The sequence below is a fragment of the Saccostrea cucullata genome, unplaced genomic scaffold, assembly GCF_032062105.1.
Source record: "Saccostrea cucullata isolate Sc308-1 unplaced genomic scaffold, CSIRO_AGI_Scuc_v1 ctg3021, whole genome shotgun sequence".
In the NCBI taxonomy this organism is placed as follows: domain Eukaryota; kingdom Metazoa; phylum Mollusca; class Bivalvia; order Ostreida; family Ostreidae; genus Saccostrea; species Saccostrea cuccullata.
In genome coordinates, this window is record NW_026938148.1 from 4669 (window position 1) to 76757 (window position 72089).

At 33.2% G+C, this 72089-nt stretch overlaps 3 protein-coding genes and 1 long non-coding RNA gene across 4 annotated transcripts; 3 read left to right on the plus strand and 1 right to left on the minus strand.

Annotated features, from left to right (window-relative positions):
* The first annotated feature begins 6673 nt into the window (after positions 1-6673).
* Positions 6674-19594, plus strand: LOC134249496 (probable serine/threonine-protein kinase pats1). The gene is made up of 4 exons (XM_062731843.1): positions 6674-7016; positions 9924-10160; positions 10433-10584; positions 17281-19594. The coding sequence occupies exons 1-4, from the start codon at positions 6716-6718 to the stop codon at positions 18556-18558; spliced, it is 1968 nt and encodes a 655-aa protein (XP_062587827.1). The 5' UTR covers positions 6674-6715; the 3' UTR covers positions 18559-19594.
* Positions 19595-29664: 10070 nt separating this feature from the next.
* Positions 29665-30159, plus strand: LOC134249497 (uncharacterized). The gene has a single exon (XM_062731844.1). The coding sequence runs from the start codon at positions 29665-29667 to the stop codon at positions 30157-30159; it is 495 nt and encodes a 164-aa protein (XP_062587828.1).
* Positions 30160-61872: 31713 nt separating this feature from the next.
* On the plus strand, positions 61873-63821 carry LOC134249494 (ficolin-2-like). Its single transcript, XM_062731841.1, has 5 exons — positions 61873-61882; positions 62022-62140; positions 62723-62819; positions 63103-63267; positions 63536-63821. The coding sequence occupies exons 1-5, from the start codon at positions 61873-61875 to the stop codon at positions 63766-63768; spliced, it is 624 nt and encodes a 207-aa protein (XP_062587825.1). The 3' UTR covers positions 63769-63821.
* A 2929-nt stretch (positions 63822-66750) lies between these two features.
* Positions 66751-69804, minus strand: LOC134249498 (uncharacterized). Its single transcript, XR_009988292.1, has 3 exons — positions 69337-69804; positions 68305-68438; positions 66751-66944 (listed from the first exon to the last, which is right to left on the minus strand). It is a non-coding gene; the product is annotated as an uncharacterized LOC134249498 (long non-coding RNA).
* Between the last annotated feature and the right edge of the window lie 2285 nt (positions 69805-72089).

Here is a 72089-nt window from a genome sequence, read left to right on the forward strand (position 1 = left end):
TATATATATTGGATTCCGAAACTTCATAAGAATCCTTACAAACAAAGATACATTGCAGGTTCCAGTAAATGTTCAACCAAGCCTCTTTCGTTACTTCTCACTAAAATATTGACAGTAGTGAAGGAAAAACTTCAAGAGTACTGTACAACTATACATTCAAGAAGTGGTGTAAATCAGATGTGGATACTTAAAAATTCTAAAGAACTTTTGGACAATTTGAAATCACAAGACTTTACAAAAATCAACAGCATAAAAACTTACGACTTTTCAACTTTATACACAACAATTCCGCACGACAAATTAAAATCCAGGCTTTTTGATATCATTGACAGCTGCTTCTTCAACAAAAATGGAACTCGTAAGTTTACCTACCTCGTCATTGGTCATTTGAAAAATTATTTTGTTAAAACAGATTCTGATTGTACACATAAGTACTCTGAAGTTGACATCAAGAAGATGCTTGAGTTTCTGATTGACAATATCTATGTGGTTTTTTGAGACCAAGTATTCCAACAATCTATTGGAATTCCCATGGGTACAAATTGCGCTCCGTTATTAGCAGACTTATTTTTATATTCATATGAAGCAGAATTTATGCAAAATCTTTTGCGTGAAAAGAAAAAAACACTTGCTGTGGCCTTCAACTCGACATTTAGATATATCGACGACGTATTGTCAATTAATAATGATAATTTCCATTCCTACGTCGACACGATATATCCTGGTGAGCTTGAGATAAAAGATACCACAGAGTCCAACACATCTGCTTCATATTTGGATATTTTACTTGAAAAAGACACAAATGGTAATCTAACAACCAAGCTATATGATAAACTCATGATGGTCGATACAATGACCTTGTCAGAATATACAATTTATCATTGAGTGATGACTTTAACTTTTCTATCGTCAACTTCCCTTACTTATGCAGCAATATACAGTACCGACCAGACCCAACCTGACACAAAGCAGTCCCAGAGCAGTCCCGGGGACTGCTTTCTGGGACTGCTAAAGCAGTCCCGCAGTGGTCCCAGAGCAGTCCCACAGCGGTCTCAGAGCAGTCCCACAGCAGTCCCAGAGCGGTCCCAGCAGTCCCAGCGGTCCCAGAAAGCAGTCCCAGTGGGCGGGGTTTATTAATTTAATGGGCGGGGTTTACTCAGAAATGAGATTTCCAATAAACAATGGAACTATAAAAGGCAGCTGAATTTTTTTCTGAGCAGTATGCCAGGAATCCTTACATGTACAATGCGAAGGTCATTTACATGTATGAGCAGTACCCGCATAGATTTGAAACGATTTGAAATAATATTTATTGAAGGAAGAAAGCTTACACACCTATATAAATGAATTACACTGAACATGAATATTTACAATCACAATTATTTTGGGGTTTTTTGTGATTGATACTGGCTCCCATATTTATTTTCTATACAGAAAATTAAAATTGAATTAATATTTCACAAGAATTAGTTTTAAATAGATCTAATCATTATAGATCATGGCCGATTTCCATACTATCGGGATACTCTAAATGCATTTTTAAAAAAGTATTAGGGCTTTTGAAAAATTCGTTGCTAATTTTGCCAAGTAATATTTTTCAGTATTGATTATTCTTTACTGACATGTTTTAAAAATGATTGTTTTATTTGTAAATTGTATTAGTGACCAGTATAGAATCCCAAGATTATGTTCAACATTAATTAATCTTGAAAGAAATTTATACGCATTTTATATATCTTTTTATTTGCATTACATTTTTTACATAGATTGAAATTAGGGTCATTGTTAATTGCGCAACATGTTCAATGATGTGTAACACTGATACGTGTACCCAAATAACATGCATGATTGATTTTCTGCCCAAAGGCGATTGAAACCACAGGTGTTTATACCATTTTATTTATACACATTATCGGCCAGGTAAACAAAAGCAAAACAAAAAAGAAATAAATCACAATTCCCGGTATTTTCAACTGTTTATTTTTTTTTTTAATTTACTCTTTTAATAACTTGTTTATAAATTAAAAACTAATTCATCTGTAATTTCCCGCATAATTGTTCACATTGTTTATGTTACGGAAGAAAGGTGGCATAATTTTATTTCATGTCATAAAATAAATTGTTAGAGATTTTATTTGAGGGTTGCATGTAATACTCTTTTAGCGTGGTGCTTGTAAAACGTGTAGCCTTTTCAATTAAAATATCTTATATCTAAATGTAATGATTTTTTAAATAGTGCCAAATGAAAATTTTGAGTATTTAATTTTAGATTTAATAATAAAATAAATCTACATGTAGATATTTTTTTCTCATGAGCCTTTAGTTTAATATATTTTAGAAATAAAAATCTCCTCCTGACTTCCTTATTTAACATCTTTATTTTTAAAAATATTCTATATTACATCTGTGTGAATATACAGTCCCTAAAACTATAAATTAACTATAATACATGTAATCTCAAGTTATTAACAGATAATATAAGAAATCCTTGCTTATTAAATAGTTTAAACTCCTGTCTGCTGCAAGTAAACAAAACAACAGGGAGCCTGCAAATTCAGAATACACAAGGGGCGGAGCTATCATGTTACTCAGAACCTTTGTCACACATGAGTGAACAAAGCAGTCCCAGAAAGCAGTCCCAGGGGTAGCTGGGACTGCTGGGACTGCTTTTCATAGCAGTCCCAGAGCAGTCCCATAGCGGTCCCAGAGCAGTCCCACAGCGGTCCCAGAGCAGTCCCACAGCAGTCCCAGAGCGGTCCCAAAGCAGTCCCGGGGACTGCTTTCTGGGACTGCTTTGGTGTCAGGTTGGGTCTGGTCGGTACTGTACCTTCATCACCTGCATACGGAGTATTTATATCTCAGTTGATTCGATACGCAAGAGCATGCTCTACGTATGAACAATTTCTTAAACGAGGTAAATCATTGCAAGTTGATGAAACAAGAATATCAACAGTCTCGTTTAACGTCATCATTTCGTAAATTCTATGGTCGATACAATGACCTTGTCAGCAAATACAATTTATCATTGAATGAAATGCTGACTGACGTTTTTCATACCAATTGTTAGTCCATTATTTATACACTGAATTGACTACGAATTTTTTTCCGTTATTTCCTGATTATGACAATGAGCACACGGCGGGTGTGACCGGTCAGCAGGGGATGCTCACTCCTCCATGGCACCTGATCCCACCTCTGATGTTTCGGAGGTCCGTGTTTGCTCTGCTCTTGTTTTGTATATTTGTTTAATTGACGTTGAGATTGAATACTGTTCGTTATTTCCATATCCTTATTTAAAAGTTGACATTTGTACCTCATAAAATGAAGTAAAAATTGCACATTTAAAACAATCAATTTTCTTTTAATTTAGCCTTAGTTAACAATGTTTGATGCATGATTTGAAATTATAAGTTATTTACAGTGTTTTCTTTGAAAGGAAACACTCCATACACTATGCATTATGAATCAAGGGAAGTAAGTAGGAGAAAGTAAAGTCTAAATAATTGTAAAATTCATGCAATTTTCTTTAAAAGCCTGGATACCTATGATTTTTATTCCTAAAATACATTTCTTGATTAATTATCAATTCAAAAATATGCAGTAGGTAGTTCAAATCGCATTTCCTGAAAAATTATTCGAGATTTACAAATTTTCCCTATATAATATGATTAAATTTTAAGAGGAATTTTAAAGAAACACCGTGGGTAAATAAATTTTAATTTGAGAATTCAGAGACATCTTTGTGAGCATTTTCAATTACCCAATGCCTGATTTTCAGAACCTGAGGATCGGATAACCTTAACAGATTTATTACTAAAGGGGACAGGCTCCGCTAATAAGCGAACGAGAGCGCTTACCAGCGTGGATGTCTTGGCGAAAGCCAGCCGAAACTAAACAATTCACAATAAAATTCAAATTACATACAATTACATAATATTTACAATAGAATTCTTATTTATCACTCGATTATATTAATTATTTATATTGTCCATAGATAAATGTTTACTCTCGTCTTTGACTCTAAATTCCCTGACACCTGTTATATTTTATCTACCCGGAGATGCTTTGTTCATTGTGCCGGATTAACACATATACATTTATACACTAATTTCCTTGGTCATATGTTTTTAAAATGCGTTTTTTTTTTTAAAATATCCTCTGTTCGTGGGTATTAAATAAACTGACTGAAAACTAAGTTTGGATGAGCAAGAGTGTCCCTTCAAGAATATTGAATTTCATGGCCCAAAAATAAGAATGATACGAGGGCTGTTCAATAAATAATGTCCTCGGTTGTCAGAAAGAAGCAAAAGACACTTTTCATTGATTTATTCTTTCCGATTTTACTGATTAATCTCTTTTTAGTAAAAGACAAGTCCGTAACATTTTTATCCATTTTCTACTCGTTTGTAGAATTCATTTTTTGGTATGACCCTCAGTATACTGGAAAATGGCAGATCCAATCGTTTCCCGAACTTGTTTCTTCCTTCTGAAAGGCATTTTTTCCAAGTTTGTAAATAGAAACAAGTCAAAGGGTCAAAGTTCATGCAAATATTGTTAAAGTGTAAAAACTTTAACTTTCTGTTTATCCCGAAACCCTTTTACTCTTCAGAACATGCGGGTTTGGACGCTGTCTTGAAGAAATTCAATGTAGTGGATTCCTGATTCTGGGTCCTTCATCTAATAAACCTTTTGATTTTTTTGGCCAAAAAAGTGCTTTCTAGACTCCTTCAGAAATTAAACTGTCTCTCCGAATACGATTTTGAACAACATTACCACTTATTGTTAAGAAAATTACATAAAAATCTGACTTTGTGCTTTTGTATAACTGTGCACTTTTCAGACACTCGCCGTTTTTATCAAGTACATTTTATGGTATATTTTGTTTTTAGGGTTTAAATCAATAGATTCATGTTCCAATATCTGTTTGAAAATAAAACAAACGTGGATAACTACAATTACTGATATTTTAAAATAATTGTTAAGAATTCCGTACACACTGTCATTTTCATTTATTTTTCAAAATATAGGGTGACCTTTGAGTAACAAGCTTTTTTACCACCAAATGCTTTAAAAATAGTGTAAATTACCCCTGATGTGATGTTTATCAAATTTGCTATGTGTCTTAAAATAAATCAAACATCATCAAATATTATTTGTTGAAATTTGGCAAACAGTACATAATTTGTTAAAAAAAACTTTTGGCAAGGAGGTTAACCATTTTATACAATACAATACATTATACAATTTTTCATCATTGAAATTCACCTGCTTTTTTTTCCTGTAAAACAGGCATTGTTTGCTGTAAATGTCACATATTTCAGTTAATTTGTCTTTGGGATATTTAACAAGTTTAACGGCAGCTTTGATGAAACTTTTATTTTCCCTCTAGTTTACTGATTCCTTACCATTCATTTATTATGCAGTGTCTCGAAAAGTCTTTGTTACCTAGCTTCTCATGATGAAACTATATGATGAAAAGTGGTCACATAAACTGTTATAGATTCACGAAAGATTCAATAATGAGAGAAAGTCAAGTTGAATGTCATATGGTATCTGTAATGAATGTCATATAGTTCAGGACATTATTTATTGAACAGCCCTCGTATGTGGCTAGGTTGGGGCTTTTTTGATGATATACTGTAAAATCACATATTTTCGTGGGGTCAAATTTTCGTGGTTTAAGGAAAATTTCTTGGTTCGTGGGGATTTGATTTCGTGGATCAAGAATTAATGAGTACTTATGTGTGTGAAAGTTTACATTTCGTTGTGGACATGAATTCGTGGGTCTTGTCATACCACGAAAACAACGAAAATTAGCCCCCCACGAAAATTTTTGATTCCACAGTACTAGATAAGTGGTAAAAAATTAATTCTTTGAAATCTTTGTCTCTGCTCCTGGGTTTTAAGAAACTAACTTTGTACGGAAGTATGATCAGCAAGAGTGTCTTTTTCAAAATTTGTGAAATTTATTTCCCCATGGACAAGGTTCTGTTTCAGGGCACTGTTCTAATCAATTTATAAGGAAAATCTATTAAATAATAAAAATTTATTGCTCATAGTTTCATAGTTATTATGATAAATGAAAGACAGATAAGTTGCAGACTAATTCTTCTGTTGGTCATGATTAAATTATTTCTTTTTCTTTTGGGCAACTAAGGTTTATTTATCCGTGGATAGATCCTTATAATTGTTGTTCTTATGTTACCGTTAAGGCCATTGTGCCTCTGAGTTTTTATGTGTTATAGAATTGGAAACGCAAAGCTGTATACATGTACCAACATTGTAGTAAGCGATTTTACAAAATGATTTTGTGTCAATTTACGGATCTATATAAAGAAAGTATGCATTCTCTTGTATATGTATACAATGTACATGAAGTTCAGATAAATTGTATTTGTATTATTACATCTAAATCCATTTATTTTTTCATTTATCTAATAATTTCATGTATAAAAACATTATAATGTATTCTCATCCTTAGTTTTTTTTTCTTGCACGTTGAACAGTTAAAGTTTAATTTCTTGAACTCTAAGATGCAGTAACTTCTGCTTTGTTTATTATAATTTTTTTAAAAGTTGTAAACAAACATTCAGCACATACTTATTCAGCTATGTTTATCTCTTTTTATTTAGTAAAGATACCAGAAGAAGTACTTGAATGGGATATCGATGCTAGAGAAAGGTTTGTGAAAAATTTAAAGCACGGAAGCGTGAAGATGTTTCGCGCCAGAGGAATGATAGTTGGATGTGCGGGCGCAGGAAAAACAACTCTTCTTAGAACTCTTCACGAAAGGGCGAGAAAACATAACGATACTGCCAGTGCAGAGAAAAGAACTCTTCTTAGAAAGTTTGGAAGAAGACAGAAAACTGAAAAGGATAGTGCAGGGTCAGAAAACGCGTTTCTTCTGACACAGCGTCAAGATGCAGAAGGCATGAATGAAGATAAACCAACTGAATCAACCGTAGGTCTTGAGGTCCATGAAGATATGTTTGTTATTGAAGACAACAAGTTAAAAGGTTACTCTTTGTTCTTCACAGATATGTGCATTTTTAGTTGATACAAGTAAACTTATTAAAGTTACACTATTTTAAAGTTAATATTTTCCCTACAATATTACGACTGAAAGTGCAAGTATGTGTCAATCAAACCCGCCAAAAAAAAAAAAAACAACAACAAAAACTTACTTTTGAACAACTTTTAAATGAAATAAGATTTTCATTTAATTTTAGTGGGAAATGCTATTAAACTATATAAGTCGTATTATTATAGAGAAAATATTAACTTCAAATCTGTATCAAAGTACCTTTATAAAGAGTGATATCTTCTGAGATACAATAAAACTCTGTTATATATGTAGCAAAACCCTGGAGAATCTCTTAATTTACTAAATGAGAAATTCTTGATATCCGTGCAATGAGCAATATAAATAAAGAAAATTAGAAATAATCCAAATTTCCTCCAAAGATAATTACGAGATATGTAGAAATAAAATCAAATATAACTAACATGGATAGCAAAATGTTTGTTTAAACAACATCTTAAAAGTTAATACTTAAGAATAATAAATGTCAGTTCAATTATTTAATTGATTTATAACCTAAATATTACACAGAATAAGTATGCTTTACCCGTTAATTCGTTATACGAGAATTCCTTAAACTAAGACATTTTACAAAGCATTGCGAAGGATTTTGTCAGGGATCCAAGACTTCTTCATTTCTATAGATTGCCCCCTCCCCCCCCCCCGCATTCGCCAAAGGCCAAAAATGTGAAAACATTAAATCTCATTCGACTGCGGTCAATCTCTCAGTCCGTCACTAAAAAACTTTAAACTTGCCCAAAACATTTGATTTGATCCGTCGTCAATTCAGTGTATAAATAATGTACTAACAATTGGCATGTAAAACGTCTGTCAGCATTTGATTCAATAATAAATTGTATTTGCTGACAAGGTCATTGTATCGACCATAGAACTAACGAAATGATGACTTTAAATTAGACTGTAGATATTCTTGTTTCATCAACTTCTTTGTCAATAATTTACCTCGTTTAAGAAATTGTTCATACGTAGAGCATGTTCTTGAAAATTTCGGTACTTATAAATAACTATAACCTTGACATTAACTTTTGAACGGTAAGGGCCGTGGCTTTCGTACTTCACATATGTAATTCATTTGAAAAGACCTTTCATTTGATACCAAAAACATTGACCTTTCTATCTTGACCTTGGAGGTTTAACTATTTTTAAAAAAAATAACCTTGGTCACAACTTTTCGACGGTACATACTAGGATTTTCATATTTCAGATTTGGATTCTTTGTGGCAAGACCTTTCATTGGATACCAACAACTTTGACCTTTGACCTTTACCTTGAAGATTTCCGTACTTATGTAAAAGCTTTAACCTTGACCATAATTTTTTAACGGTAAGGGCTAGGGCTTACGTACTTCACATATGTAACTCTTGTGTGAAGACTTTTCATACCAAAAATTTGACCCTCTGATCTTGAGTTGACTTAATTTTAAAATACTTTAATCTTGGTCATAACTTTTGAACGGATAGGGTTCAGGTTTTAATATTTCACATATGTATTACATGTACTTGTGACAAAACTTTTCTTAAGAAACCAACAATACAGACCCTTTCACCTTGGAGTTTTACGTATCTTTCAAAAAGTCATCCTCGACTATAACTTTTGAACAGGTGGTGCTTGAGAATTTGTATTTAACCACCGTATGTCTTGTGAGAAGAACCCTACTTTGGGTAATAATATATTTAATTTGCATTTTAGATAAGTTAATCTTCGTTATGTTGCCATACGGGGTCATCAGTGTTTCACAAACACATCTTGTTCCTTATATTTAGAAGAGATAGGGATTTCTTATTTGACATGTGCATTACCTGTGACATGATAATTCCGAGCATGCTATTCTTTCTTACCCCTTGACATTGACCTTCACGATTGACTTTATTTAAAAAAAAAAAAACATTTTCAATGACAATTCTTAATAAATGACATATGATAGGGTGTTCATATTAGACACAATATGTCATAAAAAATAACATCTCATCCACAAAGACACCGAAAACAGGGGACCACAATTCTTTGAATTTGCAAGTCTGTCTTAGTTCTAAACGGATTTTACTGTGCACTAGTGGACGCATAGGGATGGCAATTTCTTTTTTCGTTGATGTTTTTGATATTTGAATGTTCAATATTGGTAAATATATGGTGACTTCATTGAAAATATGTTTAGCGTGTTAAGCATTATATTACTAGAGGTGTCTGCAAAGAGGAGATAACTTTATTGAATCTAATGTACAGCTGTAGGTCTGCGTTTGCTTTCCTCTTTTTGATATCGCATACCTACCTCCGTATGCATGACTATTCTACTTTAATTTGTTGATATCCTTTAATCTTGACTTTCAATATTGTACTGCTTACCAACTGTACAGCCCTAAACTTACCTTCGGGGAGCATGTAACTTTACAGTTTCGAATGCAATATGCATGCGATTAACAGGGCTCAAAATTCCCACTGAATCGGTAAAGCCAGTAAATTCGTCGTTCTTACAAAAATTACTGATTGTAAAGTATACGTATATATCTTTTTATACGTTTTACACGTTAATCCAGTAGTTTTGAAAGCAAGCGTAGATGACAGAAATCAGCGAATAAAACAGATATTTACTTCGTTACTACGTTCTACTAACGATTAAAACCCGATCAACGTCACTTAATACTATTCTGATTAATAAACTTTGAAAGCTTAAAAAAAACAAATTATGCAACCAGAGAGTCGTGACTTTGTCATGAAGTTTTCCAAAACTTTCAAAGAGACATTTCATGTATGAACAGTGTACTTAGTTTATGAGTTTCCTTGTTATTCTAAACTGTTTTTACTCTTTTACGTCCTCTATCAGATTTTTGTCCCAAGGAAGCAAATAGTGAAAACCAATATCTTGACAACAAATTGATAAGTATGACGGACTTTGCCGGACAAGTGGCGTACTACGCATGTCACCAGGTTTACCTTTCAAGGAGGGCGTTCTACATCGTGGTGGTCGACATGTCCAAGAATCTGAATGAAATATGTCGACTCTATGACACAGATCGTCACAACCCAGCAGGTTCCTTATTTCACTCCTGGACTTACGGAGGTGAATATCAATATACATTTGTAGTGACGAAATTAAGAAGCTGCGTTGTTGTGTTCATTTTTTAGAATATTTTAATTGATCTCCAGTAGAAGAAGATCTCCAATTCAGTGTATGATTAATTGACTACATGTAGCAATTCCTATCAAAAACGTCCGTCATATTGACGCAATAATAAAAAAAATTGCTATATGTAAAATTTTGAATTAAGCTATTCGTTCATAAGAAATTGATTGATTTTTTGGTATTTATTAATCTCTATTATTTTTTAAAAGACTACTTCCATTTTTGGCTGCAAACAATTAATACATACTGCAGTGATGGAATAACACAAAGGGATCTGAAAGACAGAACAGCCATCAAAGACTCCACAGGGAATGTCAATCATTACCCGGTTATTCTTGTTGGCTCCCATAAAGACAAGCTGGTAAGAAGTATGCACTCAATTATCAACGGCCATAGTTTATATATGCATAAAGTTTTCATATTTTCTACAAAGTAAGATTAGGATAATCATAAACTTTAGGCTATACAATGGACATTAGTCTATTTTCAATGAAAAACATCGCAGTTGAGATTGAGGTTACTATTGATTTTGCATTGTACAATACGAAAATAACTACATTAGACGTGTAATTATATTCAACGAAAAAAAAAGTAGTAAATTAAATTTGAAATTAATACAATACAGTTGAATTAAGATTTTTGCATGCTGGTTGCAAACAGATTTTTAGCTCACCTGAGCTGAAAGCTCACGTGAGCTTTTCTGATCGCATTTTGTCCGGCGTCCGTCTGTCTGTCCGTCTGTCTGTCTGTAAACATTTCACATTTTCGACTAGTTCTCAAGAACCGCTAAGCTAATTTCAACCAAACTTGCCACAAAGTATCCTTGGGTATAAGGGATTCAAGTTTGTTCAAATGAAGGGTCACGCCCTCATTCAAGGGGAGATAATTGGGAATTAATGAAAATTTGGTGGCATATTTTAAAAATCTTCTCAAGAACCACTATGCCAGGAAAGATTAAACTTATGGGGAAACATCCTCAGGTAGTGTACATTCAAGTTTGTTCAAACCATGACCCCCGAAAGGTAGGGTGAGGCCAAGATGGCCGACCAAAGTTTTACATAGAAATATATAGGAAAATTCTTTAAAAATCTTCCTCTCAAGAATGACAAAGCCATATTTCACCATATTTATATGTAAGCATGCTCAGGTAGTGTAGATTCAAGTTTGTTCAAATCATGAACCCCAGTGGGCAGGGCGGGGCCAAAATGGCCGACCTAAGTTTTACATAGAAATATATAGGAAAATTCTTTAAAAATCTTCTTCTCAAGAATGACAAAACCATAATTTATCATACATGTATTTATATGGAAACATGCTCAGAGAGTGTAGATTCAAATTTGTTCAAATCATGACCCCCAGGGGTAGGGCGGGGCCAAAATGGCCGACCAAAGTTTTACATAGAAATATATAGGAAAATTCTTTAAAAATCTTCTTCTCAAGAACCGCTAGGCCAATTTCAATCAAACTTGCCACAAAGTATCCTTGGGTAAAGGGAATTCAAGTTTGTTCAAATGAAGGGCCACGCCCTCATTCAAGAGGAGATAATTGGGAATTAATGAAAAGAGCTAAAGCCACGAACCATGGAAATACGCCTTAACTAAAAAATCAATGAGAATTTCAATAAAGATAGTGTAGACTTGTAGCTTTTCAAAACTGTTTTCCTTTTTTAGATATCTACAATACTTTTTCATGAAGAGATTTGACAGTATTGTATTATTTTGAATGAATTTAGATGAAGAACGTCATAATTTGTAACGTAACATCATAACATCGTAAAAAGCCCTTTGCTATAGAACATTCTACAGTACTGCTTATTTTTGTACACCCGAGCGTTACAATAGTTCTTTTTCTGTACATGTAGTTTTAAAAGTATTTAATACTTTAGACATATGTCACTACATTATATGACATAATTATCATCTGATGTAAATGTAATAAATTCTGAAAAGTTTTCAAATTTTGTGACTGGATAAATATAAAGTGAAGCCCGCGCAGTAATTTGTTGAATCTTTTTCTAAACAATTGCATATATTTAAAAAAAATAGAATTATAAAAGTCATGAAAGTGCAGTACGTGCGTTTTTGTGCATGTGACGAACCCCAATTTATTAGTGCATTTTGACGATGAAATATAAGTTTTGAAGAATTCGTGAAGTTAAAAAAAGGGGTGGGGGTGTAAGTAACATGAATTTGATTTCAAAGATTGTAGCCCTAAATTCGATTTTTTTCTAGTGATATTACCAGGTATATTATAGTCCGCTAGATAATATTGATATAACACATATTTGGATTTAGATTTATTTCTTTCAGGTATTTTCTCCTTTAAGTACATGTAAAATCATACAGTGCATTTATTAAATTATCATTTTTTAATTCTCATGTTCTACATCGCTATCACTTTTATTTTATCTGAAGGGAGGGGGAGGGGTTGACGTAAGACATGCGTTTTAATCCGTTAAGGATTTCAATCCCTAATGGAACCAAATTCTCTACCCTTAAATGTCCGTCAACTACACAATACTCTGATATTATATTAAACCATTTTATAGTGGAAAAGGATTGCCCACGAGAATTTTGTTTTTTAAAGTTTATTAATTAAGCAGTAGTTAATTAACATAGATTGCATTGAAGTCTATGGGGAAAAGCGTTTTTTTTTTCAAAATAAAAATTCAAATAATTTGAATATCAATAAATCCTGTGGTGAAAAGATGCATTGAAATATTAAAAATAGAATGATAATTGAAAACATTTTTTTTTTTTACCAGATAATGTTTTTTATTGATTTTTTTTAAATTAATTAAAAAGGGGAGATAACTCTTGCCAAAATTCAAGGTCATTAATTAGGACACATCCCAATAAACATACTTATAGTAATAAATGGGAAGTATGTCTTAATAAACTGAGTTTTCAATGCCTACATATTTGTTATGTTTTCAATTTCATTGAATTTCTTTCTATTAGGGATTGAAGACCTTAATCTTAAATTATATTATTGTGTACGGCATTAAAAAAAATCTGCGCGTATGTTTATTGTAAGTATTTTAATCAGAAAAAAACTTGTTGCTTGTCTTAAATATTACACTCGTGTGTAAATGAAAATATTTAAAATCGCCATGCACACTCAGCATGGTTAGAATAGTACTACATGTACCTGGAAATGGGACGAATTATATTTCGTCAACTTCCTCTACTTTTTCAGTAGATTTTTTTTTATCGCCGACCGTTTATTTTTTCTCTTCCTGGTCCTTTATCCGTGAAAATCACTACATTGCCACTGTTTTTTTTCTTTGAAGCTAAACCAACCTAATAACCAGTCATAGTGGAGAGAGAGGGGGATCCTAATTCAGTAATATGTCCGATCCATGTTATGTCTGATCACCCTATATGTTATTGAGAAAGCCGGTAGGCAAACCAATTACTACTAAAAGTAAATTAGAGTTCAAAATCCATATTTATTCTGATTCATTTAATGTGTGCAAATCGTGAGTCTGACACCTTTTTTTTAATCAGATAACCTCAGTATTTCCCTGGAAATGCATTAGGTTACAGAATTTCGGACACATTTGACACCTTTTATTTTAGTTGGGTAACCTCGGTATTTACCTCAAGATGCATTCAGATGTTACGGAATTTTGGACACATTTGACCAGTTTCTATAGTAGTTATGAGCTCGAGACGTACTTCGTTTATAGTGTGTACGTGTGCGGATAGATCATTCCAAGTTATTCAATTTCAGAGTTATTAGATTACCAATAGATTTTTCTTTTTTTTTTTTCGTTCGGGAAAAAATCTGCTTCGTAATATTTTTTTTATAAAGGTATGCCCTCCCTGTGGTCTCCCCTTCTGCACAAACTTAAAATAAAGTAATAATTGCCTCTATAAATAAGCTCTTTTCAAAATTATATAATACTTTTAGTTCATGAAATGGTTCTAACACTTCATAAAGGACATCGTCAAATATGTAAGCTGATCCTGTAAATTAGGAAGTCCAAAGAAAAAGCTCTGAGACATCGTAAAAGGTCAATAAAGAAGGGAAAAGCTACGGAGAAAGAGATGGCGAGAGAGAAAGACAGAGAGCAAGCGTTTCAGAGCTTAGAGTTTTTAAATAAAGTTAGCTAACTAACATTTACTGTAATCTTAAATGCACAATATTCATAAATGCCATGTATTTCTTCAATTGAAACAGTGTGTAAACAAATAAAACTATCTACTTTTTATGTATCCTAGAATACACATAGAGTTGCATGAATTTTAGATTTCAACTTCGGATTAGGCAATTTTTTATGCTATATGAAAAAGATTTGAAAGAAATTGCTGTCCTTTAAAAAAAGACTACAATACGTGGACCATATGCATGTGTTTCTAACCGAAATTCAGTCAATTCAAGACAATTTCTAGGTTTAGTGAACATTCATGTAAGTTTGATGACAGTTTCTACTATGATCTGCCTACTCTGACTGACAGTACTTTCATAGCAAAAATTTTAAATGTTATCTCCGATTGGTCTATATAGTTTTGTCATTTTTAAAATTTGGGCTTTATTGATCAAAGGAGGTTTCAGGTCCGGCGCACCGGGCGTCCGCCCCTCCCCCTTCCCCGTTTGAAATTTTTTTAAAATATACGTCCATTTTCCTAACATCAAGGCAAAAACATCTCATATTTGTAAAAAAAAAAATAATGAAAAATAAAAAAAAAATAATTAAAAAAAAGACCTTGGCTTAGACCCATGGGGAGCTACGGTACAGCCACCTGACCTTCGGACTTCCACTGCGCCCCCCCCCCCCCCCCGTTACGAAATTCTTGGATCCGGCACTGTTGAATGATACAGTACCCCATAATGGCTGGGACTTGACATCTGTTCTGGATTTATACGGAAGAAATCTATAATTTGAAAAAATATATCTGATAGTAGACGTGTAGCAAAAGTACACAAATTTTTTCCGCCCCCACTTTTCTCCATATGGAAAACTCTGACTACAGGCCTGTATCACGCTTTACTTGGATTGCTGTGTATCGAATTATTTTTGAGTGCCATGATGCACAAAACAAATGCCGATAAATTCAAGTTCTTCCTACTTTTAAAATGCATCTGCCATAGAATTAATTTTTAAGTTTGTATATAAAAGTATATGTCTAAGAGCGCGAATAAATAAATAAATACAATATGCAGGTTTAAAAGCGAAATTTGCCAATGAACAAGGTATATTCTCGAATAGGGTGAACTCCCGGGTGATCTGTCTTAGCAAGAGGCGAACTCTCCCAATCGCACATTCTCGGGCCTTTCCGATTGCCTAAGTTGTTTTTTCGACCTCTGACGGAAAGACCCGAGACAATGCGATTGCGAACTCTCCAGCATTCTCGCGCATGCGTAGCCTGTCGTATGCCCATGGCATCCTGTTTAACTTCGCTTATATATTTACTGCGTGGACTGCAGGGTCCACGCAACATGGTATCACGTTCAACATCTAGTGATGGCAACAGATTGGAAACTTGACACAAATCAATTCTCAACACTTTTTTCTAATTATAAAATTATTTTGACAAAAGGCTTCAAATTATTTTTGCTCAGATGCAGTAGACCTCACGGTCAGTTATGACGTTATCATTGTCTCATGTACGTAAGCATGAAAGAATAGAGCGTAATTTTAAATTTTATATGACAGAACACATATCAAATGAAAATTTAAGATATTCTATAACAAAATTATTGAAAAATTGGGGATTATATAATTATCAAGAATAAATCTGATATTCTAATAACTAATTTAGGGTATTTACGCATATGATGAACTTATAATTACTATTGAAATGGAGGATTTTGCTTCAATTTCTAAAAGGTCAACATTCATAAAAAGTAAAATTCATATTGGCCACACGCGAGTACCTCTAAGATATTTTGCATGAAGGTGCATATATGTAATATTTTCATGCATGCAAAGTTTAGGAAGGGTACTTGAGTGTGGCCACATTCAAATTTCGAAAAAAAACTGCCGTAAAATCGACGTTTTTAGGCAGTTTTTAACTCCATAGGTATATTTGTCTCTGCGCATGTGGTAAAGACGGTGACCTGTGTGCCAAAAAATTATATGTAGCGTACCATGACATTGTGCTCTACAAAATAACATATGATAGGCTTTGTGATTTCAAACTTAAATTTGTCTAAATTTTGATGGTTCGTGGCTTCAGCTCTTTGGTGGCATATTTCAAAAATCTTCTTCTCAAGAACCACTATGCGAGGAAAGATTAAACTTATGGGGAAACATCCTCAGGTAGTGTAGATTCAAGTTTGTTCATACCATGACCCCCGAAAGGTAGGGTGAGGCAAAAATGGCCGACCAAAGTTTTACATAGAAATATATAGCAAAATTCTTTAAAAATTTTCTTGTCAAATGACAAATCTTATCAAATGACAAATCCATAATTCATCATATTTATATGGAAGCATGCTCAGGTAGTGGATATTCAAGTTTGTTTAAATCATGACCCCCCGGGGGTAGGGCGGGGCCAAAATGGCCGACAACAGTTTTTAAAAATATATATAGGAAAATTCTTTAAAAATCATTTTCTAAAATATTGCAAATCCATGATTGGTCATGGGACTACTTTTGGATTTAAACTTTACAATAAAAAGCCATTTTCTACTTTTTTCTACCTTTAGTGCTCAGGTGAGCGATGTGGCCCATGGGCCTCTTGTTTGTACTGGAATGTATCACACTGATTCTGTAATATCTGTTATTTTTTTATTTATTCTATCGTCATATTGGGACAAATGTTAATAATAATATTATGAATGTCCAGGGTAAAATGAGCCAATTTTAACACAAAATTATTACTTTTGAAGTAACATTTAACGTTTATTTCATAAACCCAAACCTTTGATTTTATTTTTTGACTCATTATGCATGAACACAGATTGAACAGAGGCCATATCAATGAAGAAATATTTTAATAACACAATGTATCACATTTGATCACATCTCGTGAATGAGCAATTTAGATTTATTATCCGTTTGTTTTTGGTAAACGGTTAATTTAATTATTTCCTTGTATCTTCGCAGGGCGGAATTTTGCAATTATCGGGTGCATTTTATGGCCAATTAGAAGCGAGTTTATCTAAAGAACAAACTTTGAAAAGACTTATATCACCATACCGATATTTCGAAGTAGAATGTCCGCCAAAAAGATTGAGTCCAAAACAGCAAATTTCAATTGATCGGGTTAAGACATGTATCGCAGAAACTGTACAAAAGCTACCACATTGGGGTGAAGAAGTTCCCCTGAAATGGTTTGAACTTGAGAAAAGTCTTAACCAAAAGAAAGCAAACGGAGAAAAAGTCTTGAAGTGGTCAGAATTGAAAGACACGGCGAAAGCCTATTCTATTGACGCAGATAACCTTAACGATGTTCTCCGTTTCTTGCACGAAATAGGAAAAATCATATACTTTTCTGCTGATAAACTCAAGGATACCATTATCATTGATGTTCAGTGGTTTGTTGATGCATTCAAGTACATCATAACTGACGAAAGACATTTTGCTCGGAAAGACAACATAAACGAACTTGTTAATACTGGGAGAATAACTGGACAGTACATTGAACAAGTATGGGAAAGTATCAAAGACCTGTCTGCCAATGGCAAAAATGAAAAACATCAGGATTTCTTATGGCAATCTTATTTAAAACATAAAGATGACATTCTACTATACATGGACAAACTTGGCTTGGTGACAAGAATTGAAGCACAAGTAAGCATTACCAATGGGGAAGAGGTGTATTACATCCCGAGTATGAACCGAACCGATCTTCCTAATGACAAAAAAGATGCTATTAACCGAAAACAAAAATCAGCAATGATGGTGTACTTCTTCAAATCTTATTTACCTCATTTTTTCTTCTTTCGATTGGTGGTTAATTGTTTAAAGAAATGGGAAGTTTTCGATGAACAGTCATTTTTTAAAAATGCTGCATTTTACAAAGCAGAAGATGCTGGACATTATTTTGCCATCGCCGTCAGCAAAACATCAATCCAACTGCAAGTTTTTACGCGTGACGAAACAGTAAAAGACGGATGCGTCAAGAAAATTAGGAAAATAGTGGAGGATATGATGAAGGAAATTACAGAAACCTTTCACAAGGGAATTATATACGATATGGGTTTTTCATGCAAGGATATTAAAATCGCAGATGAAGATGAAACATTCTTTTTGAAAGAATCTGAAATAATCCAGGAGGTTAGAAATTCCATGGAGATGTCGTGCCCAAGACATTTTCTCGAGTCTAACGAACACATCATTGATACCAATAAAATACGTATGTGTTTGTTAGAGAGAAATTAGACTTTGTCTTCAAAGGAGAATTAGAACCTATTTTACAGAGCTAAAATACTTTTTTAGTTATTTAAGATAGGTTTGTGCTTCTGTACATAAAACACTATTTTTCAAGTGAAAAGAAGTGAGAAGAGATACACAAGCAAACTATATTTAGGATACTTTGGCATAACACTCGAAGCTTGCAGTGACGGATTTTCACCAGGTGAAACCTGGTGAGACATTGGAAACTTTCATATGAACGAGTTTTAAAATAATTATATGACTTTTTAGGTGCACACCATCTCTTTGTGCATATGTAAAAAGTTAATACATTACAGAAAGTTGCTTTTAAGTGTATTGTGATGTAATGTAAGTTATAATCTCTGATTTTGCAAGGTCATACTTTATGCATATTATTCCCCTACCTTCAAATAACTCTAAATTTTTATTTGGACATTTTTAAAATATATCATAACTTTGAATTAAAGAGGGATATAAGGTAAGTGTCTCAATTGGCCCCACAAAATGAATATCGTAATTTTACTTTATCTATAGCTTTAAGGATTCCCATCCCTAATGAGACGAAATTCACTGCCCTTAAATGTCAGTCAAGTACATAATACTCTTATATTAAAATAAAGTATTTTAAAAATGAAAAGGATTGACCGCAAGAAAGTTTTGAAAATTTCATTTATTAAGCAGTAGTTAATTAACAAAGATTGCATTGAAGCCTATGGGGAAAAGCATTTTTTCAAAATAAAAATTTAAATACTTTGAATATCAATAAATCCTACGGCGTAAAGATGCATCGAAACATTGAAAATAGAATGACAATTGAAAACAATTTTTTACCAGTTACAATTTTTTTAAATTGATTTTTTTTTAATTAAAAAAGGGGATATAGCTTATCAAAATTCAAGGTTGTAAACTAGGACACATCCCACTATTCAAACTAATAGTAATAAATGGGAAGTATGTCTAAATAAACTGAGTATCCAATGTCTACTTATCTGTTATGTAATTATTTAATTTCATTGAATTTGATCCAATATGGGATTGAATACCTTAATAACAGCTATATATGCAACCTTTAATGGTCATTTTCATTTTAATTAAAATGCTGTTATTTCAGAAATATGACATCATAAAAATCACCCTTTCCTGCCATTTTAGCATACTAGTATTTTGTATAAAACTGCTCATTTTCAAGCAGTTTTTCTTCCAGAATATATAGAGCGCAGCCTAGAACATGTTTTATATTTTTACCAATGTGTATCTATCCAATACTAATAAGTGACAGAAAAAATTATGTTTGTTCTACACTGCGCTCTATGTTTCCCATAAGAAAAAAAAAAACATAAAGGAAAAAGCATATTTTTGGCTTTTTTGCTAGATAGCAAAAAAAGCGTAATTTATAATAATGCTTACAGCTAGTAAGTGCATGTACGAGGGCTCTTCAATAAATAATGTCCTCGGTGCTCAGAAAGAAGCAAAAGACGCTTTTTAATGATTAAGTCTTCATGATTTTACTTGTTAATCTCTTTTAAGTAAATACATGTCCGTAATATTTTTTATCCAATTTCTGATTGTTTTTTAGAACTCATTTTTGGGTATGACCCTTAGTATACTGGAAAATGGCAGATCTTGTTATTTCCCGGACTTGTTTCTTCCCTTTGAAAGGTTTTTTTTCAAGTTTGAAAATAGAAACAAGTCAAAAGTTCAAAGATCTGGTGAATATTGTTAATGTGAAAAAACATTAACTTTCTCTTTATCCTGAAAACCCTTTACTCTTCAGGGCATGCAGGTTTGGACGTGGTCTTGATGAAATTCAATGTAGTGGATTCCTGATTCTGGGTCCTTCCTTTAATAAAAACCTTTTGATTTTTTTTCCCAAAAAAAATGCTTTTTTAGACTCCTCCAGAAATTAAACTGTCTTTCCGAATACGAATTTAAACAATAATACCACTAATTTTTAAGAAGATTACATATAAATCTGTCTTTGTGCACTTGAATACCTGTGCTCTTGTCAGACATTCGCCGTTTTTATCAAGTTGATCTCTTGGTAAATTTTGTTTTGAGGATTTTAAACAATAGATTTATATTCCAATATCTGTTTGAAAATGAAACAAACATGGATAAATAAACTTACTGATATTTTAAAATAATTTTTAAGAATTTTCGTATACGCTGTCGTTTTTACTCATTAATATAGGGTGACCTTTGAGTATCAAGCATTTTAACCGTCAAACGTTTCTTAAAAACAGTGTAAATTACACCCGATATGATGTCTATCAAATTTGCTAATATGTGTTTAAAAGTGAATCATACATCATCAAATATTATTTGTTGAAATTTGGCAACCACTACATAAGTTCTTATAATTTTTTGTTGGCAAGCAGGGTACCCATGTTTGATGCCCATTAAATATTTTTTATCATTGAAATTAACCTGCTCTTTTGTCTATAAAACAGGCGTTGGTTGCTGTAAATGTCATATATTTTAGTGAATATTTCTTTGGGATTTTTAACAAGTTTTACGGCAGCTATAATGAAGCTTTTATTTTCACTCTAGTTTACTATATAGTTCAGGATATTTTTTATTGAACAGCCCTTGTAAATGTGAAAAATATATTGGAAAAATTTCTAATGTAATCTCTTCTACAAAATCAATACCAATTAAACATGTCTGAATGTCATTCTTAAATGTTGATTTTAAGGGGGTCAAAACTGCTCTTATCAAATATACTCCTTTTGTTTGAAACAAAAACATAATTTGAGCATTAAATATATCAAAAACGTTAAAGTCTGTTTGATCAACACATAAAAGAGTAAAGGAATTTTATGCAAAATATTTATTTTGGTGAAGCATTTTAAAACACATTTCTTTATTGTAAAATATCTCCAAAACATTGTTAAAAATGTCCTTCATATGCAAATTTGTTTTCTATTTTTTATGTTTCAAATCTATCCAGAAAAACATTTTAGTTAAAAGATACAATGCTGTGTAATGATTGTTTATATTCTTAAGCCTAAAACTTGCTTTGATTCATATGTATTTGCATTTACATATATATTATCTTAAACGAAAATGTGTACTGTTCAAGGGTTCTTTGATATTGATAAGTGGAATGAGTGAGTATAAAATTTGTTTTTTATTTTATACACATATAATATCCTTTTTATGCATGTATGTAAACCTCAATATTTTGATTTAATATTGTATATTTTGTACATGTATATATACCGGCATGTAATGTATTATAACAATTTTATAGAATACCGGTATTAAATCACATTTATACACTTTGTTTGTGTGTAGTTACACAGCGGCAGGGCGGGTAATAATACTATAAACAAAATAGCGTAACGGCAGTACGTATTTCCAACATACGGATCTGGTTGAAAAACAACGATATCCGGATTAGGAATAAAAACTTGTAAATGAATCTTACTTAAATTTAATTGCATTCCATTTAAATCTAAGTATCTTGTTCACTTGTTTTGAAAGTAATGTGTAAAGGTTTCTTATATAATGAATGGGGATGGTCCAATATTATATTCACCGAATGTGAGTTCAAGGTCAGCTGTTATTTTTGTGTTTGTACACACATTTAAATATGAGTTGATATGATATTTGAGCTCTGTGGAAACGCCCTTTGAACAAATTACGTGCTTTGAAAAAAAAAATTCAAAGTGCGTTAAAATTGGGACAAAATCAACGCACTTTGTAATAATTTTTCAAAGTGTGTTAATTTTTGGGACCACCTCAACGCACTTTGAAAAAAAAACAAATTTCAAAGTGCGTTAAGAATCTACATCAATGTATTTTTCCATGGAGACACTTAACGCACTTCGAAAAAAAAATCATTTTTTAGTCATGGAAAGATTTTATTTGTTATTTGTCTTTCAAAAAACTAAGCCTAACCCTAACCTCAAAAATTAATTGATATACTCCCTTCGAAAAGAGGAGAAGACGGGTATAATTTCCCTCTGTCCAAATCTTTATCTTTTCATTACAAAGGTAACAAACGGGGAGGGGAGCAATAAACCTGAAAAGGGTACGCTGCATTTTCAATGCTTATACGATGTATATATCTTTCCAAGATACGTGTGGGGCTAAGCCCCCATCCCCCCTCCTGGCCTTACGCCCAGTCTCGATGTCTATGCTTTACTCAAAGCATTCATATAATTATGTATTTACCTAACTAGTATGACGTTGAAAACTTTCAATAATAAATAAGTTAACTAAAACAGATGGAAACTAGAAATTTTTAAGTACAGTGCAACGAATGAGAGAGAAAGAATTTTCATTTGAACAATCAAATTGGCCCCTTTTTATTATGATAAATGCTAAGTTGCTTAAAGCTCTCCTCTATTAGTGTCCCCTATACACCTTTACATCTACTTATCAAAGACTAGAATTGAAAAAAATAAGAGAATTGAATTAATGAACTTAAATAATGGTCACTTTTTTTCAAGACCCTTTATTTTCCCCTTTTATTTTATCAAATCCTGGCATATTTAAAACGTCAATATCTCAGGTACCGGTCTCACTGTGACTTTATCATAAATAAGTTATCAAACCAGGATTTTTTTTTTATCATACCGATTATTTGGAGGAATATTGATCAATGTTTATATTTTTTTCAAAGCGCATTAATATGGTCGATAATAACGCACTTAAAAAAAATAATTTTTTCAAAGTGTTTAAGGTCCAAAATTTTAAGGCACTTTGAATTTTTTTTTCAAAGTGCGTAATTTTTCAAAGTGCGTTGTAACAGAGCTCGTTTTCATCTGCTAATTGATTAACAATTACGAATAATTTTTATCAATACAGCTAAATCACAAATTTTCATAAGGGGTTATTTTTGTTGTTTTTGAGGTATGAAGAGATCCATGAATTCATGTCCACCCAAAAATATACTATGTTACAGACATAACTCAACAATTTTTACAATCACGAATTCAAATGCCCACGAACCAGGATTTTTTTTCAAACCACGGAAGTTTGACCTCACGAAAATATGTGATTTTACAGTTTTAGCATTCGGATATTAGGAAGGCCATAACATTCTTCGAATATGATTTTAAGTTTTGTAATTTAGAACAGTCGTTGCACAATGCATTGGTCTATTTGTTGTTCTTAAAGAAAAAGTCTATGTGGGAAATACTGTGCAATACCTAGCTACAGTTCATTATCAATGATTTCTGAGTAATATTTAGACTCAATATATAAACATTGACAAATGTCAGAGTAACCATTCCATTCCAGCAGATACATACTTTATTCGGTGTCAATCAAATAATCCCCTTGCATCTATACATGTAGTACATCAGATATTAGAAGATTTTTAAAGGCTTGTCCCCTTACAGTTTTATATAATGATGAATCTTCTGCAAACGTTTGATGAATAGTGAAGATTTTCTACAAATGCAGTTTATTTTCAGTAAATAACAAGCAATACAAGCAGGAAACTAAAATTAAAATACAGATTTAACGAATTGGCAATGAGACATAAATTTCGGTTAAAGTTTCATACTCCAATTTTTGTTTTGGCTACTTGAAGTAATTTCCTAGTACATATTTTTGTGAAAGCTTATGGAGCACTTCATTTAAAAATGAACATCCTCGCCAAACAATAACTGGATTTTGAGAAGTCATATTTCCTTTTTACATATAAAGTAAATGCATGAAATTGTGTCGCCTCAAACCTGTACGTTTTTGTCATTTCACGAAAATTAGCCTCTCTTTGATCGAAATGTCATCTTCCTGGAAAAGGTGGTAAATCTTGATGTCAACAAATATGCGAAGTAGATAGATCCATTTTAAAGATGCTTTTTACTCGGATGATTTAAGTGGAACATGTAGGAGCTGACAGAGGATGCCCAAACAATCTTGTTATCATTTGGACATCCTAGCTTTTTGGCATCAATTATATATTTTTTTTAAAGAATATTAAAAAAATATTTTAAGAACAATGAAAAAAGAAACGTCATTTAGATTTGTATTCAATTTAGTATATTTCAAAAATAGCATTTTTACAATATTTCGAGTTTGAATTAAAAAGAAACTACACAAAAATTCATATCGGTATGTTAAATGAATAAAGGCATGGAAGGAAATGAACAATTTGAAAGGATTGTGAAAAAAAATCAATTAAATACATTCATGTAAATCACGATCCTTCATCAGTTAGATAAAAGCTCCTCTGTACTATAGTTGTTAAAATGTATGTATGTAGGTCAGCAAGTTCAAGGCTATTGCACATGATCGTTTCAAGGACAATCATCTTAATACAAATAAAATACATGAAGCAATGTAAAGTGTCTTTAGTAAGAAAAACCTTGAATGACGTTTCTCAATAGGGTTAATATAAACAACATGGATTTTAACAGCAACAATGTTGTGGATAGTGAAATTAAGTAGGCAATTAATTTATTTAGATTTCCTGTAAAATAATTCTAGTTTACATATTTTACTTAAGAAATAAAGTCTGCGTTTTCGTGAATGCTGCAGAATAACCTCCGAGGTCGAGAAATGTTGTTTGAAAGATAAAAGCCAAGGCGTTAGCCGAGGCTTTTATATTTCAAACAACATTTCATGTAAATCAGCATACATTGTGCGTCATATCAGAATTTAGATAATTATCCCATTTTAACATTGGAGAATTCCCTTAGCATTTTTTACATCTGATTGTATGTTTGTCACGGGCATCGGTTGTGGAACAGCAGACAGTTCCGTGTCCATGAAAGTTACCCTACACAACACTGTATACCTATAGAAAATCATTTGTTGTTAACAGGTCAATATAACCTAGTAAGCATATCAATCTTAAAGATTTCTTGTGCTGTTGCACGTCAAATTTTGACAACAAATAAAAAGTGCGATTTGAAATAAACTTTATACTAATGAATATACATGTATGTAAAGATATAAATATAAACAAGAAAATGTTTTTTTTATTTGATTTATGAAAATAAATGTTACAGCTATTGTAAAATAAAATACCTCACCCGTTTTAGCTCACCTGAGCCGAAGGCTCAAGTGAGCTTTTCTGATCAAAATTTGTCCGTTGTCTGTAGTTGTCGTCGTAGTCGTTGTCGTTGTTGTAAACTTTTCACATTTTCATCTTCTTCTCAAGAACCACTGAGCCAATTTCAACCAAACTTGGCACAAAGTATTCTTGGGTGAAGGGGATTCAAGTTTGTTCAAATGAAGGGCCACACCCTTTTCCAAGGGGAGATAATTATGAATTTGTTAAAAATAAATGGCATTTTTAAAAAATCTTCTTCTCCAGAACCACTGGGCCAGGAAAGATGAAACTCATGTGGAATCATCCTCATATAGTGTAAATTCAAGTTTGTTCAAATAATGACCCCCGGGGCAAGGGTGGGGCCAAAATGGCCGACATATTTTTACATAGGAATATATTGGAAAAATCTTTAAAAATCTTCTTCTTAATTACCAAGGAAAGATGAAACTCATGTGGAATCATCCTCAGGTAGTGTAGATTCAAGTTTGTTTAAATCGTGACCCTCGGCCCTGGGGAAAGGGTGGGGCCAAAATGGCCGACCCAAGTTTAACATAGGGATATATAGTGAAACATTTTAAAATCTTCTTTTCAAGTACTTCAAAGCTATGATAAGTGATACTAATATGGAATCATCCTCAGGTAGTGTAGATTCTAGTTTGTTTAAATGATGAACACCTTGAAAGGGGGGGGGGTAAATTCAAGCCCGATGTGCTCAGGTGAGCGCTGTGGCCCCTGGGCCTCTTGTTTAACATCTTTTTTCTTTTACAGATGCAACATTAATTTCATACTAACTAACCAGTAAAAGCATTTTATTATATCCATAACATCAGCTTTTTTTAAAAATATTTTGGATCATGATTGATTATGAATCAATCATTTTGAGACTCTCATACATATACCGAAAAAAAAAAACAACAGGAAGACAGAGATAAAAACTAGAAGTGTATCTCATATATTGTAGCTGTTTAAAAATATTTATTTGTATTTTTTTTGGGGGGGGGGGGGGGGAGGGGTCTGCAAGATACATGTAAGTTATCAAATGAGCCTTGATATCTAATTTCTTTTTGTGAATTTGCAAATGTCATTGGTTGCATTTTAGATTTCTAGCTCTTTCTTCAAAGTGAACAATTTTACCAAGATATTTAGTATTTTTATTAGGCATTTGATAATATGTTTTCTTAATTTTAATGAAATCCTATACATGTACAGGTATTGATTTTTCCATAATCTAATAATGTTCTCTAAAATTAATAATTATACCACATCCGATTTTGTAAGGTCCTTTACTATATATACAGTATATATTCTTAACTAAATGTTAGCTGTAACAAAAAGCGTATACGCAAGTGAGTTAAGGCTAAATATGAATATTTCTATGCAAATGAGCTAATTAAAATTCAAAATTTGTATATTTTATGTACAGAGAAAAATCAAATTGATTTTCTAATACAAAGGAGGTACCCTCAGTTTATTAATGCAAGTGCACATTATGACGTCATATCACGACGTCATTTTTCTCTCCCATTCAAGATAATAAATCACATCAAATAAATCACGTTGGCGCAAGGGCATAACCTATCTATTTGAAAATAAACAATGTATGATATTAAGGAGAATACTGTTAAAATTAATGAAATTGCTGCACCAATCCTATGAACTTTCTTAATCGATAAAAATATTAGGAAACTTTCACTGGACTGTGATTGTTTACCATGTTAAACTTAAAACTGCAGGGATAGTAGCTAACCAGTTGTAGTGCCGACATTTGTGCAGCAATATCTCAAACCCTTGGAATCTCCTTCGTCTTTTTTCTACCTTGTTTCTGTAAAACAAAGTAAGGTATGCCCTTGCGCCGAAGCTAATTTGTTAATATTTCTTATAAGCTTGTGTAGTAGAGGTTGATGACGTCATAATGTGTACTGGCTATCGCATGTTGTGGGTACCAAGAATGTATTAAAAAACAAGTCTTAACATTTTCTGTGCGTTAGGTAGAGCAATTATGGAATTTTGTTTGATAGTTTGCATAAAAACCCTCATATGTAGCCTTAACTCTGTAGTGAAATTGTGTATGTTAATGTATTCCCTATGACCTTTCACCCTGACCTCATACTCATCCACCCGTGCTGGCCAGCACGCTTACCTCGTCAGTCCAGTCCAGTCCTCAAACCACTCACCACGTGTGTTACCTTTGTTTGTTGTACCTGTACCGTATTCACCATGTAGAATTTGGTTTTCCCATCGTCACCTTATTTGTACTTACTTTAAGGTAGGCGACATTCTTACATAGTAAAATATGTTCATATTTTACTACATTGGCGTCGCCGGTAGGATAGTCCTACTATGATATATTTTGAAAATGTTTATATTTTACTACATTGGCGTCGCCGGTAATTCGGTGCGGGGCTTATTGAATTTACGTTTTTATTAGCAAAATTCACGTGTGAATTGTCTGTCACTCGTGATTAAAAACACAAGTGAAATATTTTGCGTATAGTCATTTAGAATAGCCTGTAGGAAACTGTTGCAAACAGGCGTTATAATTAACGTTAATTGCAAAGTTCCAACAGTTTGACTTTGCCATGTTATTTTTTCACGCGTGAGTCGCATTTGAACACGTGGTGATATCACGGTCCAATTATTTTTGCATTTTCGTTTTTCATTAGTATTTAGTATTATACTTATCGTACAGCGTTTTTGTAAACGTTTGTGCGAAAATTTTGAATATTTTTATTACTACTTAGTGTAAAATATCGTAAGGGCGTTTTTGTAAACGTCAGTACGAAAATTTTGAATATTTTCATTATACTTAGTGTACAATATCGTAAGGGCGTTTTTTTGTAATCGTCAGTACGAAATTTTTGATATTTCCATTGTCTTGTGCAAATAACATTTTTTTTTTCTTTTCGGTTCATTCAATCTCGGTCACTTGTGCCACATCGTCTGAACTTTATTCTAAATTATTCGTATATTTTATTCCTTTGCACGAGACAAATATTTTTTTTTTTTTCTATTGAAAAGTTATTGTCACTCGTGTTGACAATTTTCGAGGAGTGCCCTTTTCTTCTCGACTCGTAATTTAATTTGGATATAGAATATTTATATATTGTTGCTTTTTCTCTCTAAGTTCCTTAAAAAATATTTTGGGGGAAAGAAGAGAGATATAGTGTTTTTGTTAGATTTATGTACATTGTACTTGTAGTTTCACGGAGCTAGTTTACTCAAACCGGTTTACCTGTTTTAGCTATATATAGATCAAAGCGCACGTGCTCGCTTTAAACATCAGTGAACTGATTTTGTAGAGTTACGTTTTTACATATTAGCTCTGTGCAACAACAGTAAATATCTTTGCCAAAAATATAATCAATTCATATAACATCATCAATTGATTATATTCTTTCATTAGTTAGTTTATCGGTTATTTATTTTAGTAACATCAGTACTTATTGCTACCGTCGTCTGACATTGGGCGTTGAATTAACGTTGTAAAAGTCAGTGCGGTAATCAAGCAAGTTAATTTACGTATTAAGCAATTAATTAAGAGGTAGGTAACAATAACAGAATAAGTATTTTGGACCAGAACAGAATTATCAAATAATAGCAAAGATAAAGGAAACGCTATTTTACTAACTGCGATATACAGATAGAAAGACAAGGATAGAAAGAATCTAACTAAATAACCAGGAACTTTACTGTTTAATTAAACCGGCTCAGATACAATTGTTCATTGTGTTAAAGTGAAGTTGAATATTCAACAGTAATCTAAAAATAAAGATCGAAAGCATTAAAGATAAAAAAGAAGATAGAAAAAGATAGAGAGGAAAGATAGACGCAGTAAAACTATCTGGACTATACCGATGAATTAAACCGGCTAAAATACAATTGCAATTATATTGTGTTAAAGTGACGTTGATCAAAAAAAAAATTGTTGCATATCAGTCACAGTAGTGTGTGATATTTTCACCGGCGGTTTCATTTTACCGTGACGTAGAAAAAGCATATAACGTACAGCAATAAATATACGCACATTCTCCAATTGACTGTTTCAGTAGTATCAAACGGCGTGATTATTTCCGTAAGTTTGAACTACTGAAAGCAACAAGATGAACCCAGCTATGACACCTTGTACAGCACCTCCTGGATACTATGGTGGACCATACCTGCCAACTCTTAATCCATACGGGTATCCAACTCCTTGTGTACCAGTCCCTGTGAACTATCCAGTACCATTTCCTGGTGGACCATTCCCACAACAATTCCTTGGATCACCACAGCCATATCCTAGCATACCCTATGCATATGGCCCATATCCTGGAATGTTCCCACCTGGATACATGGTACCTCAACAGCAATACCCACAGCCGTGCATGTATGGAGGACCACCAATACCATCACCACTGGCAAACTCACACGATGAGGTAGCTGAACCATGTCCTGCTATGTCAACAAGTGAAATTCCCTACGGCCAAGGCCAGGAATTATTAGATGGTTTTTCACCGTTGAAACCTGGAGACGCCAGCAGCTGTGAATCTGTCCTGCCCGCACCAGTGTACCATCAGCACCAGCAGCCAGCATTTACTGCAGCAGTGCAGCAGTAGCAGCAGATGCCCACAGTTACTTGCAAGAGTCCACCAGGGTTTCCACAAATACCGAGTGGTGATGTATCACCTGCTGGTATGCAGTGGAATACCATGGTGTCACAGGATAGTCTCCATGTTCCTGGAATTTCATACTCAGAAGACATAGAGGACAGAGATGAGACAGATGGCAGTAAGTCTGAGTTATGGCTACAGAGTAGTGAGTATTCAACTGCTTGTTGCCAAACAACTCCAGACACAAATGATACATCTGACAGTCAACAACAACTACCGGACTTGACTGCAGATACACAGCCTCATTGGAGTGATGCTTTGCCTGAGCATAGCAATGGCAAAGTTGTGAATGCTCAGACAATCGACAATTTACAGGAGTCCTCCTACCAAGAGCTGGTTACAGAACATGAGGAAACAGCAACCTCTTCACTACCGGATCCACAACAGAAGAAAATTAGTGAAGCGCTGAATGCTGATTCCACACTGTCTGTAACAGCATCAGCTGTGTATGTTACAACAACCACCACTGAAAGTGACAGCACAAATGGCCCAACCAGGTCTACTTGGAATGCGGCCGACAAGAACTTCCTCCTAACTTACTTCGGAGAATGTCTTGTTTGTGTATTCCACTCTGTAGACCATGGGCTGGGCATTCCATCTGGGCTGCCACTTGAGAACAAATGTTGGGTTGTGCCATGGCCCATCACATTGATGTAGATTATTTGCCATAAAATCCCTGAAATGCTTGTACCCAGAGTTCATCGAGTTATATACTATAGCTGTACTATACTTAGTCTGTTGGTTTCAATATAAGTAAATTAGAAAAATTTAGTGTTAGTTAAGATTTATATCAAATTATTAAAGTAATTTAATCTGTTTTATTATTCTACTACTTAGTATTTAGTCTTTAGTTAGTAATCTGTAGTGCTAGTGATATTAAAGTTTTACTGCAATCTGACCGTATTCGCGTTTAATTTATATATAATTTGAGTAACTAACATTAAAACAAGAACTGGTTGTTAACTCTAAACTGATAGTAGTTGGTAGTTGACTAACTTACAGTACGTTAGTTCTGATATTATATTTATAATCACTAGTTTAGATATCTAGTAAGTGGATCATTATACTAAGCTTACTAAAATTACCAACATAAGTGATTATTATAACTTAAACTTGCAGCACTGTTTAGTCATTGGTGTTTAGTGGAATTACTAATAGACTTGCCTACACAATTATAGTACTTTAGTAATTTGTGTACAATAGTCAATACACCAGTATAGCTAATTATATATGCACAAACTACATTTAGATAAGCTCTAGTATTCCTACATCAATTAGAACAGCTAGCTATTACTACTGCTTCCTTCATTTAAAAATAAAAGGGAGGGGAAATAGTGTAGTTTGTAGATGAAAATAGTGTATAAATGCATAACATTTAATAGATTTTAAGAAACTTATTTGCACCCTGGTCAGTATTTGAGTATTGCTCACATTATAAGTATGGAATATCTTTCAATATATATACATGTTCTTTGCCTGAGCTCATTATTAAACAGAGTCAATAAATAACTGAGCAATGCTCAATGCACTTGTGGTGTAGATATGCACAGTATTAACTTTCATGGTTATAGTACTCAAATCTCACAAGTAAGCATTTAGCTGTTCTTTATATATATATTACTTGAGATTTTAGTAAGAAGTAAGATAAAATTAATAGTTTGAGGTTAGTAATTATTATAAAGAAATTTCAGTAAGAGCTCAGAATACAATCCAAGACAGTGAAGAGAGAATTATCACATGCTACTTTAACCCTGTCATCTAAGCAATGGCGCTACTGGACAACTATAGTAAGGAACTTCTTGGCAGTAATAGTCTTTTTTCGTAACTTCTTTCGATGCTGGGAAGATGCTTTGTCATATGTAAGCTAGCTAGCTCGTTGGACAGAAATACAACATGACTGTACACAGGGATGGCATACCAATACAGACGCATCATCTAGGATAGACGTAGCTTGTCCCTTTTACAGGTCAAACTTCAACACTGAAGATTTGATTTGTGGTGGAATTCACTACTGGTGCTGTGTCCTAGATGATGTAGTTCCTCTCACTGTTCCATGGAGATCTGATCTGGGTGAAGCATATTCAGGCAATATATAACTCGTAAATATGCAATGATCTATCCTGTTGCATGTCCTTGATCTAGTTCCTAAGAATGTCCAAGAATAACTAAACAAGGACTGTAGTAATCATGCAACATATATGCTTTCCGTCAGATACCCGGCTGACCATTCTCAGTGACGGTATTGGGCAGGATTGCTTTATGTAAATAACCTTATGCTTTCCGAATATATACTTGGCTGACCTTTCTCAGTATTCGGTATTGGGCGGATTGCTTTACATATTTTGTATATAGTTATATGTCATACATCTTCCGTATATACCCGGCTAACTTATTATAGAAAGTAACGGTACTGATGCGGAATATGTTTTGTAAATACGTTTAATAGTTATATATTTCATAGCGTCTCCTATGATTAGTCGACAATTAAGGAAACGTACCTTCTTTAGTTAGTTTAGGTAGTAAGAAAGTATACAGTTTACTCAGTTTAGGTTAGGCTTAAGTTAGTTACATAGTATAAGTTTTAAAGTACAGTATTTAGGCATTGACATATTTAAGGTGACGGACATACATTAAAATATATTCATATTAAGTTAGTTAGCAGTAATATACATCACAGTCATATCTGATTGTTGTTAAGTTCTAACATATATTACTGCACTCTTGCACAATATATAGGTTAATCAGTTGTATACACGATAAAAGTTTTATACTGGTACAACTGATTCTCACTTGACTAAACCATGCATATGCCATGACTCCATTCAGTTTCAGGACTATGGAAGTAGGACAGTGTTAGGTCATAGGTAAGTTATATTCCTTTTGGCTATATTAAGTGTTAAAACATAGAAAATGTATAACATACAACATGGAATGCGTATGGCTAAACATGGTCATTTGATCCAATGTGGAAGTTACATGCGGATTATCATAATTCGTATATTAACTTACTTTAATAAATCTTGCCACATACAAACATGTTTATCCTGCAGAACTAAGGTGCTGGATGTAATTCCGTCCAAGTTCATGTGGATACATGAATTAGTTAATACGTTTTCCATGGCATATAAGATAATATTTATATATTTCTGGTTTACATTCCACGAAGTAAATTACAGTAATTGCCCCTAGATTTATTAAATAAAACGGGGAGGAATGTAGTGAAATTGTGTATGTTAATGTATTCCCTATGACCTTTCACCCTGACCTCATACTCATCCACCCGTGCTGGCCAGCACGCTTACTTCGTCAGTCCTGTCCAGTCCTCAAACCACTCACCACGTGTGTTACCTTTGTTTGTTGTACCTGTACCGTATTCACCATGTAGAATTTGGTTTTCCCGTCGTCACCATAGTTGTACTTACTTTAAGGTAGGCGACATTCTTACATAGTAAAATATGTTCATATTTTACTACAACTCACTTGCGTAATGTTTTAATGATAAATTCACTAGACTACACATTTTTTCTTCTAGTGAAGCACATGCTTACTTGGCAGTCAATACATAAGTATATTCCCAAATGTCATGAAGATAAGAGTTTTAAATTCACATATGCATTTCATTGTCAATACTTCAATTTGCCTATAAATGATGAAAGATAAAAGCAGACCAACGGCCCCCTCGTTTATGAGAGTCATATTTTACAATATTTCCATTTCTATTTTTTTTTTCTCTGTGATAATTCTTTGAAATTTTTGTGAGTATATTTTTGATAATTCTGCCGGTATGTAAATTAGGCAGGTCAATAGGTCAGAAGCGCTTAATACGCATGCAAATCTCGTGTGTACCTGTCTCTGTGTCTGACGCTAAGGAGACCAAATATGCATGTAAATCTCGTGCGGCTACCTTTGTGTTTGACGTCAGTGTGCGAGGACTATCGAAATTGGCATGGAAGTCCTTGTGTAATTTTAATCTATTGGTCTTCATTTTTAAATTCTTAATCTACAATTTTATTTCACAATGAAATGGAAATATAAGAAATCACTGTCTAGTTAGGAGAGTATGCCAGGGACATCAACAATAGTGGGAAACATGGGATAATTTTAGCATAACGGGCTTCGTCCTTTATGCAAATTATCCCATGTTTCCCACTATTGTTGATGCCCTGGCATACTCTCCTAACTAGACAGTGATTCCTTAAATAACACAGTTGCTCCTACTTAATGATTGAGAACATTTCATTTGTCTTAAATAATTCTTCCTATATAAATACTATTTTCATTTCTATAATTACCTTGCAAGCTGCAAAAATGGCAAAAATCCCGTTGGCCAAAAACAGCATAAACAAGAAAGAATGGTAGGCAGTCTCCATTCCTGTCTGGATGGCCGTGATATCACAATTGTAGAAGAACCAGCCTATTTACCTAATAATAATTCGCAGATATATAACTTTTTGTATACTTTTCAATCTTTTGATATATTTAGGTTACATCCAAAAAATCCTTTCACCTTTACAATATATCATAGTGAGCGATATTACTTAATCTTCAGCGAGATTGATTTTATACATGTAATATGTGCATGCAAGTGCAGTACTACTATACCTTCGTTTAGGAGTGCATTATATCTAAAAAAAATTTCATTTCATCTGGCTTGATTTGTTGAAAACCAAAAGAATTAAACCCATATAAAGTTTAAACCCATCTGATTGTAGCACACGTGATTGAGCTTGCTTATTTTTTTTGATATATCATATGATGGGAAATTTTAATCTTTGACTATATCTTGAATTCAGTATATTTTGTTAAAACAAACAAACAAAAACGAAGATTTTTGTTTCAAAAGGAAACAGGAAATTATGAAAATTTCTTGATTGTATGCCTGTGTGCAGAATTTTAAAGTTCAACACGGTTTTGTGCTCAACTTTGGAATTTTGTTTTCTGTGAAGAAATAGCAGCACTTTTCATGACCAAGTGATACTTTAATATTTTTTATTTTTACCAGAGAAGGAATGGATTATCCACAGGATAATGTTTGAAGTTTTCATATAGGTATTAATTCAGGAAACTCCTCACTTAATTAACATCAGTTGGTGACGTCTAAGCTTATTTTTTTTGTTTAAGGTTTTATAAAATATATATGATGAATAGTACATGTACATGTAAACACCGACCTGAGCCTCTACTGTTTTCTTCGCAGCTAGGTTAAGGCCGCCCATAGGAAATATGCCTTAAAATATTCCGAAAAAATCAATATAATGTTGATATTTTTTTTTATTAGCATAAGTTTTAATTCAATGACAATTATACTAATGCATATGTATGTATGGGGTCTCAACCGAGTTTGGCCAAAGCGACTTCACGTACATCAGCTGTTTGTCACGTGACATGGTTAAAATTAGACAAAATATGTAGGGATACAAAGATCGTAAAAGTTCAAGGATATACGGATAATTTTTCACTATGAAATTGATTGCGTTTTCTTTAAGACAAATTTCTTAACCCGAAAAGTGCTGGGAGCAACTTCTCCATGCCCAGGAATTATATGAAATTTAGCCGACTTTTGATAAACTATGTGCATTTACACTATATGCATTGAAGAAATGTAAAATTACTGAAAAAAATCAACAGCGCACAACTTGCTCCCAGCACTTTTCAAAATAGTAGGGACAATAGCTACATGTGTATAAAATATCATAATTTATAATCAAGCGGATATCGTTGAACTTTTGAAATTTTGGAGGGGTAGTACCTGTGATTGTAGTACGTTTCTAATATAAAAGTGCATGACTGCGGCTTTATATGAGACCTAATAGTTATCAATTCAATAAGACTGTTAACTATTGATTAATGCATTCAAAAATATGAATCAATTTTATTCAGATCGAGTTTATTTAGTTTAAATTTTCATATTTTCAGTTCCACTAATAGAGCTTGATCTGCGTCTCGTGTACAGAGAAACTGCATGTCAAACTAGCCTATGACGTCATATCTGTTAGTACAGCGAGATCAAGTTGGCTTTGATTTTACATTCAAATAGTGTTTTAATGACAAGATGAATTACACATTGATTTATATTTACAATATTTATGAGTAATCAAAGTATGTAAGAGTATATAAAAAAGGAAATTATTATATATTCGCCGAGATTCATTTGTACAATTTCACCGTGACGTCATAATCAAATTCCTGAGGTTCTGCATAAACTGATCTACCTTTGGGTAGCCCTTAACCTAGTTGCGTTTAAACTTCCTCAAAATAAAGTCTTACAACCACATTGTGAGCTAATCCTTGCAAAACACTTAGTACGTGTTGATAAGGATAAGGGTCAGGAGGAATATCCTTTTGGGGATATTGATAATCGGAATACTGTCCTGTGGCGCCACCTGGTGGCTGATCCCAGCAGGCACACAACGTTGTTTAAACGTTGAATATTAGTTGAAGTTGGGTTTAGACAATGATAAATCTAGATACAGAATTTAACGTTGATTCAACACTGAATTCAAATTGAGTTGAATTGCCAACTTTGATTCAACGTCGGATCTTCGCTGAGCGGGTCAACCTTATTTTTCGCTTATAAATAATTTTGACTGTGATAGTGTCAGACTATAACATTGTCAGACCATAATGAAGTCGGACTTGACAAAGCCGCGCTACCGGATATCATTACTAACAATTATTAATATTTACATTCGCAAATTTTTCCTTTTTTTAACACTACTGAAAGCAATGCGTATTTATGACTGTATAAATATAGGTACGGGGTCAAGAGGTCATAGATGTGCGTATAGATAATCGTTGGACGTAATTTCTCAATGACGTCATAATATGTTGACGGGCATTCACTGGATAACATACATGCCGTTGGGTTTGAAAAATAATGCATATTACACATTAAAAGTCACAATCAGGCAAATGTAGAGTATGAATAAGTCAGAAATGTAAATTAACGAGATTAAATTCATCATAGAGCCCTTCGGGCTGTATGGAATTTATTCTCGTGACCAACCCGTATTTATAGCCCGATAGATGTTTAAAAATGATACCTTATTTTTTAACTAACAAGGTTGGAAAATACCGTATAAGTAGAATTTTAAGAGAAGATTTATTTTTGGTATTATTAGCGAGGGTCCTGAGACCGCTAAAATTAAATATCTCCTAAAAATAACAACAAAACAACAAAATGTTTGTAAATGCTAGGGTTTTGTAACATGATTAATTTATAAAATGTATTTTGGTGAAAATTATTGTAACACAATTAACTATTAATAGGAAATTAAACAATTACTGTTTACAATATACATTTTTTTATATAGTGATACATGTATACTGTATGTTTCATTTAAGGGGTCCCGACCCTCTGCCATAAATTTCACCTAAGAAAGTTTTAAATTTGTAATATTGATTTTCGTAAACAACAATGACATTAGAACCACATGGAAAATAGTTTGAAGCATAAAACGCTGCTTATTTTTTCAAAAATGATTTTTATGTGCAGATAATGAAATGAAGAAATTGAACACAGAGAATAGAAAGAGAAACGATTTATCACCGCAGCATAAAATATAATATATGAGGTGCATATGAAAATAAAACTTACTATTATATCTATATAAATCATTTTAGAAAATATCATGGAGAGATGTTTCCTAAGTCAGAAAATCACAGTGTTGTATGTAGTTGTAAGAAAAAAATATCTGCGATGAGGAGTTATATCTTTCTTCTAAATATTCTTTCATGTGAAAAAAAGTCATTCTAATTAAAAACCGGTCTTAAGCAATTGAAATATTAAACCATTTTGAAAATGTTTCATAAAAAAGATAAAAGTTATCAATTTATTAAGCATTTGATGTTGGATTTCAATGTTTTATTGTTAAATATAATAAAAAAATTAAAAAGAAATTTGCAAAAGAGTTGAAAGTAATGTTTCCATCCTATTTTTAATCTCCTCAAATTGACTATTCAGAGGTCTCAGAAATCTGAGAAAGATAACTGAGTAGTATTACTATTTTGTACTTTGAAAGTAATCTATCTTATCAGAAGGTCGCTATCCCTTCAACAATTACGAAGGCATCTTAGCAACCGTGCAATAAAACGGTTGAAATTTTAAGTAAGTATATTATTGCTATAAGACACCCCCCTTTCCAAGATAAATGATTGAATAAATGTTGAATCAACTGTTTTTCAACATTTAATCAACGTTGATTATCAATGTTGATTCAATTTAAGACTTCAACGTTGATACAATTTTTTTAAATGTAACGTAAAATCATTGTTGAATCAACATAGAAAAACAACGTTGATTCAAAGTTTATTCAATGTTGTGTGCCTGCTGGAATACTGGATATACTGGTTCTCATGTGTAAAGAGAGGCTGGAAACTAATATTGGTAACTTTGTCGTACGAAGGGGGAGCTGATAATAAAAAGAACACTTTTTCAATGTTACGTAACATTTCACGAAAGTGTCATTGTTACCATCACAACATATGATCAATAGGATAAGATAGATATGCTCTTTAAATTACAGAAGAAAACATAATTTTATAATAATTAAGATGTATTGATTTTCGAAATGCAGAGTTTCCTGACCTCATGAAAAACAAACAAAGTTTTCTTGCACATTTCTAACTGCAGGCATTCAATATGCACCTTATGTTCCTTTATTAACTTACCCAATTTTAAATATCCATTAAAAAACAGAATCTATTATAAAAATATATAAATATATATCTATAAATAGAGATAAACAAGGTTTTTGACATTCGAATTGATGATATGATACATCGTGTATGTTTTTTCACTCAGGAGTATTTATTTATTACATAATATACATGTATTATATGATCTCGAATTATACCAGTGAACTTAAATTACCTGTAAAGACGCCACAGACTTTGTTACACCTGCTTCATATCGTGTTGTTCATTACTGACTTTAGACGATAAAAGCCAATTACAAACTAAATTGGAAGACAAACGAAATGCCTTTTGTTTTTCATCTTCAACTTTCCTCATATTCTTTGGTATTAACCCAGTATTATCGACTTATAGTGCCTATGTTTCCAATTCATGTGTTAATCAAGAGGTGGCTCTACATGTAAGCATGGTCATTTTTTTTTAAAAATAACGTATGCTATTCATTAATGTAATGCTGAATTGATGGTACACGGAAATGAACAGTCTTGTTTACAGTATTCATTTCGTAACTAATATGTTTCTTATGATGACCATGTTACGAATTCTAAAGTGTAACTTATCACTGTCAAATTTATCTAACAGGTATACAACTATGAGGCCTTTTTTAATTAAGGTAATTTTGACTACAAATCGTTCTGTCTATATCATAAGAATACATAGAGGGGGAATCACAGTGGTGTTGTGACCGATACACAGAGGATGCTTACTCCTCTTATGTACCTGATTCAACCCCTGGAAAGTCACGTGACTGATTTACATGTAGCTTTGTGTGAGTTATTGTATACCAATTGAGGGACTTAAGAAGAAGGTATGGTTTCCATACAAATTTTGCCCTGTGATTTTCTAAAAAATGAAACTCGTGTAAAAGTTGAAAACTCATGCTTTTCAAATAATTGAAATTCAATGCAGAAAAATCATACAAGTAATTTTTCTCGCATGTGTTTTTAAATGCTAATTATGACGTCATAAACATGTACATTTTCCCGTATTTTCTTAAAAAGTTGCAGAAGACACCCAATTTTCAATGGAATTTTCTTTCAGATAACATTGTCCACAGGCATCGCCCACAAAGATCTTGAGATATGTGATTTGTTATTGAATTTTGCACAAAATATAAAAAAATTAACGTGGGCGACGGCTGTGGACACTGTTTTCTAAAGGAAAATCTCCCTTGAAATGTGCCATTTTGAGGCTTTTTCTGTTCAAAATAGAGAAATGCTACACATTAATGACGTCATATTTGCAGAAAGGTAAACCTTCATGCCATATTCTTTCCTGATTTATCAGAGTCATTTATTTAACTAATATTTAAGCCAGTTTTAAAACTTTTTGATGTCAATACATTTTTAGGGCGCAATAAAGCTAAAACCATACCTTCTTCTTTGACTATATAGATCGTTTTGACTTTCAGATCAATACATACGGGGAATCACAGCGAGGTAGAGACCGGTACACAGAGGATGTTTACGCTTCCTAGGCACCTGACTCTGCCTCTAGAATTTCGATTGACAGTATTTTATGCACCCTGTTACCATAAAATTTAACTATTCGTAGAGAGATTTATACAAACTAAGTTAAACTTGACTAATTTTACTTTACTTAGGTGATAAACTCTGACATTCATGCATGGGCAGTGAATTCTTCAGAAGGAAAAATATATTTTTGAGCATAAAAAAATGTTTTGTCATTGGCGTTACATGTATATGATCTGAAGTTGTCATTTGCATTGCCAGATTTTTAAAACTTCCATTCGTGGAATAAAAATATTTATTGGAAAATAAATCAAGTAATTTCAAATACCATAAATTAGGTTTGCAAAAATAGAATACAAGTAAATAATTTTTCAATATAAGAAGAATATATTTTACCTACAAAAGTACTAGTTTTGTAAATTGTGTAACCATTCCTGTCGTTGATGGTAAACTTTAGAAAGTAATGCCAATGAAAGTAACACCAATGACGTATTAGTCATAAAATGATCTTACATGTATATTGTTAATTTACCCTGCTTTTTTATATTGACCCATATATGATATTTTTATATAGTTAATTTTAATTACTTTTAGCGAGAACACCACAATGTTTCATATGTCATACAATGTAACAGTTATTAATAATAAATGTTTCTGTGTATGACATGTTTTTTTATTACATGATTAGAAGAGGAAAAGATTTATCTTTTTTTCTGAAAAAAAAATGAGATGGAATCTTTGCTCAGTTCATATCACAGTATTCAAGTAGCATCATAACTTCTAGGTCCTATTAAAATATTTTATTCAATCCAAATTCCAAATAAGCTTAAGATAAAGCCTGTGAATTTTCTAATTCTACATCCTTGATTGTGGATTTGTAACAGAACTTAATATAGTATAACATCAACAGCTTTCAGTTTATTTTCGTAGACATTGAAAGACAAACTATTGACTTTATAGTTATCAGCGGAAAATGTTAGATTCGTTGTCTATATGTATGGCCATGATTATTTGGTCTCAACATAGGGTTAAGTTAGTTGGTTTTCGAAAAAAGTTTATTTAAAAAAAAGGGATTTATGCATCATAAAAAAAACAATGTATTATCTAAATCTAAAAAAAAACACCTTGGTCTATTAGACGGAACAAATCGGGGTTATATATTTTTTTCGTGTCCGTCCGTCTGTCTAGCTGTATTGTATGTTTGTCTGTTTGTCCGCAAAAAAAACTTTTATCTTACCAATAACTTTTAATTGACTGCAATTTTCAAATCTCACAAGTGTATTCCTTGTGACAAGACATTTCCATAGATTCCACCTACTTTGACCTTTTCACCTTGATCTTGGAGTTTGATCCACTTTAACACAAAAAATCTAAACTTTTACTTTGGCCTTATCATTTGAACTGTAGATACCAGGATTTTCTCACCTCATATATGCATTTTTGAAAGACCTTTTATTTGGATACCAACATCTCTGAATTTTGACCTTGATCTTGGAGGATTACGTACATTTGTACGAATAAAAAAATCACCTTGGTAGGTCTTGTGAAAAGATCTCCATTGGATATTAAGACCTTTGAACCTTTGACCTTGGAATTTGACCTACTTTTAAACAGGAAACATTGACCATTAAGTTTGAAGGATTGGGAATAGTGCTTTCGTATCTAACATAGTGTAAAACGAGAATATTTAAGGCACTACTAAGTTTAGCGCTTTTGGTGCAAGGGCCTCTGAACGCTAAACTTTATTGTAGGCCAACAGATTTCTGAATATTATTTTTTTGGTGTTTGTTCAAAGCTTTATAAGTACATGTTAACCGGAACACGCGAAACTGTTATGTAGAAGGTTCGTACGTTGTAGATTTGATCTAGAAAGTTCTGTCAAATTATAATTTAATTGTAAACTAATATGTTTTACGGTGTGACCGTTGGGGCGAGCGCAATTTATTTACTAGCAGAAACCTATACGTGTACTGTCTATCATTCAAGAAAAAGAATAAAACTAAACAATAAAAAGAAATCATTTCCCAAGCATCGGGATCGAGATTTCAAACTTCTCGGAAATGTCCGACAAAATCGGAAATACCCGAACCGTTGAAGTGACGAAAGTATGACGTCAGATTAAAAGTTCTGTTGACTTTTGACGCAAGTTTACGCTAGTTTTATGGAAAAAAGATTGCTTTAAATCGTTCTTTTCAAGTAAGTTGTTGCCATGTTTTAGCCACCATGTTGCTATGCACCGCGACATGTTTTCCGAGTTGCACGGAAGCAACCGACATAACTTCGTCAAAATTCGTAAGTTTCTGGTGACGTCATTTGTATCATTTCCGAATGGCAAGGTGAAAGCCGGTGTTGTGACATGGGGGTATTTTTTTGAATAAGGCAAGGCAAAATCATATCGTTAAGATTTCGGTAAGAAATAATGTTCCTTTAATTTTTTTACTATTTTTGATTTATTCGCGCAAAGGACATTGGGTAGTGCAGGAATTCTGGGAAGGTTGCACAGAGAAATTTGGCTGACGTATGTACAGATTTCCTCTGTTCATACACGTTCTCTTCAAAAAAAGAAAAGCATCGTAGAATTTTAGTGACAAATTGAACATAAAGAATTTTTAGTAAATTGATGCATTGATAAAACAGAACTGTGGTAAGCAACAGGAATACTATCTAAATGATATAATTACTCAACAATTTTAAAATTACAGTCAGTTTAAGACCATTAACGATCAATATCTGCTATGCCCCCCGCAAACACAAATGATAACCAGAAACGGCATCTAATGGAAGAAAATGTGTGTAATAAAAATTGTATAGGGATACTCTCCCACTCCAAATGAAGAACTTTAGTCAGCTGTTGCGGAGTCTGGGGATGCGATTATCTTTAGCAAAACATGTCAAACCATTTTGTCCTATGCTGCTTAATTTGGATCAAATCTAGCGATTTAGATGACTGTGACTGAAACAAGTTGTTGTTTCTTTGATAAAATAGGTGTGCCAAACGAGCCTTATGCGGCTGTGTATTGTGAGATTGCCATACGGCTCTAAGATGCTGCAAAATTGAATGGGTATGTGTGGGTAAAACATGGTTAGAGTACCTTTTTCCATCAACGTCCATTGAATTCGAACCAAATCAATCTTACTTTCTTATAATACCGTTTTCCATATCATTACACTACCACCACCAACTTATTGTACGTCCTGGACGCATATATCTATCTTACCTTCATTAAAAAGCATTAGAACTCTTAAACTTTCAAGAAGCTTTCAGATAAACATTATGGTCAAGTAAGTTAACCAAAATGTTCAGCAGTGTTGCTGTGGTCATACTCTGTTGATCTGAGATGTTTGAAGTCGATATTTGGGGTGTTGTGGGGTCGGAACAATGGCATTAATAATCCTCTTGCAATAATTCGTAGTCAACTGAAATTTGTCTTGTAAGATGATCTGTGTAGTTCAGGGATAAATAATGCTTTAGATGACGTCCTTGCATTACATTCATGCAATTTACGTAATCCTCGGAAGTGATGCTGTGCTGCTGATGTGACACGTAGTCTATCATATTTTTGGCGAACATTGGGTGTTCGATGTTAATGGTTTATGTTTATAGGTTAGATATGATCTGTGCGTAACATTAAAACCTCTTGCAATTGTAGATTACGGTACCCCTGCTTCCGGTCGCCCATTTTCCTTTTTGTGCAACGCAACATTCAGATGCCGCAATTTTAGGAAGAGTCATTTTTCAGATAAAACCAGATTTAAAATATCGAGAACCCCCGCTTTTGATAACCCCTTTGTACCTGAAGGAATTACATCGGAATTCAACAAATGAAAATTGAGATCAAAATTTTAGGGGAAATTTTGCAAAATCAGATCTTTTTGTCTGTGAGACTTGTAGAATAGCTGTAAAGTTAAAAATTGCAATAAAAATCTTTCATTTCACTCGAATACATCGTATCCATACAAAAATAAAAGGTATGACAAAACTATCACAAATTTTCAGCGCATTGTTTCTATTATGCGTTTCTTTTTTTGAAGAGTATATATACTTTAATGACAAGCACAAACGCTAAAATTTATTTGCGCCAATGTATTCCCATTTGCTTTTGCGCTAAAATACGTATACGCCAAATATTCTTGTTTACAGTATTTAATCCTTGTGACAAGACCTTCCATTTGATATAAAAAACGTTGACCCTTTGACCTTGATCTTAGAGTTTATTTTTTTTTAAATGAACCTTTGCCATAACGTTTGAAGGGTTGGGTCTAGGCTTCCATACTTCACATATGTTTTCTTTGTGGCTAGATCTTTCATTGGATAAGATTTTCCTTGACTTTTTAACATTGACCTTGGAGACTTACGTACTATGAAAAAAAACCTTATTCTTAACCTTTTTTCCTATTTTACAATTGTATTTTTAGCGAGAATACCCCATTATGGGTACCAATATATTATTTGCATATAAGAAAAGTTTAATCTTCACTGTGTTGCCAATCGGGGGCATCAGTGCTTCAAAAACACATGTTGCTTTTATATATGTCCGTCATCAACAATATGTAACAACCCTCACTAGACATACTGTCGTCCTTCGGTACATATCTTCGCCAGGTGGAAAGTTACACGTACAGATTGTGACCTACGACAATATGAGCTTTACCCTAAAAGTACTCACTCTATTTATTAACAAACTTACCCCACCTCCACTCCCTACACACACACACACAAACGCGACAATGCACGTTTCTAATCTGCTACACTTAGATGGTTAGAATACGAGGGGTGATCAAAAAGTTTGCAAACTATATATTTACAAAACCGCAATTCAGATTAGGATGAAATTTGGCACACATAGAGTCATACACATGTTCTAAAAAAAATATGTAATGGAATGTTTTGTACCGTGTTTGTGACGTCACAATGTGAAAAGACGTCATAAGGTAGATCACTTGTGACAAAAATGGTTGACTCAGTCGTATTAGAGAAATGAACGTATGTAAAGTTAAACGTGTATCTTAGAAACTCCTTTGTAGAATTTAATAATAATTTGTACTGTATTTTATTAAGAAAAAAGACTTGCCATAAGTTTTGTTAGATATTGGATTGATTGCTTAAGTGAAGGAAGGGAGATGTTTAAAAATGATGTTTGTTCTGTTGCCGGTGAATGCCAGTTGGGAGTGAGACGTGTCCTTTGTCAGGCAATTTGATATATAAGATCGCAAACTTTCATTTAGAAAAGATGAATATCTTTACAATAATATAATTATCAAATCCTTAAAATCTCGTTAACTTTAGACTTTAAACATATCAGGTATGGTAAAGTGAAGGCACCCATACTTTATTCACGTGAAATAAACGACGCTCAAAAGACAGAGGATTTGGGTTTTGATGGTCACCATGCTCATTCTGCAAAAGTGTTACACCGAAACTTTCTGCTTTTAGATATAAAACCGCCCAAAGTTTCCAACCAAGTTTATTTTGTATTCCCGTGTAACACTTTACACACAGGACCCGACTGAGTAACTAATTGAACACACAAATTCTACGCTAAATATTAAGTACTGCCCAAACTACAGACTGTCAATTTTCCGAGGGTATGGTCGAATTTGATCCCCCTCCAACTATATGTCCCAAACAGAGGATTTTTGTTGCTCCCAACTTACATTTTGATGGTCTGATGGTAAGATTGGCCTCATTAATACGCTGAAGTAGCTCTGTTACATGTTTAATATGGTCTTCCCACGTCTGACTGTAGAGGATTATGTCATCAAAGTACGCAACAGTATTTTAAGATCCATCTAAAATACGATCCATAAGTCTTATGAATGATGCTGGAAACGTCTTCATACCAAACGGCATCACTGTAAACTCGAAAAGGCCAAATGGGGTGATGAAGGCGGATTTCTCGCGTGCTTCCTTTGCCAGAGGAACTTGCCAGTAGCCTTTTGTTAAATCAAATCTACTCAAATATTTTGCACTTCCAATTTTCTCAAATATATCATTCATGCGTGGAATGGGATAAGGGTCCGTGAGAGTTTTTTCATTCAATTTTCTATAATCAACACATATTCTAATTGTCCCATTAGGCTTGTTGACAAGGTCAATTGGTGAGGCCCATGGACTTTTCGATGGTGTTACAGTACCGACCATACCCAACCTGACACAAAGCAATCCCAAAGCAGTCCCGGAGACTGCTTTCTGGGACTGCTAAAGCAGTCCCGCAGCAGTCCGACAGCGGTCCCAGAGCAGTCCCAAAGCATTCCCAGAACAGTCTCAGCAGTCCCAGCGGTCCGAGAAAGCAGTCCCAGCAGTCCCAGTGGGCGGGGTTTATTAATTTAATGGGCGGGGGTAACTCAGAAATGAGATTGCTAATAAACAATGGAACTATAAAAGGCAGCTGAATTTTTTTAAGAGCAGTATGCCAGGAATCCTTACAATGCAGAGGTCATTTACATGAGCAGTACCCGTATAGATTTGAAACAATTTGAAATAATATTTATTGAAGGAAGAATTAAAGCTTCCACACCTACATAAATGAATTACACTGAACATGAATATTTGATCACAATTATCTTGGGTTTTATGTGATTGATACTGGCTCCCCTTTTTTATTTTCTATACAGAAAATTAAAATTGAATTAAATATATTTCACCAGAATTAGATAGAATGGGATAGAATTATAGATCATGGCCGATATCCATACTATCGGGATACTCTTTAGGCATTTTTTAAAATTTATTAGGGCTTTTGAAAAATTCGTTGCTAATTTTGCTAAGTAATATTTTTTAAGTATTGATTATTCTTTACTAGCTTACATGTTAATTTAAAAATTATTGTTTTATTTGTAAATTGTATAAGTGACCAGTATAGAATCATAAGAATATGTTTAACTTTAATTAATCTTGAAAGAAATTTATACTCATTTCATTTATCTTTTAACTAGGGCCATTGTTAATTGAGCAGCATGTTCAATGATGTGTAACACTTATACGTGTACCCAAATAACATGCATGATTGGTTTTCTGCCCAAAGGCGATTGAAACCGCAGGTGTTTATACCATTTTATTTATACACATTATCGGCCAGGTAAACAAAAGCAAAACAAAAAAGAAATAAATCACAATTCCCGGTATTTTCAACTGTTTATTTATTTATTTTTTTTAATTTACTCTTTTAATAACTTATTTATAAATTAAAAACTAATTCATCTGTAAATTCCCGTATAATTGTTCACATTGCTTATGTTAAGGAAGAATGGTGGCATAATTTTATTTCATGTCATAAAATAAATTGTTAGATTTTTATTTTAGGGTTACATGTAATATTTTTTTTAGCGTGATGCTTGTAAAACGTGTAACCTTTTCAATTAAAATACCTTATATCTAGATGTATATAAATAGTGCCAAAATGAAATGTTGAGTATTTAATTTTAGATTTAATAATAAAATAAATCTACATGTAGATATTTTTTCTCATGAGCCTGTAGTTTCATATATTTTAGAAATAAAAATCTCCCCCTGACTTCCTTATTTAACACCTTTATTTTTAAAAATATTCTATATTACATATGTGTAAATATACAGTCCCTAAATCTATAAATTAACTATAATACATGTAATCTGTTTAATAAGCAAGGATTTCTTATAATCTTTTAATAACTTATTAAAAGATTATAAGAAATCCTTGCTTATTAAACAGTTTAAACTCCTCTCTGCTGCAAGTAAACAAAACAACATGGAGCCTGCAAATTCAGAATACACAAGGGGGCGGAGCTATGTGTCACTCAGAACCTTTGTCACACATGAGTGAACAAAGCAGTCCCAGAAAGCAGTACCGGGGCAGCTGGGACTGCTGGGACTGCTTTTCATAGCAGTCCCAGAGCAGTCCCACAGCGGTCCCAGAGCAGTCCCACAGCAGTCCCAGAGCGGTCCCAAAGCAGTCCCGGGGACTGCTTTCTGGGACTGCTTTGGTGTCAGGTTGGGTCTGGTCGGTACTGTATAAGTCCTTGTTCTAACATTTCATTCAACGACTCGTTCACTTCCTGTTTCTTAGCTTCCGGTATCCGGTAAGGTCTCTGAGTAATTGGATTCTCAGACGTTGTTCTGATTGTATGTGAGATAACATCACACTTTCCCGGCTTTGATGTGAAAATTCTTGAAAATTTCTGACAAACATCCCGTAAACTTTGTCTCTGCATTTGTGTCAACCCATGTCCAAAGATAAGATCTGAAATGGTTTCTTTGGTGTTCTTAGGAAATTGCTGTTCAAGTCCAATTTCATTTTCTGTTGCTGCCAGTAATGTAGCCCGTTTATAAGGACGAAGTAAATTGATATGGTAAGTAACAAGTCCACGTCGTCCTCCAACATTGATTCTATAGTTAACATCATTAACCTTGTTAACCACACGAAACGGTCCTTTCCACTGAGCGGACATCTTGCCAGGTTCGGTCGGGAGTAAAACGAGTACTTCATCACCAGGACGCAAAGTCCTTTTGGATGCTGAGCGATCATACCAATCTTTGATTTTTGACTGCCTTATTTCCAAGTTGTTTTGCACGAGTTGTGTCACATCAGCCAGTTTGTTTCGGATGTTGACGACATGATCTATTTCTGAAGTTTTTATTTCCTCCTCACCAGTCATGAAGCTCTTTAAAACACTAAGAGGACCACGTACTGGTCATCCGTACAACAGGTCAAATGGTGAAAAGCCAGTCTCCTCATGTGGGACTTCTCTGTATGCGAAAAGTACATATGGAAGTAGTACATCCCAATCTTCGCCATTCTAGATCTCCATACACAACTTTTTCAACATTGATTTTAACGTTCCATTAAATCTTTCAACTTTGCCATTTGCTTTCGGGTGATAAGGTGTTGTAGTTATCCCCTTGATTTTGATTTTGTCATATAAATCTTTCAGGAGCGCACTCGTGAAATTTGATCCTTGGTCAGTGAGTATGGTTTTAGGAATTCCAACCCGACTAAATTATGTAATGAGAGTGTCGGCTATTCGTTCAGCTTCACAACTTGGTAAAGCAAAAGCTTCTGGGTATCTCGTAGCTTCATCAATGACAGTCGGAATGTATTTGTTACCTTGAGTTGTCCTTTTGAGTGGGCCAATAATGTCCATTGCGATCTTTGAAAACGGATCAGTTATGATAAGTGTGCTGACCATATGAGCTCTTTCCGCACTTCTTTTTGCCACTTTTTGACAGGTGTCACATTCTGCGCAGTAGTCCGACACATCTTGGAACAATCCAGGCCAATAAAATGACGCAAGAATACGTTGTTTGGTCTTCTCAGTTCCTAAATGTCCAGCTATTGGCTGATCATGTGCCAGCTTCATCACTGCTTTTCTTAGCGATGCTGGAAGTACCACTTGTGTTCCTGACAGATTCTTTTTCTTGGAAGTCCATTTTCGTTTCAATATGTCATTCTCCCAGTAAAACGCTTTATGTTCTGTCTCAGTTTGTGACACATTTTTGAATGCTTTATCCCTACAATTTTGGAGTGTTGGGTCTTGTTTCTGAAGATTCGATAGTTTATTTCCATTCACCACGCTCAACGTTTTCAATGAAATTTCCGGTAAATCAAGGTTCACTTCACCAGCATCATCGTTAGTTACCACGACGTTTAAGTCTCTTGTTACGACGTCACATTTATTTATGCGATTTTTGGCACTTAATTCATTTTGTTCTTGTTCTTTTGCTTTGGCTCTCGTAACCACAGCTGCAACTTTGTTTCTCTCCAGAACATCTATTCCCAATAAACCATCTGCAACTAGATCAGGTACTAAACCTACCTGAACATGTCCCTTAAACATTGGTGTTTCCAGGTTAACCTCTGCTAACTTAGCTTCGAATGGCTGTCCAATAGCTGTAACCAAGGAAATAGTTTGTCCATGTAGAACACATTTGTGATCAACAAGATCCACCCGCAATAGCGTCATAGATGCTCCAGTGTCCTTGACCATTGACACTTCCACATCATCCACTTTCCCCGGAACATAATGTAAACCGCATAATGCTCCTTTGACGAAACAAGACGCTAGATTATCTTTCTTTGGGCATTTGTTTGCATAATGTCCAAGGTTCCCACAGCCAAAACATTTCACTTTTTCCAAACTTTTCTGTTTTCCGGAGTTCCCCTGTTCCTGGCTCTTCTTCTCACCTAACACTTGAGGATTTTGAAGTTTTCTGTCCTCGGCCGATTTTGTTGGTAGAATGTAATCCTCAGCAGCTTCAACTAACTCACTACTTCTCTTATTCCGTCTAATCCACTGGGCTTGTTGAGGAGATAACGCCTTTAAGAAATATTCTTCTCGGAACTTTCTCATCAATGAAACGACTCAAATACAGATCTATTCTCGACATTACTCCTCTGTAAGTTTCTCTTGGTCTACGTTTAATTTCCTCCAGGAACTGAAAGTAGTCTGCTGGGCGCTTGCCAAATCGATTCAAAAGAGCCTTTTACAGATCTTTGTATCCCGAAGTCACTTGCTGCGACACTTCTCGAGCTTCTCCGGTTAAAAGTGACCTGTGCTGTAAAGTCTTTGAGTTCTCAGTCCAACCTGCATGCTCAGCTACCGCATCAAATTCAGAGAGATAGCACAAAATGTCATCCTTTTCCTGATTAAATGGTTGGAGTTTAATTTTTGGCATTCCTGTCGAATGTGTTCCTGGTGTTGAATTGGCCTTCTCTAGCTGAACACGTAAGTCGAAAATTTCTTTTTCATGTTCCAATTCAAGTGTTTTAAACGTAATTCATGTTCCTGTTTTTGTTTAGAAAGTTGAAATTCCAATTCCAAGTCTTGTTTCCTAGGCATTTTAATTCCGCTTGTTAAATCCAAATATGTATAAAATTTCAAACGATATTTCACATTTAATTAGGATCCTACACCGTTGCCACCACTTAAAATGTTACACCAAAACTATCTGTTTATAAATAAAAACGCCCAAAGTTTTCAACACAGTTTATTTTGTATTCGCGTGTAACACTTTACACACAGGACCCGATTGAGTCACTAATTGAACACACAAATTCTACGCTAAATATTAAGAACTGCCCAAACTGTAGACTGTCAATCACTGCTAAATTAACCCGTTAATTGTGAACACTATGAATTCTGCATTTTCTCATGGCCAGCACTTCAGACATTCAATCCCCCTGAGACTCGGGTGATAAAAGTCAGCAATGCTGATACAAGAGCTAAATTTCCCAGCCAAATCTTAATGAGCGGTCAAGACCTTATCACATAAACAGATCACCGCAGTCTGTAGCTTAGAGCAATTACTACAAATCAACAAGATTAAGATATTATTAATCAAGCATGAATTATACAAACAATTTCACAGAAATTTCACTTTAACAAAAAGGATATCATTATCCACCGATACTATTGCAGAGATAAGGCCATTTCTGATAAACCTTCTATTATATGATATTTGTTGCAAAAAACAACTTACAAGGTAAGAAATATTAAGAGTCTGAAAAAACATGAAGCTTCTGTGACAGTAAGCTAAAGAGCACGGCAAGTGATCGCATATGATCCGCGCATGGGCATAATGATTGCAGATGCGTATTAAAATAGGAAAGGACTACTTTGAAACATTTTTGTCGCTGAAACCCCATATCATTTTTTTCACGGAAGTTATTTGATTAGTTTGCGAACTTTTTGATCACCCTCGAATTTACATTTTTTAAGAAAAATAATGAATTCAAATCAATAAATGATGAAAAGAATAAGTATATTTATTTTTCCTTTTGTTTCTTTTTTCTTCTTTTAATTTTTTTCTTGGTCTACTACAGTAAAACCCGATTATAGCGAAGCCCTGGGGACCTGTGAATTTAATTTGCTACATCCGTAATTTGTTTTATCCGTAGGGTAGGGTGGTGTAATTTCGACCATTCATAAATACCTTAACATATTTTGTTTATGGCGTATAATTGTGTATATAAATTTATATAATGCAGAAAGAAAACGTAATTTTAATATATTGTGTCCATATTATTTCCATGAGCGGTATTAAGATCGTTTTTGGAAAATTACATCAAAGAATAGGCTTGATCATTCGAAAAATTACAGACGAGTATATTTTTTGCCACTTCAGCGACTTATCGCCTCAGAAAAATCTTGCATGGAAAGACAATTAATGGATATCCCTGACGTGAGATACATCAAATATTATTTCAAAAATTTTATTTAAACCCTTTTAATTAATAGTTATTAGTTTTCGTGAATAAATTGCAAACCAGCTGAATAGAAACCGGTCGAAGTTATCCCTACATGAATACGGCGGGCGTCAGTGGGTAACTTCGACCAATGTAAAATGACGCAATTTACTAACTGTCACCAGACAGAATCCATGCCCATACGGAAAAAATATTATGGTAAGAATTATGTACATTAATACCTGTTAGAAACTAGTACTACAATAGTGAAAAATCATTTGATTTATTTACATGCGGTTTATATGCCTGTACATGTACATTTGTAGCATGCCCTAACCAATTGGCATATCGGAATTATAGACATTTGGTGCACTCGATGTCTTCCAATTAGGTACATTAAGAAAATTGTCAACTTCTTTGGTCAGTATTTTTACTCGATCTTTTATGCTGTACAGCAGTAAAATTTAAAGCAATATTTTTAAAACTATTTTAGAGCTGACGCTAATTACTTCCTTTGTATTGGCTCATCGGTCGAAAATACCCCGTATGCGGTCGAAATTATTCAACACACGAATCTTGTAAATCGAACGCATTTATTTCATATTATGACCAAAAATATAAACAAAATCGATGTAATCTGAAAGATAAAAGTATTTCGAACGTAAAAGAATCCAATGATAGTTGTAGCATAACATAATAGTGACATACTTTAACAAATTTTAAAAACAAAAAACACTCGGTCGAAATTACACCACCCTACCCTATAACGAATTCGTATTAACATTTATAACGAGTTCGCAATATGAATGTATTTCTACAAGTATTACGACCAAATATTACAAAACATACCGTTGATAACTAAGGTTTTATTATGAATTGATTCTTATATACAAATGCTTCAATTCTATAATTATATAAATGCTTTGAAAGTTCGTTATAAAAGATGAAAATTTAATTATATTTAACCTAATCGGGACTCAAAAGGGGTTGCTATATCCGTAAATTTGTTATATTAGTGTTCGTTTTAATCGTAAAATTTTACAAAGATTTATTGATTGATCGCATATTGTTTAACGTCCCTCTCGAGAATGTTTCACTCATATGGAGAGGCCACCACTTGCCGGCGGAAGGATACAAATTTTGTCATATGCTCGGCACTTAGGGCCTTTGAACGAGTTCGCAATATGAATGTATTTCTACAAGTATTACGACCAAATATTACAAAACATACCGTTGATAACTAAGGTTTTATTATGAATTGATTCTTATATACAAATGCTTCAATTCTATATATAAATGCTTTGAAAGTTCGTTATAAAAGATGAAAATTTAATTATATTTAACCTAATCGGGACTCAAAATGGGTTCGCTATATCCGTAAATTTGTTATATTAGTGTTCGTTATAATCGTAAAATTTTACAAAGATTTATTGATTGATCGCATATTGTTTAACGTCCCTCTCGAGAATGTTTCACTCATATGGAGAGGCCACCACTTGCCGGCGGAAGGATACAAATTTTGTCATATGCTCGGCACTTAGGGCCTTTGAGCAGTGAGGGATCTTAATCGTTCCAGCACCTACAACGACAATGGGCCTCGGTTTATACGGTTTCAAACGAAGGACAGGTCTCCATGTCCCACAGAAGGATTCGAACCCGTAACGTATAGATATACTCCTTACCTTGCCTCTCTAGAGCAGACGCTCTAACCACAGCGCCATGCAGGCGACAATTTTACAATTATGTGTTAGGAATTTAGCCGGGGACCCAGAAAAACTTTGCTTTATCAATGAATTCGCTAAATCCGTGTTCGAACTGAACGAGTTTTACTGTACTAAATTGAAATTTATTTTGAACTTATTCTGAACTTAACTGAACAAAATGAGTTTTTAAAATATTGTTTTATTTTGAGGCAAAATATTAGAACAAAGACTGTAACTATCCACAAATTATGTTATAATATTTTCACGATAGACTCGAAGCAAACTATTATAAATCACAATGCAACAGCAATTAAAATATATTTTTACAGGCAAAAATCTTGAATTTTTTAAAACAATTTTTCTTGTTATTTTATTTTGATGCTGTTTTTAGTTTGTGATATTTACCTTACATGTGAGGATCTTCTCCTTTTTGGAGGGTGGGGGTATCATCTTTTTAAAGACTTTTTTCTCTTTCTCATTAATGTTTGGTCATCTGAAGGGAAAGCCTAATCCTTTTTGTTTAAATAGTTAAAGGAAAAGATTTTAAATAATTTTTTTCATTAACGGCAAGTCAACCGGCTTGTACAGTGTATGGAAAACCCCTTTTTCAGGTAAACAATTACTTTTCTTAAAGGCCGAGGTTTTCAATCGTACGGTTTTCCTCAAGTAAGTTTAGTGTGGGGTGGAGCTTGATCAAATCGGCTTAGAAGCCCCCACGGAACTACGCTGGCTTGTGTATACTACATTGTACCTATATACACAGGATGTTACCTGAGACCCTGAGTGTATAACCAGTATACGTTTTCCTACAACTTTGTAAACCGAGACTTTTTTTTATGTTTAGCTCATGAATTTGAATGCGAAATAAAACATTTTTTGTTGCAGACAGACTCCTTCTCAATTTCTTTCTTTTAAAATAATTGATATTTTTAATAATTCGACATTTTTGATATGCAGTGTGTTTCTTAATGAAGTGTTAAAACGAAAATACATTTAGCACCAAAATCTGTCGTTGTAATCTGGCGACAAAAATGGAAGTACACGTCGAAAGTGAATCATAAAACAGTCTCTCGGTAAATAACAATGAAACTTAGAAACGATGTTTTGAGAATAAAATATTGAAGTAGAAAAATTATTGTCTAAATAAATATCTTTCTAAGGTAAACCCTACTTGATTTTTCCATAACGCATGGTCTGTAAAAATGGCCATGGCTTCGGACCGGGGTTGATTCCCCGACAGCTGTGAAACGGGAAAAGAATCATCTGCATCGTTTCTTTTTTCTTTCGGGATTCGTTATTAATTTCAAACATTGAATACAAAGCAAGATGTTATATTCCAAGTAATTTTCTTCTAAAACATATCATTATACCGTAACTTCGTCACCATGTCTTCAAGAAAAGCGAGACGTACATGTTTGTCTTATAAATATAAATTCGCTTGCCTCATGAACAATGTTACAATGTTGTCATACTAAAAAAAATATTTAATTCCATGATACTACTTCAAACGTAGGTCGGTTTATTTTATTAATTAATGTAGGAATAACTGTACTTTAACTCATGTTTTGACACGGAAATTAAAATTATCAATTGTATTCGTGATATGAAATCCTCCCCTTTAAAATTAAATTTATAATGTAGTTATATAATATAGCCATGGTTTTCTTATTATTTGTTTAATTATTTGATAGATTAATTAATTATTTTTGTGGCATATTCTTATGAATTGAAAAAAGAAAAGAACGATTTGATTGCTTCTTTATCACATTGGCATAAGCGGTAGGCATCAAAAGACTGAAAGTTATTTCGATGGTCGGTTGATCTCCAGACAAGGTACACAAGATATACACAACAGCAGCAAACTAAATGTCAATCAAATCAAAGTATCCAATTCCAGGCTTTATTTCAGATGATTGACAGAGGTTCTAAGACTACGTAAATTGGAAGAAGGTGTTTTTTTCCTCCCCCTTTACGTTTATACGGACTGTGATATCGATGTATAGTTAATACATATACACAGTAGGTTCAATATACCACATATCAATATGCGTAAGAAAATCTTATATAATAATTAAAAACTCATGTACTTGAGTACTAGACAGCATCCTCAAAAATAAATAATTTTCGCAAAAGTTAAAGATAAAATGTTAATGATGAAAATGTTTTGAGCCGGTGAGGACAGGATGGAGTTGGGGGTGTGAGAAGCTGGGATGGGAAATTAAATTTTAATCAAGGCATTTAATACCGATAAGCTATTAATATGACTGTAGTAGGTTTCTCTGAAAGTTCTTTTACTCAGTGGTAAAGAATATTCTGCAAATAAACGATAAATATTCTCATTATCTATGTCTCATGATCTTAGAGAGGTGGTCATGAAAAAAAAAAAAAACAGACATAGTACATTTGAAAAGGATTTTCGCCTATACTAATAGTAATATTTAAAGAACACGTCTTTATCGTTTAACTAAATTTTGTCATACAATCTTAGGTCACGCATGCGTAAAACCAACTCACAAAAAATTGGCATTCCAATGTTAATAGTGCCCTCAGCTCATATGGTAAAAATGAAAATTATCCAGCTGATATAGTACAGTGCATAGTAGCTTTTATTGTACTATAATGAACATTTTACATAAAATAAACAAATTATCAATATTACGGCAATGAAAACGCAATGGCAAACGTGCAAAACAAATTGTGAATCTGTCACTGTCCATGGCACAAGAATCGATAACAATTTTTTAGAATTCCGATCCCGATGCGCATATCAGACTTAACGTGACTACTACACTCCTCCCCGTTTAAAAAAATGTTCTTGGGGAACTTATTACATATGTTAACAACCATAAAATTTACAAACATAAGTTCTTTGGTGAATTTCCAGTCTGTACCATCTGATCAGCATGTCCATCAAAGGCTGAAACATGATTTCTCGGTGGGGAAATTCCGGGTACCAATAAATTACACTTCGCTGCCTGATCTCTGGGTATTTGGCTGTATTTTTTTCAATGAGATGACATCATTCACATCTCTGCTAAACTCACCCCAGTTTTGATGCACCCTTCTACAATAATTACATCCACCACATGGTAACTGTTCTAGTTGGACATCTTCTTGGTAATGTGGACAAACCTCTGTATCAGGAATCCGAGAGAGAGCGTTTGCTTTCTGATCTTTGTTTCCTTGTCGATGAAAAATGTTTATGCGGAATACTGGCTTAATTACCTTAACCATCTAGATAGTAGATATAAACGTATATCCACCGATGTCATAGCCAGCAAAACGTATTATTACCTAACCTACTATATAAATTATAATTAGGCATTTTGAACTGTTTCACGGTTCACTTTATGTTTTTGCGTGATCATGAAACAGTGAACTGTTGACCGGGCCACAGAATGAACTGTTGCCTGTTTAAAGCGTCATCGTGATATTCAAGCTTTTTGATGATCACGACATCACTATTTACCTGCTCTTTAATAAATCAAATTCAAATAAAACATACAAATATTCAATTTATAAAGTATTACTTAAAATTAAAAGCATTAATTTAATCTTTATATTATGTGTTCAGCCAATTAATAGACAAGTAATATGAATAAACAGTTGTGAAAACTGTTATTGCTTAAATTTGATTGTTTGTATGCTTTTATTCCAATTTAATTAATTTTATTAACTAATCAAGTAAGATTTGTTGTTTTATTAGAGATTTAATATTTTCATCTATTCTGAGTGTGTTTTCAGTTTTCCTTATCTTTTCAATCTGATCTATTGACCGGTCAATAGAATGCCCGTTCTATTAACCGGTCAATAGACTGCGCGTTGACCGGTGACGTATTTCGAGAAAAACGATCTGGGTTTCAAATTTAGTTGTTTTTAACACTGCACAGACATGGTAAACAATTATTTTATTCGATCTTTCTGCATTGGTTTTAAAAATTGTGTGATTTCAATGGTCGAATATTTTATTTAATGAGAGTTACTTTTAATTAATACACCTTGGGATGTGGAGACTGGTCCTTCGGGTGAGACCTGTCAACCGAGGTCCCGTGTAGCAGTAGGTGCTCTGCTGGCACAAAAAGGTCCATCTCCACCGGAAAGTGGTGGCATCTCCATAAGAGTGAAAATTTTTCGAGAGGAATGTAATCAATAGTCTATACAATCAATCTTTAATTAATATAACAGATGCACCATATCTAGGTAAAAATTAACAATATGGTACGGGAACCTCGTGTACAAAATATACAATTTTGAACACTTAATACAGAAAATAAAATTAGGTAATAAAACAATTATTTAATGCCTGAACAGTCAATAGACCAGAATTTTTTTCCCTCGGTGCAGGGAACAGCTCAGTGTGTTCTATTGCCCTCGGCTGCTGGCCTCGGGCAATAGAACACACTGAGCTGTTCCCTACACCTCGGGAAAAATATTCTGGTCTAATGAATGCTCAGGCCTTAAACAATTGTATAATATAGTAGGTTAGGTAATAAAACACTTATTTAATGACTACTCGGTGAAACAGTCAAACTGTTGTCCCTCGGTAGTGGGGAAGACCTGGGAAACTGTTTCTCTCGACCTTCAGCCTCGGGCAACAGTTTCCCAGGTCTCCCCCACTACCTCGGGACAACATTTCGACTGTTTACCTCGTAGTCATTAAATAAGTGTATAATGTTTTCACAAAGAGACAAGGTATCTCGGGGTTCATTAAAACCTCTGCTGCAGATCAAGGACTGGATCATTGTTGAGCCCAAAGAGCAAACCCCATTTAAGTAAATGGAATTATTTATTCAGAACATTGCCTTAGACCATTGTGCTTTTTATTTTGTACCATCATAGTTTAAAAAATATTTTAAAAAATACCGAATGTTAAATTTTCTTTTCCATTCCATCAATTACACATGATTAGAAATAAATGTCATTGTTCCTGAAAAAAGTTGTTTTTATTTAGATTTGAATTATAGAACAATGTATCATTTCACCAAAGAGAAAGTATTTGGTTAAGATGTACTTAAGAAATTTATCAATTGTATTTTAAACTGATGATGAAAAACAATTATCACTTAAAATAACGCAGTTGACTTTATCCTTGTACAAGTCTGATGAATTTTGTTAATAAAGTAAACTTAATGAATTTGAATTCCATCAGATGTTTACATTAAGGAGAGGGGGACACGGACATATAGAAGCTATTTTGTTCCAAAATACATATATACACATATTTATATCACGTATCTCCCATGCAATTTTTCAGATTTATCAAATTACTATACAAAATAAAAAGCACAATGTTCTAAGGCAATGTTCTGATTAAATAATTCCATTAGGGGGGTATATTGGAGTCACCATGTCCGTCTGTCTGTCTGTAGACGAGATTTTGTCCGGATCATTACTCAGAAACTATTGGAAGGATTTGTCCGAAAATTTGTACACTCATTATTCACCATATGAAGTTGTGCACCTGAAATTTTCATCTTGATTAGATTATTATTTTGAATTTTACAGGTGTGTTTTCTTTTCTATTTTGTGGTTTTGTCTGTACCGTTTCTCAGAAACTATTGCAAGGATTTGTACACTTTTTATTCACCATATGAAGGTGTGCACCTGGAATTTTCAATTTTTTGCATTGTACAGAATTTATTTTTTATTTTAGTTGACTTGTTCATGTTAGGCTCATATATAAGGATTGAGATATAGAATCTAGAAAATACCTTTTCAAAAATACTACAGCTTTAAACTACTTATAAAAACTTTAAAAAAGAAACATCATCAAGTGTTAAAAACAGTTTTTACATTGCACAGAAGATAATGAAATTTCATTTGGCTCTTGGGAATAATAACTGGACATGCATCCAGTTAGAGATAAACAAATGAGTTTGGTGTTGGAAGTTGTTAAGGCATATCTCTTATCAAGTTTTTGTGTTATCTATCTCCAGGGAATAAATCACAAGAATTAAGGATCTCTCTTTCTTATTCTCTTAATTGTAATTTATTGTCTGTCAAAGCATTTCATTACTGGATAATCAGCTCTTTATTTTCAAAATGCATTTCAAATTGATATATGAAAATTAATTTGAATTATGTATAATGGTTTTTTTTTTCAACAATCAGTTTGCAGAGTGACATAACACATAATTGCAAATTATTTTTTAATGCACTAATTCAAATTTCCTTTTCGCTTACCTAGGACCAAATAACGTATTAAATAAAATTTCGCTGTATGAAATAGTTCGTACAAATATAAAAGAAAAAAAAATATTTCAGCTCTTATTTTTTTTCAAATCACGAATGTAATCTTGTTAAAATACATCAAATAAAGTGAAATTTGACAAATTAAGTCATTCTCTCCATCAAACATATGTATTTGTTTATTTACATTACGTCACGCGGCGTAGGAATACATAGTGTTGATACGAAAACGATATCACATGAGCTATATCAACGGGATAAAGGGGAAAATATGTGATAAATATTAATATCAAAGCAAACTTTTACTTTTGCTATTTTCAAGGATTGGCAGATTATAATGGACTTCTTTCAATCCATTTATGAAGCTAAAGGAAACTTTTTAACCTGGATTTCCAATAACATACACCCGTCAAAAACTGAAGTATCTGGCAACATCAACCGTGTTGCCGATAACATGTTTTCAACTAACGAGACATTTTAAAAGATTGTTTACTAATCCTTAGTTTGGATTTTTCATCCCAGTTTGCTGATCTAAAGGTATCTGATAGTCTATATAATAAATAATAAATAGACCAGTTTGTTTGATAGAATAAACTAATTTTTAATTCTAAAGAGGTAAAAATGTGATGACATATTCCGAAATTTTATATCATATCATTTGAAAAAGTTGTAGATCTTTTGAAAGAGAGTGATTTGGTTTGTGCTTTCTGCTACTGAAAGTATAATCAATTATCTGTCATAGATCACAAATTTTGTTCGCTGAAATACAAATTTATCGTTGAAATATGAAATTTAAAATTACTTACATTTTCATAACATTGCTTTTCTTGCACCGAGTGTCCGGTAACAACCGAGTAACCGATAACGCGTTGATCAGTGTGTTTATTGGAATAATTGTGGAATAATCAACAATTTGTGCGCGTACGCTATTCAATAATTGTAAGCGAACTATTTCAAATAGCTCCAGCTTTTCGAAATGTTGAAATTGTTGAGGAATTTCTTGTTTCACATCGTTTTCGTCGATTTTATGTTAGGGGTTATCTTCTGTTTTGATTTTTAGCAAATTAATAGTATAGTGATTTGAAATTTTAAGAATTAACATGCGTGAAGTGACTGAAGTCGCTTGACAATGTTCATGTATCGATGTACAGGTATCTACAAGTAGTTGGTGACAAGAGTACTCCTTGTTTGAAACTAACAGAATGTCACGTGTGCATAATTTTAACTATTCCAAGACTAAATTTTTAAATTATGAGAACAAAATGCTTATTGAATAGAAAATAAGCAAGAACTTTTTATAAATATTAAACTTTGATTCTCCAAATTTCGCAGAAGCGATATAACTACCCTAGATCGACAATTTACGTGTAAACTATCATTTAGCCTTAATATTGCTGGTTTATTTTTCAATAGAAAATATTAAATATAAATTTTAGCATGATGGAAAAGAGTAGATTTTTATAACTTCAAAAAAGAGTTCCGAAGGATAGATAGCCAACGGAATTCCAGTAAAACATGTTAACACGTATAAATTTTAAATAATTATGGTGACTTTAAGATTTATTACTTACCTTTTTTCCAAAACATAGGTTGTTCAGACTGTGATTGCATAGCGTCGATATCAGGTGGTAGCGGATTCTACACAGTGACCATTAATAGCGGACCCATTGACGTTCAGTGCATCATGAAGAATGGCTATGCTTACACAGTATGTTAATAAATTGTTTCATATATATCCTTCCTCTTTTTCATTCATGTTTCTTTTACTTATCAGAACATAAATGTGAAATAATGGTGCCATGTTTTCTACACTCAAGATTGATTTTTTCCCCTGATTATTACGTCAACATGATAGATTTTGCTAACGTTACGTCAAACATGACTGCGTCAACATGCAACCAGTGACATATTTCTTAGATGTCGCTGATGAATCTTTTTTGATGCCTAACAGGCTAAAGGAAAAACCCATACTGTACACCACATAATTGAAGAAGAATTAGGAAAATCCTAATAAAATATTTATATTATAGTATTGATTCCGCCAGAAAAATAAACTTCAAACATTTTTTTGACAATATCAAAGATTTTTTAAGATTGTAAAAAAATCTCTTTTTACAAATAAATGCTGACAGAATGTTTACACCGAGGAAGATGTTAAATGAGTTAAAGTATTAAATAATTTGTCTTCTAAAATTATAATGAACCAGAAGTATCTGAAGAAGGAAGGGGGTCAGTGAAATATTGATTCCCATGCTGCACTTAATTCAACATTAAATGTTGTCCTTTCCAGGTGATCATGGACAGAAATGACGGTAGTGTGGACTTCTACAGAACCTATGCTGAATTTGAGACTGGATTTGGTAGTCCGTTCACAGAAAGCTGGATAGGTGAGAGAGAGAGAGAGAGAGAGAGAGAGAGAGAGAGAGAGAGAGAGAGAGAGAGAGAGAGAGAGAGAGAGAGAGAGAGAGAGTATATCAAAACAATAGATTCATATAATTGTAAAACTGACATTGATACATGTAACATGTAACCCGTCTAATAACCCTACATTTATCTGATTATGTTTGTTGGGATTAAATCCAGCCTGTACATGTTGCGAAATTCTAATGTTGACAGGGTCATGAAGAAGCCAGTTTATAACATTGAATGTTAAATCGTCTTTAATTGTAGGACACCTATACATCCATCTGTTGACAGCCGGGGGAAACACAGTGCTGAGGTTCGAATTCGAGGATTACTCTTCAAACACTCGGTTCGCCGAGTACAGTAGCTTCAATGTCGGATCGACCTCAACTAATTATCTTATGACAGTTTCCGGGTATACTGGAGATGCAGGTAAATGTATTAAATTGAAAATGTATTAAAATGAAACAAATTCTGGTTAAAAACCCACAAGACAATTGTGAGCTTAGAGCAAATTATAACTTCATCGTATATGTTCATCAATACCAGTTTACAAAAATATTTATTCCTCGACATTCTATGCTTTTCATATAGAACCGTAATTCTTTTGTATTGGTTTTACATTTATATATCAATTTCCAAATTATTGACTGTTTATTTATAATTTTCATTAAGTTATTAATGGATTTCTTTTTATTAGGCGACAGTATGGCTTATCACAATAATGCCCCCTTTTCTGCAAAAGATGTCGACCATGATACGAATTCAGGAAATTGCGCTGTGGACTTTAAAACAGCATGGTGGAATCTGAGTTGTCTGCGAACCAAATTGACAGCGACGTACGCCTCATCCGGAAGTAATGTTATGGGCTGGTATGGTTGGGATGTGTACAAACCTTTGAAGGTCGTGAAAATGCTTCTTCGCAAACCTTAAACACCCTTTCCTAAAAAGGAAAACTGTTTTCTCTTTCTTTAAAGCCCTTACATGTACATGTTTTTGTTTGCTGATTATGAATAAAAAAATAAATGTTTTTTTTTTAAATAACGTTTGTGGATTTTTTATGACAATGTTAGCTTAAGTCTTGACAAAGGTATTTTTCTACTTTTACTAATATTTTTATGAGAAAAAAATGTCGATTGATTGATTGATTGTGTACTGTTTTACATCCCGCTCCAGAATATTTCACTGATATGGAGACGTCACCATTGCCGGTGAAGGGCTGCAAATTTAGGCCTATGCTCGGCACTCAGGGCCTTTGTGCAGGGATTGATCTTTATCGTGCCACACCTGCTGTGACACGGGGCCTCGGTTTACACGGTCTCATCCGAAGGACCGCCCCATTTAGTCGCCTTTTACGACAAGCAAGGGGGTACTGAGGACCTATTCTAACCCGGATCCCCACGGGGCAAAAAAAAATGTCGATATCATGGGCGACATCTTTTGCAGAAAAGGGTGCATTATTGTGAAAAGCCATACTGCCGCCTAATAAAGAGAAATGTTTTTTTTCTTCCAAAAAAGAAAAATCTTTCTACATAAAGCTGGGTGTCACTACTACTGTTTTTTTTTTTCAATTGCTGTTAAACGACCTGTTTTGAATTAATTTATGGCTACATTTGTGATTACTCGCATTCTCTAAGAAGTATATTTTTAGAACAATTTCAATCTTGATACGTCATCGAAAATATACAAATGTATTGAACAATATGTGTTTGTGAAACACTATGCACCAAGCGGCAAAAAGTTCGAAAAGTTCGAAAACACAATTTTTAGCTTATAGGTCACAGTCAAGGTCAAAAGGTCATTGACTTTGGTGTTATTTGAAAGAATTTAATCAGTGGAGTAAGCATACTATAATTATATGAAGTCTATTTCTCCTATTGGTCAAAGATAAGGCAAAAATTAAAAAAAAAGAATATGGAGATAACGAACAATGTTCAATATTAAAGTCCATAAAACAATACAAAATAGGAGCAGAGCAAATACGAAACTTTAGAGGTGGGATCAGGTGCCATGGATGAGAGAGCGTCCCCTGCTGACCGATGACACCCGCCGTGTGCTTTTTGTCGTGATCGGGAAATAAGGGAAATTTTGTCATCAATTCGGTGTATAAATATTAACTAGTTGCATTAAAAACGTCAGTCAGCATTGACTCAATGATAAATTTTATTTGCTGACAATGTCATTGTATCGACCATAGAACTTACGAATTGATGACTTTAAACTTTAAATGATGACTTAAAACTGCTGATAATCTTGTTTCATCAAGTTGCTTGTCAATAATTTACCTCGTTTTAGAAATTGTTCATACGTAGAGCATGCTCTTGTGTATAGAATCAATTGAGATATATACACTCTGTATGCAGGTGATGAAGGTATATTGCTGCATAAGTAAGGGAAGTTGACGATAGAAGAAGTCATCACGTTTATAATATAGCTTGGTTGTTAGATTACCATTAACGTCTTTTTCAAGTAAAATATCTAAGCATGAAAAAAATGTGTTAGAACCTGTGGTTTCTTTTATCTCAAGCTCACCAGGATATATTGTATCGACGTAGGAAAGGAAATTACCATTGTTTATTGACAATCTGTCGTCAATATATCTTAATGTCGAGTTAAAGACCACAGCAAGTGTTTTCTTCTTTTTACGCATAAAGTTTTGCAGAAATTCTACTTCATGTGAATATAAAAATAGGTCTGCTAATAACGGAGCGCAATTGTTATCCATGGAAATTCCAATAGATTGTTAGAATAGCTAGTCTCTATATACCACATAGATATTGTCAATCAAAAACTCAAGAATCTCTGATGTCAACGTCAGAGTACTTGTGTGTGCAATCAGAGTGTGTTTTATAATATATATTAAAAATATAATTTAGCATATATGTCACAGTCATGGTCACAAATTCATTGACCTTGTTCATTGAAAGAACTTAATTAGTGGAGTACGCATGCTAAGTATGAAGTCTTTATATCCTATTTATCAAAAGCTATGACCAAAGTATAGAAAAGCTTTTTTTAGCATATAGGTTAAAGGCAAGGTCACAAGTTCATTGTGTCGGATGTCATTTGAAAGAGTTTACGTAGTGGAGTATGCATGCTAATTATGAAGTCTCTATCTCCTAAGGTCCGAATTCTGTAATATAAAATATGTTTTGCTTTTAATATTTCATCTCATCACAAACTTAAACCTTTTACAACACATTTCAAGTATAGACGTAAAGAACTTCCGAAGTTTCACAAACAGTTGCAACATTTGATGATATCGATATTATATTATGAGGTATCGATTTAGCATTAGCGATTTATACTCACGATCAGGATAAAATACATGTATATACCCCATCACTAAAACTAAAAATAATTTTGGAAAAAAGAAGAAAACAGCATGTGAGTGCATTTGTACTGCTAACAATGACTTCAAATAAATGTGCGTGATAATAATGCGTACAGCATCTGAGGGTAAAGAGAATTACCTGTATAAATAAACTTAACAATATTTATCCGTGAAAAAAAGTTTATTGAGCTTTTATTTTCTCTTATTTTAAATTTGCCCAAATTCTTATTGAACATGTTTTTCGTATGATATTTTCGTTATTTTATAATTGATATTGAATACTTCTGTATAACTTTAATGAAGTATGCAATATAATAGACATTAATCATACATGCATTTTTTGATAAAGTAGGTGCATAAGGCATGTGAATATGAGCCCATGCACAAACACACGTTTTAAAGTTTACATTTTAAATTTGCAATTTAGTGTATAAGTAGGAGAAAAGTTTACAGATATAGATTTATCAAAGTGGATGCCTTACAAAAGTATAACCTTAGTTTTGATCTAGATGTGATCTTTTTGTATTCTTTTCAAGAATTAAAACAGAAATTATTTTGTTTATATGCAGTTTTTGAGTATATGGGTACAGTCCACTAATTGTTTTCCCATAGGCGACAATGTTAACGTTTCTCCTCATAGTGATGTCCCTAATTTTCGTTCAGAAATGAGTGACCCCTCAAATCAAAGCACATCAACTTGTCTTTCCGTGGTTAAAATCTCGAGGTGGCATGTCTGATTCGTTTTCCGGCAAAATGCGTCTGTCTGCAGGAACCTCTGAAAATGAAAGTGAAAGTAGGGGAATTCCAGGATTCTCATTGGCGGTATAATACACAAAATAATTCAGCTAATCTTCTTGATAAATTACATTTAATAAGCTATTTTGATAGGAAAGATACTCCTTATCAAGAAGTATGAGGCTCAGTTTAGTACATAATCACATTTTTTTTAGTCAAGTCTGAAAATTAAGGAATTTACAAATTTTTCTGCACTACTTTCTTCTCCTACCGATTCTAAAAATAATTAGTGGGATGTACCCAATATGAAAAAGCATTTTTTTGATTTTACAATATTTCACACTGTTTGTCAATCTAGAGCATAAGTAGAGACATCATGCCAAGTTTCATGAAAATTGAACCATTAATTAAGATTTTACAGCATTTACAGTTCTATGTGTAATATCCTTAAAAAGTGCTCCAATCTAGCCAAAACTGCACCCAAATTTTAAGTAAAATTTTCGCTTATTAACACATCTATACCATTCTTATTCACCTTCATAACCTTAAATATATATAGTCAAATCATAATAAAGCATTTAATTGGGTCAATTTCACTTCTTTAAAAAAATTAATGCATTTCCGCACAAAATATGACCATTTTTCACCCTATAATCCATAGTTTCCCCAGTGATGACAAAAAAATTAAATTACCAAATACCTCGAAAGTAGTAAAATAAGAAAGTGCTGATTATTTCCTGTCCATTGATGTATCACTCATGAAATTTGGTCTTTGAATAAAAAAGTTACAAGCCTTTCTACTCCTATATAGAATCAATTGTTTCAAAGCAATTTTTATGCCAATGCAAATTTACTCATCTATGACGTCACAATGACATCATAATAATGGATAGCTCAATACACGTGTATCATTACTTTTCCCGTACTTTCTCATTAAAGACCAAAACAGTGCTAATATATTCATGTTAACAATAAAAAATAAAATTATGCGGTTTTGCAGATTAAATAAATAATCGACTAAAGTTGTTTTGTTTCCATGGTAACCATTTTGTAATTTGTAGGAAAATGAGACAAAATTTTGAATTTCCAGACAAATCGCATAATTTTGACAATCAAATATTTATGAAATTTCTATTCTTATATCCGTGTAATCTTAATAATGCATAATTTACAAAACAATGATGTAGATCTGATTAATTTGAAATTCTTAATTAAGAAAAGAAAATCTATATGCCTTGAGCTACAAAATGTATATAGCAGTGCATGTACAGCTTCGTTATAGATAAATACTTTCACATTCTGATCACCTATTTAATATATACATTTCCTCACCCCAAACCCCCACCCCCACCCCATCCCCTACTTCGATGACATTTTTTTTTAGAAAAACTTTAATTTACACATTTTGCCGACGGTCACATTTTGCTTGTGATGCTTCAAGATGTATTCAAATGGGTGCGCGTTTGCTGGTCAATAGTTTTAAACCCCATCTGCATCAACCTCATGGTTTTCCAGTACCAATCACCATGACAACCTAAAAAAAAATTCATACTATAAATGGCACAATATCACATTTGCAGACAGACAAACACACAGAGATTCAATACATACAATTTTACCATATTCCTTTTATGCCCATAACTTGAAATTAATAAAAAATGATGAATTTGCTCCCACTCGAAATCACACTGTTAACATATATTGGTAATTAAGTTAATTCAGCAGAATAGGTAATAATGGTACAATCAACAAATACATGTAATGCAATTGCTAAAAAATATGAGAAAAATCAGTTAATGTGCATGTTCACACACACCGTTTAACTCCCATACAGCTGCACCCAGCTTGACGGTGCAACTGATCTGAAATGATGTTTGTCACATATGTGACGTGTCGATCATCATGTTCAAAAAACATTAAATTTCTACTTACAAATACTGTACTAAGGTATACCTCTTGTCTCATGTGTAAAATACAAATGCCCTACACTTATGTACTGCTAAACACTGCACTGAACAGTTTTGATAACTTTCTGCTAAGTCTACTTTCACTTCGTCCTTGACACTGATTGAATACCGATCCCGACCTCATTTGTGAATTTTTGTGTATTGAAAATAAACCAAAGTGGAGCATGTACTTCTACGTAATTGCTTCTTAATCAATTTATATATTTATGATTCTGAATTTATAAATAAATGATATAAATCGATACATTTACACGTTACATGTGTAAACAATGGGTGATACATGTATGAGCATTTTTACTGTTCCGGGGGGGGGGGGGGGTATAGACACTTTATTTATGTATCAATTTGTTTGAAAATGTGTTTCCAAAATATAATAATTGTTTTTTTCATAAATTTGAACAATTGAAAATAATAGAAAACACCAAATTTGAAATAAATTTAGGATCTATGACATCTTTCACTTACTTATAGGCTTCCTAATATGGGTACAGTCCACTAATTGTTTTCCCATAGGCGACAATGTTAACGTTTCTCCTCATAGTGATGTCCCTAATTTTCGTTCAGAAATGAGTGACCCCTTAAATCAAAGCACATCAACTTGTCTTTCCGTGGTTAAAATCTCGAGGTGGCATGTCAGATTCGTTTTCCGGCAAAATGCGTCTGTCTGCAGGAACCTCTGAAAATGAAAGTGAAAGTAGGGGAATTCCAGGATTCTCATTGGCGGTATAATACACAAAATAATTCAGCTAATCTTCTTGATAAATTACATTTAAAAGCTATTTTGATAGGAAAGATACTCCTTATCAAGAAGTATGAGGCTCAGTTTAGTACATAATCACATTTTTTTTTAGTCAAGTCTGAAAATTAAGGAATTTACAAATTTTTCTGCACTACTTTCTTCTCCTACCGATTCTAAAAATAATTAGTGGGATGTACCCATATTATTTAGTAAGTTACATAACTGTTAAGATGTTAGTGATTCTCGAGTTCCTATGTACTTCATCTTTATATAGTTTTTAAAATGGCTTTTTCTTTAATAGCGAGAAGGCAAACAAGGTTATAAACAAGCCAAGGAAATCATTCAGCGTGTTATATTTATTCAAAATGTCTACAAGTTTAAAAAAGCAGGACTTAATGTATCAAGTTTCACATCTTTAAATGGTATATTTAACAAACCTAGTACCGGTATTAAATGTCATACTTTGCACAGGTGAACTAAAAGGTAGATTGTTATATATTTTTTTCTCATAAAATCGTACACTGACTCGATATTTTTTCTCAAAAAGGAAATCGAGTGCAACATGTTTAACAAAATAATTTGTTCCTTTATATATAATTCCAGGTATCATAATTTTGTTTGTATCATCTGTCAGTTAAACATTTTCCTGCTGAAAAATACGCCCAAATTAAGAGATTAAATTTATGTCTGTAGTAAGGTATTTGTATCAATACTGACTTTTGTATTGCTTTTTTCCCTATATCACATATAATACAACGATAAACATCGCAAAATTTAACGCATGCCTACACAATGTATGAAGTCAACAAAACACTGAAATAGGAAAATAGGTCGAATTTTGTATTGATTGTATTGCATTACTCATGCGGTTAGGTAAGGAATTTAAAATTCTTGAATTCTTTTTAGTCCTGTCAAATTAAATAAAATAAAAAAAATGGATGTATTGGAATTTCAAATGATTCCACAGATAGAAGAGACTTAACAAACACAAAAGTCACTTTATTAAATCAATTGTTATTTCTTTCTTTTTATCTTATATATGTACATTTGTTCCAAAGTTCATTTAAACCTAAAAATATCTTGTCAGTCATATTATTACTGCAAAATTTCAAGATTGGAGTGAGATTTAGTGCAACAAGATACACGTACAATCCCTCTTTAATTTGCAATATGCTTAGTTTAAGGTAGGATTCTTCTCTGGTTTCTGACTAGATGAAATATTCAATGTATATATTTTTTTATATATATCTTATATATCTAGATGTATAAGATATTTAATAGATCATATTTTTCCTTTCTCACACACAATTGTACAACTTCAAATAGATACGGCAAATTGAGTTTAAAATCTAGCAGGATCTATATTTTTGGCAGAGTGGTGGCGTATGAAAATATCTTCCTTTTTGATTCTTCAAACTATTGTAGAACAATGAATTAGTTTATAATTTTTAGACAATCAAAGGCTAGAAAGATAGTTCAAATGCTCAAATAAAATAATGATAAAGAAAAAAAGTTTAAAAATGTATCAAATAAATATGATTTTCCAAACAAACTACAATATACTGTAAAACCACATACTTTCGTGGAGTCTAATTATCGTGTTTTGAGTAAAAACTCTTTGTTCGCTTGAATTTGAATTGAAAGGATGAAGAAGTGTTGAGTATACATATGCATACGTATGTAACGTGTAACATTTCATGGTGGACATGAATTCCTCGGTCTCTTCATACCTTGAAATCAACGAAAATTAAACCTTCACGATTTTTTTTGATTTCACAGTATTTGCCTTTAGAAGCTTCCATTCTTGGTATAGATATGAGCCAAGAATCCATAGAAAGTGTTTTTAATCTCTAACTTAACAGTCAAAACTTTTTTGTTTTTGTATCATTTAGTATCTCTATATGACTTCTTTACCATATGCGAAAAGTAGAAAATGTTAAATATAGGACACACATAAAAGATCAAGGTCCAAGGGGCAAAGTTTTTGATATTCTATGAAAGGTCTTCTCATAAGAATTATAAATATGAAGTATGAAAGCCCTAGCCCTTACCATTCAAACGTTATCGTCAAGGTTAAAGTGTTTTCATAAGTACGGAAATCTCCAAGGTCAAGGTCAAAAGGTCAAAGTTGTTGGTATCTAATAAAGGGTCTTGCTACAAAGAATACATATGTGAAATATGAAAGTTCTAGTACCTACCATTATATTTTTCATCGAAAATTGAATTTTATTTTTTGTATTTTCATATAAGGAAAGACATTGGCAAATGTAAATATTTGCTATTGAACTTATATTGGTTAATATTAACATGTGTAAAATCGTGCGAGTTCACATGAACTGCCAACAATGACTTTAAATAAATGGCGTGATAATAATGTGTAAAGCACATGAGAGTAAAGAGAATGATAAATAAACTTAACAATATGTATCAGTGAAGAAAGTTTAATGGTCTTTTATTTTCTCTAATGTTAAATTTAACC

Bases quoted from the DNA above. Each gene is read 5' to 3' on its own strand.
- LOC134249494 (XM_062731841.1), top strand. The intron at 62,141-62,722 runs GTATGTTAATAA...TGTCCTTTCCAG, and splicing joins AGAATGGCTATGCTTACACA to GTGATCATGGACAGAAATGA. The intron at 62,820-63,102 runs GTGAGAGAGAGA...CTTTAATTGTAG, and splicing joins GTTCACAGAAAGCTGGATAG to GACACCTATACATCCATCTG.
- LOC134249496 (XM_062731843.1), top strand. From the start codon at position 6,716: ATGTTTCGCGCCAGAGGAATGATAGTTGGATGTGCGGGCGCAGGAAAA. The intron at 7,017-9,923 runs GTTACTCTTTGT...GTCCTCTATCAG, and splicing joins TGAAGACAACAAGTTAAAAG to ATTTTTGTCCCAAGGAAGCA. The intron at 10,585-17,280 runs GTAAGAAGTATG...GTATCTTCGCAG, and splicing joins GCTCCCATAAAGACAAGCTG to GGCGGAATTTTGCAATTATC.
- LOC134249497 (XM_062731844.1), top strand. From the start codon at position 29,665: ATGAACCCAGCTATGACACCTTGTACAGCACCTCCTGGATACTATGGT.